Source organism: Hypanus sabinus, unplaced genomic scaffold (assembly GCF_030144855.1).
Source record: "Hypanus sabinus isolate sHypSab1 unplaced genomic scaffold, sHypSab1.hap1 scaffold_349, whole genome shotgun sequence".
NCBI classification, from domain to species: domain Eukaryota; kingdom Metazoa; phylum Chordata; class Chondrichthyes; order Myliobatiformes; family Dasyatidae; genus Hypanus; species Hypanus sabinus.
The window spans coordinates 147,345-219,433 of record NW_026781251.1 but is presented as its reverse complement, the minus strand read 5'-3'; the positions used below and the strand labels follow the sequence as shown (position 1 = coordinate 219,433).

Genomic DNA, 72,089 nt, shown 5'->3' with positions numbered 1-72,089 from the left:
GAGCGAGCGAGATGTAACAGCTACAGTCAGGCAAACCTTTCTTTGCTTTCTTAATCCGTCATATCGGTGTGGTCATTCAGTTATGACCTCTCCGTTCTTCTGTGGTGGACTCGTCACTCTGGCATGAGTGGACACACACACAAGTCCCCACCGGCCCTGCTTTTACACTGATAGCCTTACTGACCGACCTCCTGGTTCGGTCTCTGAAGCCCCCACCTTTCTTGTGGGTTCCAACACTCAGTCAGAGTCCACTGGCGTGTCTGGAGGGTGTCTCTCCAGACCTGTCTTTTATTCCTACTCACGGGGACTCAGCTATCCATCACTCCTGAATGACAATGTCCATCAAATAAGGCCACTCCTTCAATCCACTGAGGAATGTTTATGAGCAAATATTGTCCTTGCAGTGAAACAGTAAATAATTCAAAAAGGAGTCACAATATGGTTAATCAGCAATTTCCCCCTCTCTCTGATCTGTCGCTGATGTTCCTGCTTGTTTTTCCATCTCTCTTTCTCATGGTCAGCATAGCAACAGTAATAGTTTGTGTTTCTCAGGAGGGGAATGGTTAACTCTACCCCATTGTCCATCAGGTCTATTCATCACTCATAACAGGTCTATGAGGTGGACAGGGAGCAACTAAGATGAAAGTGAGGCAGTGGAGTAGGTAGAAGGGGGGTAGATGATGGGACACAATGGGGAGACAGCGGGAGGGAATATGATTAGAGAGAAAGGGACAGAAAGGGTGTTTGGTGCAGAAAATTTATTTGCTCCACGTTCAACGTAAGGAAGTAAATTGGCATAGACAGTGGAGCTTTGGGCGAAGGCTGACAATGATAGTAGATGATTGTCTCCCTGATTGGGGGTTTATGACCGGCGGAGAGCCACAGAAATGATAGTTGGGCCATTGCTGTTTGTCATCTATGATAACGTGTTTAACTTGATAAGCACATTTGCATATGACAGCAATATCAGGGGTGTAGTCGGCAGAGAGGCAGGTTACAGTGGGATCTGGCGCAGCTGCAAATACTGAAAATTGCAGGTGCAGTTTAACGCAGGTAAGTGCAAAGTGTTGCACTATGTAGGTCTTCCACAGTAAACGATAGCGCACTAAAGAGTGCGGTGGAATAAAAGGAATAAGACATTGCTGAGTTTGAATTTGGAGTATTGACTGCAGTTTTGGTCATCTATCTATAAGAGAAATAAATAAGGTTGAAAGAGTACTGGGAAAAGGTGCGGGTTGTTTTTCTGGGAGATTCAAAGCTCAGGGTCTGGTGTAAGCAGCTGTTTGGCCCCGCACATTCCACAGAACCGTAGGCAGCTCTTCTTAAAGCAGCACTTTAGGCCATTCTGCTAAAACCATATCCAACTGCTTTGAAGTTTCCTTCTCATTTGGGTTTGAAAACATTCACATTATTAGTCTGCTTAACTATTTCTGCTGCAGGGAGGGTCAATGAATGTGAAAGCTGATATAAAGAACACTACCGATGATTCCGAAACCTCGCTACCAATTACAGTTGATGCTGTGCTTGCTGTGAGTTTCTGGAATTTTATAATTTCTTCCTTCAGACTCACATTGTCTATATTTGTTTCTAAAACATTCTTTTCATGATTCCTTAAAAAAATCAGTTTGTGACAGTCACCGGACCATGAGACACAGGAGCAGAATTCAGCCTATCGATTCAGCTCCGCCATTCCATCATGGCTGATCCCTGATCCCACTCAACCCTATACCATTCTCACCATATCCTTTGATGTTCTGAATGATCAGGAGACAATCAGCTTTTGCCTTAAACACCCACGGATTGTCCTCCACTACAGTCTGTGACAGATTCACTACTCTCTGGCTAAAACAAATCCTTCTTCAATCTTTTCTAAACGGTCGCCCCTCAATTTTAAGGCTGCAACCCCTAGATTTGGATACCTTCACCACAGGAGCATGCTCTCCACATTCACCCCGGCCAGTCCTTTTAACAGTCAGTAGGTGTCAATGAGATTCCCCAGCATTTTTCTAAATTCCAGTGAGTACAGACCCAAAGCTGCATCATGCTCCTCATATGTGAACCCCTTCATTGCTGGAATCATCCTCATGAGCCTCCTGCGGTCATTCAACAACAACAACACATGCTTCCTGAGATATTGGGCCCAAAACTGTTGATGACACTTGAAATATGTCCTGATTAATGTCTCATAAAGACTCAGAATTTTCTCCTTGCTTTTATATTCTATTCCCCTTGCAATAAATGACAACATTGCACTTGCCTTCTTTATCACAGACTCAACCTATGGATTAACCTTCCAGGAGTCAGACCCGAGTACACCTGATTCCCTCTGCACTCTGATGTTTGAACATTCTCCCGTTTAGATGACAGTCTACATTGTTAGACAGGGATTGACAGGCGGCAGCTGGGCAGGAAAAAGAAGGAGAGATGGAGAGGGATGAAGGCATGAGAGAGCGGGGAAGGGTGTGGGGAAAGAGGAAGGGTAGTTGAGCATGGGATGAGCAGAGCGCAGGAGGGGGAAGGAGAGAGCTTGGGGAAGGAGGGTGGGAGGAAAAGTGGTCGGGGGGGTGGGAGAAGAGCACAGCAGGTAGGGGGCAAGTGGGAGGACAGCGCGGTAAGGAAAGCGAGTGTTTTGAAATGAGCGACAGACACTATATAACCGAATAACCTCGGGTGTAGCGGCTCAGACTGACATCTCTGTATATGGTGAGCACACCGTTCACCCGGCACCTCACTGAACTCCGTCCGGTTTCAACATCACAGTAAGTGTTGTCTCCGATTCTTCAGAACCAGGGAGCATTTACAATCGGGTTTGGCTTTTGTCGGGCTCGGGAGGTAATTCAGTGGGAGAAGGGAGCTCTGAAATCTTCAAATTAACAAATTAATTATTGACCAAATGGATTAAAAGAAACAATTACCTTCAACTACAAACATTCTCCAGTTGGTTTCTACTTAGACGCTGTAGATATGTGAAATGTCCCCACAGGGCAGTGAAAGAGTCTCTCTCCCTCTTTGCCCTCCTTGACACACACTCACTCACATACACAGGAAAAAATTATTGAGAATACAGAACTGCTGTAAGATATCGGCATTCGGAACATCGTTGTGGACTATGCCACAGATCGATTCGTTTAATTAAATCGCAAATATAAACTACAGATATTGGGTGTTTGAAGTAAAGTAAACTACTGGAAACTCTCAAAGTCTAATAGCAATTGTAATAAGTAGACATTCAGATTGCAGACACTGGTGAACTTTCTTTTCTATATCATCGGTGTTTAACTGTTTTTTCCTGTTACAGGAATATTTAAATACAGTGTTAAATTAGCTTTGTTCACAGTCGAAGGTCAGCGCAAAATGTCGAACTGGTTTGCTTGTTTTCAGCAGAGAAGCCGCTCCCTGCTCCGAGGAATGCCTGCGTGTCAGAATTTGCCCTGCAGACAGGCAGCCGCTTGCACACAGAAAATTGCACTGTGAGTTTCACAGAGCAGCAACATCGGCCCCTCCCCCATAGTTACTAAATGACCCTCGTCTGATGGTCTGGTGTAAAGTTAGAAGGAAACGACTTGAAAATATACCCACAGGGAGACTGAACATTCTTAGTGAATTAAGGTGAATTCAGCTTCTGTTCTTTATTTCTGATCTTTACTTCCAGTTGACACGTTATCCGTGTTTTGGATCAGTGACCAAGAAGTTACTTGCAAACAAGAGAACATTTGCAGATGCTAGAGCAACACACACAAAATGTTGGAGTAACTCAGCAGGCCAGACAGCATCTAGGAAAAGAGTGAACAGATGACGGTTTGGGCTGAAACCCTTCGGCAAGACTCCTTTCCCAGATGCTGCCTGGCCTGCTGAGCTCTTCTGGCATTTTGTGTGTATTGGAAGAAGTTATTTGTCTCTTCTGGCGGTCATGGTATTTGTGTTCTTGCATTATCCTGTCTGCATGGTTGAGATTCTCCACAATTCATGTCCAGGTTAAAAACAGTTCCCGAATCAGGTGTTACGATTCCAAAGCAAGAGTGCAAAAAGATGTTTCGTCAACACGGCTTCTGTTTCCAAACCTTGTGACTTCAGATGAATGCATGTCGTTTTTCTCATGACTGTGTTTATTGTTGGTGTTTCGAGCTGATTTCCTCAACGTCCTTTAAAAGAAAAGACGTTGATTCTGTTCAAGGTCTCGATACATAACAAACATTGTGGGTGGGGTGGTGACCAGTTACAGAAAGCGACAGGCAGCATTGCAAAGCGACCACCATTATTTCACTGTGTGGGGCAGCAGGCTCGATGGGCTGAGTGGCCAATTTCTGCCTGGTCTGTGCACAAGAAAAGCTCCGACTACAGAGTTACTGTAAACTAAGTTAATAAGTACGGATCACGGCAAATAACCTACTGTTGAACAAAAAACAACTATTGCAGTAATTAAATCATCCAGAACGTTGAGCGAGATGATAAGCAACAATGAACCCAGCACCGACCCCCACTGCACCCCACGAGTCACTGGTCTCCAGTCAGAGAGTCAAACCATCTTCCACCACTTACTGGCTTCTCCCGCAAAACCAATGTCCAAATCAATTTACCACCTCATTCTGAATGCCAAACCTTCTTGACTAATCTCCCAGGTGGGACTCTGCCAAATGTCTTGCTACATTGTACTGAACTATATAGTTTTAATTCAGTGAATTAACTGTTCTCTCTCCCAGAGCAGTAAGTGTCACATTGTTCCAGTTTGATAACTGACCAACAACATTCTTGCACAGCATATTTTCACTGCTCTGGGGAGAAACTAACCATGAAAGTTATGGGGGAGACTTTGCAGAGCGATGCTGTTGCCCAAGGCCCAGCGTCTGAGTCCAGGAGCTGATGACCCCGGGGCTGCTGCAGGACCGTCCACACTGCAAGTGTCCTCTCAGGGCAGTGGAGCGAGTCTGTTTCAAAAAGCCTCGGGTATCCTTGTGAACACAGCCCCAAACCGGCAATGCTCAGAGTCTGGCTCTCTGGAAAGTGAAATGAGAAAGATGGTTTCCCATCACTGACAAGTGGAGCAGCGGCATTACTGCCCCACGACGGCTGTGATTGAGTCCCAGGGATGAGGATGTGATCTTTGTCCGTCTGTCTGCACAGTTTGTTATTGGGAAACAGAGAAGTACACGGGAAGTGGATCTTCAGCCTGATAGGCCCAATCAGGATTAATCCCCGTAGAGTCATCAGGAGGATGTGTCATATCACAGGCATACACCGTGAACGTTGTTGGCTTTGTGGCAGCAGTACAATGCAATATATAATAGTAGAGAAAAAAACTGTATTACAATAAGTATCTGTTACTGAAATTTCATTAAGTATTGTAACAATGAATTCAGTGAAGTAGGTTCGTGGGTTCCATGTCAATTCAGAAATCAGATGGCAGAGGGAAGGAAGCGTTTCCTGACTAGTTGAGTGTGTGCCCTCAATCTCCTGTACCACCTTCCTGGTGATACCAACGAGAAGAGGGCATCTCCTTGGTGAATCAGATCCCTAATGACTGATGCCGCCGTTTTGAGGCATCGCTCCAAGACAATGTCCTGGATGCTACAGAGGCTACTGCCCATGATGGAGCTGACTGAATTGACAACATTGCTGAGAGTATTTCAATCCTGTGCAGTAGCTTTACCACTTCCCCCATCCCGCCATATCAAGCAATGTGCAGCCAGTTAAAACAGTTTTTACGGTACAACTGTAGAAATCTGTGAGTCTTTGGTCACATCTCAAATCTCGTCAAACTCCTAATGAAATATAACGGTTGCTGTGCATTCTTTGTAACTGCATTGGTATGCTGGACCCTGGAGATCCTCAGAGATGCTGACACACAGGGACATGAAGTTGCTCACTCTTTCCACTGCTGACCGATCAATGACGATTGGTGTGTGTCTGTGCCCTCGTCTTACCCACTCAGAAGTCCACAATTAGACCATTGATCTGACTGATGTTGAGTGCAAGTTTGTTGCTGCAACACCACTCCTCCGGGTGATATACACCACTCATCCCGGTGATATACACCACTCCTCCAGGTGATATACACAACTCCTCCAGGTGATATACACCACTCATCCCGGTGATATACACCACTCCTCCAGGTGATATACACCACTCCTCCAGGTGATATACACCACTCCTCCAGGTGATATACACCACTCATCCAGGTGATATACACCACTCCTCCAGGTGATATACACCACTCCTCCAGGTGATATACACCACTCATCCCGGTGATAAACACCACTCCTCCAGGTGATATACACCACTCATCCCGGTGATATACACCACTCCTCCAGGTGATATACACCACTCCTCCAGGTGATATACACCACTCATCCAGGTGATATACACCACTCCTCCAGGTGATATACACCACTCCTCCAGGTGATATACACCACTCATCCAGGTGATATACACCACTCCTCCAGGTGATATACACCACTCCTCCAGGTGATATACACCACTCCTCCAGGTGATATACACCACTCCTCCAAGTGATATACCTCGCTCCTGTTTGCCTTCTCCTCGCCATCTGAAAATCTGCCAACAATAGCAAATTTGTCACTGGCGTTTGAGCTGTGCCAAGCTGCACAGCCATGGGTGCAGAGAGAGTAGGGCAGTGGGCACAGCACATATCCTTGAGTTGCCCCAGTATTGATGATGATGTGCAGGCGTTATATCCAAACTGCACAGATTGTGGTTTTCTGTTGAGGAAATTGAGGATCCCGTTGCAGAGGGAGGTAGAAAGGCCCAGCGGTTCGAGCCTTTTGATCAGAACTGTAGGAATAATTGCTTTACACACTGAGCTCTGGTTGAGAAACAGCAATATGATGTAAGTATTCTTATTGTCAAGGTAATCCAAAGCCGCATGAGGAGCCGAGGAGATTGCATTGTGATCTATTGTGGATACAGGGAAATTACAGTGGGCCCAGGTCCTTGCTGAGAGAAGAGCTAATTCTAGCCATCGCAAACCACTCAATCATTTCATCACAGTAACTGTTATTGCTATGGACGATAGTCGTCAATGCAACTCACACTGCTCTTCCTGGGCACTGGTATAACTGTTAGCCTTTTAAGGGATGTGGAAACTTCCAACTGCAGCAAAATGACCCCATCTCTGAAGCATTCACAGAATACAACTCCTGTTTCTCTGGGGTGGCTGAAATCCCTTGTAAATCTGTGTGATGACAGCACCCACCACTTCCTCACTCTCCTGAAATCGATTGAAACACAAAAAAAAATCCCACATTGTATTGTATTGAAGAAAAGGCAGATGAGCTTGGGCATGGATCAACACATGGCATTATGATATTGTCATCAGTATTGAAACTGGCAGCTCAATATTCTGGGATTCTGTTGTTTCAGAGTTGACAGCGTTTGGGATTAAAGGGGTTTCACTCAGGGAAAATGTCACGGCAGTGTGCAGTAAGGGCAGATGGGAGAACTCATCTCGTGAGTCTTTATGGGTAGATCGGAGAAATAAAATTTGTTTGAACATGTTAATGGGTCTATTTTATAGACTGCTCAAGAGTCTGTGGGATTTAGAAGAACAAATTAGTAGATGTCAGAGAATATTGCAAAAAACATAATTTGTTATAATTTGATTTTAACAGTCCACATACGGACTGGAACTCTCATAAGAACATAAGAACATAAGAGATAGGAGCAGGAGTAGGCCAATCGGCCCCTCAAGCCTGCTCCGCCATTCAACAAGATCATGGCTGATCCAATCTTAACTCTTATTTTTCACCAAATCCCACAAGGCAACAGTGCCAACCAACAGGACACCATGCCGCCCATTTTATTTTATTATTCATCCCGCCCAAACCCATGTGATCACCCGGGGAAAAAAACGATTTGCCAATTGAGGAGAAAAAATCTGGAAAATTCCTCTCCGACTCATCCAGCCTATCGAAAACTGGCCCAGGAGATCACATGGCTGATCTAAACCTAGCCTCATGTCCACTTACCTGCTCGCTCACCCTATCCCCTAATGTCATTTTTATCCAGGAAAATGTCTATCTCCGTTTTGAATTTATTGAGTGTAGTAGCTTCCACAGCTCTCTGGGGCAGTAAATTCCACAGCCTCACTGCCCTCTGAGTGAAGAAATCTCTCCGCATCTCAGTCCTGGAACGGCATCCCCTTATTTTAAGATTAGGCCTCCTAGTCCTAGTTTCACCCATCAATGGAAACATACTCCCTGCATCCACCCGATCAAGCCCCTTCACAATCTTATATGTTTCAATAAGATCGCCTCTCATTCTTCGGAACTCCAATGAGTAGAGTCCCAATCTACTCAACCTCTCATCATACATCAACCCACTCATCCCCGGAATTAACCTAGTGAACCTTCTCTGCACTGCCTCGAGAGCCAGTATGTCCTTTCTTAAATATGGACACCAGAACTGCATGCAGTACTCCAGGTGTGGTCTCACCAATACCCGGTACAACTGCAGTAAGACATCCCTGTTCTTATACTTCATCCCCCTAGCAATAAAAGCCAGCATTCCATTGACCTTCTTGACCACTTCCTGCACTTGCATACTAACTTTTTGTGCTTCCTCATACTGTAGACATACTCATGTAGTTGACAAATGTCTTCAGGAAAGTTTCATTAATCAGTACATCGAAGTCCCAAAGACTCAAGTGTGATAATTGATCTCCCATTAGGGATTGAGACAGGACAGACATAACAGAAGTATGTGTAGGGAAACTGTTTGCATCTGGTGATCACAATGCCATCATATTCAAAGGAAGTATGGAGAACGACAGCTCTGCTCCGTGGTATTGAGGCCCTGCTATAGAAAAAAAACGTACAAACAAGTTGGATGAACTCAGCAGGTTGGGCATCATCTGTTGAAAGGAGCAGTCAACATTTCGGGTTGAGACCCTTCATCAGGACTAAAGAAGGAGGGGGCAGCGGCCCTATAAAGAAGGTGGGGGGAGAGGGTGGAAAACCAATCAGAGGAAAAATCGTATTCTTGAACATCGAAATCTCCAACTTCCAGTAATTCCCTCTCTCTCCCTTCCTCCATCCCACCTTCACTCTGTGTCCTCTTCTAGCTGCCTATCACCTCTCATGACTCTGCCTTCTTCTACTACCTATAGTGCTTTCCCCTTAGATTCCTTCTTCACCTCTCCTGCCTATCCCCTCCCTGTTTCCCCTCCCCACCCTTTGTTCTTTCCTCTGATTGGTTTCCCACTATCCCCCCACCTTCTTTATAGGGCTCCTGCCCCCTCCCTCTTTAGTCCTGACCCAAAATGTTGACTGCTCCTTTCAATGGATCATGCCCGACCTGCTGAGTTCATCCAGCTTGTTTGTATGTCTTGATTTGACCACAGCATCAGCAGTGTATTTTGTGTTTAGAAAAAAAATAGATGCCTAACTGGTGTAGGCAGGTAGGAAAAAATTGAGGTAGTTATGGAGTCGAGAAAATGCAAGATAAGATTGAGGAAAGAAACCAGGAAGTCTATAGGGTGGCATAAGTTTGTCCTAACAGACAAGGTGAGGGATTATATGTTTTAAATGCAAAAGGATTTCAGGGGACACAATTGATTGTCTGGATTATCAGAATGGCAATGTACACATGGAGCGGAAACAGATAGAGGAGTTCTTAAGTGGATTTTTGCTTCTGTGTTCACTCGTGAAAATAATCTATATAAGTGAAGCCACGGATGTTATACAAATTACGGATGAGTAAGTGTTTTGGGCAAGTTGGGCAACTTCGAGTGTATAAATCCCCAGTGACTGAGAAGTTCAGTCCTTGGACCCCGATGTAAGCGGATGCAGAAATTGAAAGAATGTAACCATTGTGTTAAAATTATGCTCAAAGACAGGAGAGCTACCAGAGGATTGAAGGATAGCTAATTTAGATCAACTGTTTAAAAAAGGATCCAAAATTAAACCAGGAAATTATAGGCCAATGCACTTGAAATCAGTCATGTGAAGACATTGGATATAGGAGTATTTAAATAAACAGGACTGATTAGGGACATCCAACATGACTTTGTGTGTTCTAGACAATCTGTTGAGTTTTTCAAAGAGGTTACAAGGAATGTTACCAGGAAAGTTGATGAAGACAAGGCTCTAGATATTGTCTACATGGACTTTAGCAAGGCATTTGACAAGGTCCCGCGTAGGGTTTTGACCAATAAATTTCATTCTCTTGGCATTCAAGTTGGGTTAGTAAATGGGAGTAGACATTAGCATAGAGGAGGAAGGCAGATAGTGGTAGCAGATGGTTGCCTCTCTGACTGGAGACCCGTGACTGGTGGAATTCCGCAGGGATCGGTGCTGATATCCGTTGTTGTTTGTCATCTTTCTCAATGATCTCGATGATAATTAGATTATCCGGATCAGCAAATTGGCGGATGACACCAAGGTTCGAGGTGTATTTGACAGCAAGGAAGACTTGCAGCAGGATCTGCATCAGGTGTAAAAATGCCTGACAATGGCAGATGGAGTTTAATTCAGGCTTGTGAGCTGTCACACTTCAGCAGGATCAACCACGATGGGTCTTACACAATGAAGGGTTCGGTACTAAGGGGTGCGGTAGGACAAAGGCATCCGGGAATACGGGTCCACAATTCATTGAAAGTGGCAGCTCACCTAGATAAGGTAGAAAAGAAATCTTTGGCACATTGGCCTTCATAAATTAAAGGATTCAGTACAGAGCTGTTCCTGTAATAAGATGGTTATGAAGCCTACTTGGTTGCAAAGAAAGAAAAAAGGAGAGATCCACACGGAAATCCGGACAGAAAGGTTGTTTGTTTTCCTCTTTAGGGTTGCTACATTGACCCCACTCCCGCCTCCTCCCACTCTCAGACCCGTCCTGAGCCGGTGAGAGTTAGTGTGACCCAGACTGCGGCAGTCCCGCTCTACCCCGGCTCACCTGGCCCTGTCCATCTGTAATGAGTGACCACTCCCGCCTCCTCCCGCTGTCAAACCCGTCCTGAGCCGGTGAGAGTTAGTGTGACCCAGACTGCGGCAGTCCTGCTCTACCCCGGCTCACCCGGTCCTTTCCTTCTGTAATGAGCGACGGACACATCACAGCCGAGTGGCCTCGGGAGCAGCAGCTCAGACTCAACTCTTCGTACAGGGTGAGGACACACAGTGCAGGACCATTGTCGATCACCCGGGATGTCAGAATGTGATTTCCCGGGACCACACTGAGCACTGTCCGGTTAAACATCAGAGGTAAGTGTTGTCTGTGATTCTGCACAATTATTCAGCGTTTACAGCGAGACTCGGCTTTGGTCAGGATCGGGAGTGAATTTAGTGGGAGAAGGGAGTCCTGACATGTTCATGTTAACGGGACAATCATTGTCCAAATGGATTAAGAGAAACGACGTCTTTGCCGTCATCCAGAAATACTCTCCCGGGGTGACTTCTACTGAGTGCGAGCAGAAAGCATCTTTCACCCCTGTAGTGAGATGTGAAATATCCCACGGGACAGTGACCCGTCACCGATCTCTCTCAAACAAGAGAAATCAGCAGGTGCTGGAAATTTGTGAAACACACACAAGATGTTGGAGGAACTCTACAGGCCAGGCAGTGTCTATGGAGAAAAGAACAGTCAACCTTCGAGACCCCAGCTAATGGATTTTACATCGCGTCATTGGTTCTATCACTCTTCCCTGTACCACAAAGAGTTAAACTTTCTTCACACTTGAATGACAGTGTTTTCACTGGAACACTGGAATTTAGAAGGATGAGAGGTGATCTGATTGAAACATAAGATTATTAAGGGATTGGACACACTGGAGGCAGGAAACATCTTCCTGATGTTGAGGGAGTCCAGAACCAGAGGCCACAGTTTAAGAATAAGAGGTAGGCCATTTAGAACAGAGTTGAGGATAAACTTTTTCACCCAGAGAGTTGTGGATCTATGGAATGCTCTGCTTCAGAAAACAGTGGAGGCCAATTCTCTGGATGCTTTCAAGAAAGAGTTAGATAGAGCTTTTAAAGACATCGGAGTCAAGGGATATGGGGAGAAAGCAGGAACAAGGTACTGATTGTGGATGATCAGCCATGATCACAGTGAATGGTGGTGCTGGCTCGAAGGGTCAAATGACCTACTCCTGCACGTACTGTCTATTGTCTATAAAACTGCACCGTCTGGCACCGACGAACATTCCACTCTCAAAATCACTGAGATCACATTTCATCTCCATGGTGATGTTTGTTGGAGACAGGAACAGGATCGAGAGGAACAGGATAGAGAGAGAGATCCGTTGGTAACGCTGTGGGTCTAGTTAATGTTTATCACCAGGAGCTGACTGAACATTAACCAGGGTGTGTTCATTACTTACTGAACCCGTAACACAGCCTCACTGGGACAGGGTGGTAACAGAACCTGAAGCCGCAGTACAAGGTAAGGAGCTGTGTATATTGATATATAAAAATCATGAAGGCAGTTAGCCACTTAAATGAAACTGAGAACTTATTCGATTGTTCAACAATTGAACTGTAGCGAATCGCATTTAAGTGAATTAATAATTCCCTTCATCTAGTTGAATGCATCGACGTCCTGTGCATGTCCCGCGGGAAACCGGGGCAGTTGGAGGTGTTATCGGAAACGCCGCACTTTCAACCCAGCTCCGAATCATCAGCAAAGGCTCGGGAGGTGCGAGCTTCCCGCATCTCGGAACTGTCCCCGGGCTACTGCTTGCAACAGCAGGAAGCCGATCCGTCCACACTCCGGGATTTACTGATCCCAGACTGGGGGAACTGAGGATTCGCTTTGCTTATTCCATTGCAGATCGGCACTCTGTCTACCCTTTATGACATTTCGGTAGGTAACTGCTGGGAGAGGGCAAAATTATGAGAACTACTCACACTGCAGTTTATAGCGGGGTTGGGGTAGAAGTGTGGAGGGGTGTAAAGATGTGATGGTTCCATTAAATTGTCGGTTGGTGAGACCTGTTGTGGGTCACCGCCTGCAGTGTTGTTTCCCTTCTTTCAGAAGTGTGTGGGTAGGTGGGAGATCAAAAGAAGGTTTGACAGAGAGACACATACAAAATGCTGGTGGAATGCAGCAGGCCAGGCAGCACCTGTAGTGAGAAGCATTGTGGATGTTTCGGGACGAGACCCTTCGTCAGGACTAACTGAAAGGAAAGATAGTAAGAGATTTGAAAGTAGGATGGGGAGGGGAAAATGCGAAATGATAGGAGAAGACCAGAGCGGGTGGGGTGAGCTGAGAGCCGGAAAGCTGATTGGCAGAAGGGATACAGAGCTAGAGAAGGGAAAGGATGATGGGATGGGAGGCCAAGGGAGAAAGAAAGGGGAGCACCAGAGGGAGATGGAGAACAGGGGGAGGGGGATGGAGAGGGAGGGGGGGGGGGAGAGAGAGAGAGAGAAATTAAAACAAAATATATCAGATTGAACTGAAAGCAGGCACTGCCAGTTGAAGGCAATTGAGATGCGCTCTCTCTCTCTCTCTCTCTCTCTCTCTCTCTCTCCCTCTCTCTCTCGTCTCATTGCAATGGCCTCCGCAATATTCAGGAGAAGCAGATTATTACAATTCATTCTGTAATCTGTGCACTGTAATGGTCTTTGAACGACAAGTGAGTGAGATGTTACAGGTGAGAAGCAGGATTAAGATGCTGAGATCACAGACTATATCTGTCACAGTAAATTCAGCACGTGAATTTTATTAAATCTCCCATCAGCATCCTTTGGCTGACAAAACACATCTAGTAAATTTTATGCTAAAGGGATTTTCATCAATCAGTAAAGGGAAACAGCTCAGCTATTTGTAAAGTATGAGTGATAGCGAGGAAACACACTGACAGGAGGAAAGTAACAGACACATTAATCATAATTTTATCTGATCGATCAGGTTACTTATTCCTAGTAAGTGAACACTAATTTCAATGTGAAATATATTCTTATCTTGCTGTACTCGTGAGGGTGTGGTTATCTCCAGTTTGTAATCCCGACACAGTTGCTGCCTTGCCCATTATTGTAATGGCCCCATTGTGGACAAATATTGAAGTTTGCTTTATCAAAGGGCTGACTCTGAGATCAGTGGAGCTCCAGACATTTGGGGCACAGTTAAATCTGGTGAAAAGGAATGGTCGGTGTTCAAAAGAAAATATTATTCCAAAATCATAACTTTCCCCCAGAGTTGACAGCGCCCGTCCTGCTGCTGAGCTTTTCCTATAAGCTCACGGGGATCTTTGTCCTTGCCCATCGCTGTGGTTTATAGTCTGAAAATACATTGCTCCCCAAATATACAATAAATTAATGCCCAGAGAAAATCTGCAGAAGCCTGAAATTCAAGCAACAAACACAAAATGCTGGAGTAACTCAGAAGGCCAAACTGTACAGAAAAGAGTACAGAGGATGCTTCAGCAAGACCGGACAAAAAAAGAGATGATAGGTCAGAGATAGAAGGAGGGGGAGGGGAGTGGAGGCAGAGGTGGAAAATGATAGGTGAAACTGGAAGGGGGAGGGATGAAGTAAAGTGCTGGGAAATTGATTGGTGAGAGATGCAGGGCTGGAGAAGTGGGAATCTGATAGGAGAGGACAGAAGGCCATGGAAAAGGAAAAGTGGGGAGAAGCACCCAACGGAGGCGATGGACAGGTAAGGAGATAAGGCCAGAGAGGGAAAGTGGGATGGGGAATGGTGAAGGTGGGGGGGGGGGGCCGTTATTACCTGAAGTTTGAGAAATCGATATTCATGCTATCAGGTCAGAGGCTACACAGACGGAATATAAGGTGTTTCTTCTCCAGTCTGAGTGTTTCCTCATCATGGCAACTGAGGAGGCCATATATTGACATGTCAGAATGTGCATGGGAAGTGGCATTACAATGACTGGCCACAGGGAGATACCGTTTTTTCTGGCGGACGAAGTGTAAGTGTTCTGGAAAGCAGTGCTGCCAAAAGGTCTCTGCCCAAAATGTCGACTGTTTTCTATAGATGCCTCCTGGCCCTGGCCCGCTGAGTTCCTCCAGCATTCTGAGCGTGTTGCAATGAATTAGTGTGATGACACCGACTGAACGGAGCCGAGATGCGGGTTGCGGTTGCTCCCTGGAGCAGATCGAATTGTGGACAGATACTGGATGTAATCTGTGTCACCGTGCACTGAGGCACAATAGGAAGCCTGGACCGAACAGCCCAGTAGAATCATCTGCTTGAATCAGCTTTTGTGTCATATACTTAATGTGCTGTGGAGCAGGGTGTGGAATTACATGCTGACTGATGTGAAGCTCAGGTTTATATGTATGTTATCAACTGAATCTCACTCACGGTGTGCTCACTTACTGTTTGCACCCACTAAGTTCAGGGACTCGGATTCGCTGGAACAGAAACAGAAGCTCAGCACCAAGTACACACAGAGACCGTACTGGGTGGGGAACGTTGTGGTGTTTCAATACGTCCCTCGTCAGGAGAGGATTTCCAGTGTTTATCCTGTTCAATATCGTCTTTAAAACTGTGAGGTATTACGGACTTGGATGCTCTTTTTTTGTGTGCATGTATTTAAGGGAAACAGACATGCATCTGGCAGTGATACTTAAAATAAAACTTGCTGTACTGAATTTCAGTGGGTGTTGATACAAATATCAAAGTCTGCAGTCCGTGGGCAGTTTAGTATTTACCTCCTGTACCTAACAAAGTAGCCACTGAGTGTATGTTCGTGTTTTTGGACAAGGCATCAAAGTTTACAGGGAGAAGGCCAGGAACTGGGATTGAGACAGAGATAAAAAAAAAGGATCAGCTATGAATGAACAGTGGAGCAGACTCGATGGGCCAGATGGCCTAATTATGATCCTATGTCTTAAGATCTTATGGTCTTCTGCAGCCATAGCCTGTTCACTTCCAAGTTCAAAATGTTATGTGATCAGTGATGCTTTTTCTGCACACTACTGTTGCAGTCAGTGATTATTATAGTCTTCAATCAGTCTGGCCATTCTCCTCTGGACTCGCTCATTAACACGGCGTTTTCCCGTACAGAACTACCAATCATTGGATGTTTCTTGTTTGTATTTCGCACCATTGCCTGTAAATCGAGACAGTTGTGGGTGACAATCCCCGAGATATCTACACTACACCGTCTGGAATCAACAATCATTCCACAGTCAAAGTCACCGAGACCACATTTCTTCCCCAATCTGATGTTTGTTTTGAGCAACAGCTGGACCTCTTGACCATTTCTGCATGTTTTTATTAACATGACTGAGCTGGTGTCACATGATATGTTGATAATGAGCTGGTGTACAGGTGCACTTTGTAAAATTGCCACTGTGTTTATTTCTGATTTAGAGAACCCACTCACCCCCAACTCTGTGTTATCATGAATGAGATCTGGATCTATTTATTGATTCCCCTGTTTCCCACTACTGGATGGCACAACTGAAAACAAAAAATTGGCGTAATGACAAGGGTGGGTTAACAGAAACATAGAAAATCTACAGCAAAATACAAGCCCTTCAGCCCACAAAGTTGTGCCGAACATGAACCTACCTTAGCAATTACTAGGCTTACCCATAACCCTCTATTTTTAAAGCTCCATGTACCTGTCCAAAAGTCTCCTAAAAGACCATATCACATCCCCCTCCACCACCATTGCCGGCTGCCCATTCTACACACTCATCACTCTCTGTGTGTAAATAAATAAATAAATAAATAAATCGTTAACAAAATGATAATTTATGCCTGACATCTCCTCTGTACATACTGCTTAAACTTGTGTCCTTTTGTGGCAACCATTTTAGCCCTTGGAAAAAACCTCTGACTATCCACACGATCAATGACTATCATCATCTTGTACACCTCTATCAGGTCACCTCTCATCCTCCATCGCTCAAAGGAGAAAAGGCCGAGTTCACTCAATCTCTTTTCACAAGATATGCTCCCCTATCCAGGTAAAATCCTTGTAAATCTCCTCTGCACCCTTTCTATGTCCTCCATGCAAAATATGACCCATCAACAACCACTCTTTGCCTTCTGTGGGCAAGCCAGTTCAGGATCGACAAAGCAATGTCCCCTTGGATCGGATGCCTACTTTCTTTCTCAATAACGCTTGCATGGCGTACCTTATCAAATGCCTTGCTGAAATCAATATACACTAAATCTATTGCTCTCCCTTCATCAATTTGTTTTGTCATTTAATCTCAAGTTAACATAAAATCCTGGAACCTATGCATACTAAACACAAAGAACAAACACATTTGAACATGGAACAGTGTCCCTCTGTCACCGGGTTACCAAACCAGCAGAAATGGAATGATACGTTGGAGTCTGGTGGTACTGTAACTAAGTAATAAAAACTGTAACTAAGTAACTGTAACTAAGTAACTAAGTAACTAAGTAACTAAGTAATAAAAAAACTAAGTAATATACAAATATACAACCAAACCAGCAGAAATGGAATGATACGTTGGAGTCTGGTGGTACTGTAACTAAGTAATAAAAACTGTAACTAAGTAACTGTAACTAAGTAACTAAGTAACTAAGTAACTAAGTAATAAAAAAACTAAGTAATATACAAATATACAAAACAGGTCAGCAATCAAATATACAGAATTTTGGAAATAGGAATCAAAAACAAGCTCTATCAAAGTCAAGGGGTAAAGAAATAGTCTTAAGTTGATGCAGTGTTCAGTTCTGTTCAGTTTAAGTCGAGGTAGTTGCTGTTGTGATGTTGGGGAGAGAGAGAGAGAGAGAGCAAGCGAGAGATGAGCAGCTGCAGAAAGCAGCTTTCTGTTGTTCTGTTGTACTGCTGTGGTCATTGATTATGACACATCCATTCTCGGCTAGACTGTTCTTCAGTGGAGAGCCTGTCACCCAGGCGAAGGTGGACACACACACACAAGCCCCCACCGGTCTGCCTTCTCCCACTGTGAGCCTCTGATTAATTCCCTCGAATCGATCCTCCGAACCCCCTCCTGCCTGTGGGTGGACAATACTCCTTGGTGTCCTGTGGTGTGTCTGCCTGTGTCTCAGCAGACTCACTTTTTTATCTCCCCCGCTGGGGTACCAGCCATCCATCAACTGACCATGTCCATCAAACTGGGCCATTCCTTGCTGTCTCAGCAAGAATGTTAATGAGCAAAGAAGAGTGTCCTTGTAGCAAAGGTAAATAATCAGTGAAGAAGCCATAACACTAAACTCTGTGTGTGTCTCTCTGTCATCTGTGTAGGATGCCTCTCCTCCCCTCTGTTCATTTCTCTCTCTCGTTAGCAGCATAGTTCATGGGGGGGTCTATTCTGGACCCCATCTCCATCTGCTTTTCTCATCACACCATAACACCTCTAACAGACAGGATATTGAGGCTGAAAAGAGCACCAGAACTGTTTTATTGGCGACACGCAGGGATCATGGAAATGGTAATGTGTAGCACATAGAAACTGAATTCACCTTGTTGGCCAGAAAGAATGACTATCTTCAAATCAGTGAATTCAAATGAATCAATGACAGTGGAAGCGGTCTTTGTTCTTGCCGTGTGCTTGGGGGATGGAGGCTGCCATTTTATGAAGGCACTCGATTCTCCATTTTGTGAGCTTGACATGCTGGACCTGATTAGTGTTTTAAAGAAGATACAAAGACTTCAGGTAATTTGCTGGACTGGAGGTCATTTCCAAATTAGGAGTTGTTTGTGAGGTGTTCTTTGGTTGGCTATAACATGCAGACTTGTGAATGCCTGAGGTGATTCAACTCATTGCTGACTGAGAACAAAGAGCCATGTGTCAGCAAATGTCCCTTGATGGGGAGAGGACAATAGATGGATGCTGCTTTGGACCAGAGCCAATGACCAGGTGTTCAAGGCCAGTCACATGACCTGTGGCCAATGACATGGGAATGCGACATTTGAATTGATAAGCAATGGATATAAAAGTGGATGCTTTGTGTGTGCCGGTGGCGGTAACTTCGAAGAATAACTATCGCAGACACAAGCAAGAAAAAGCCTGCATGAACACGTGGGGAGTGAATCGGAACCACGAGGAACAAGGAGCGCCTGGTCAGTGTAAATTCCTCCGCCCGGATAATGCCTTTGCTATTCTTTGACTATCCAGGAGAGTCAGGGGCACTTAGCAGTTGTGCGCACAAGGTATTTAATGTATGAATTCACGTATTTGTTAGTTTGAACAATAAGGGTAATTGTCAGTAAATACCGATCTCTCTGTGCCTCACTCAGAATCGTTGGGAGAGGTAGAAGCGGTATCTCTCTCTCTCCTCTCCTTTCCAACAACCTCGTCAGGGGAATTGTACTGTCATGCGATCAGGCTCAAGTGCTTTACAATTCAGGATTAACGTTGATCACTGAAGACGTAGAAGATGTGCTGTAGATCTGTTGTTTCAGTAGACAAGTTGGAGTAGATCCCTGTCACTGTTCAGACAGGAGCTGATATGCTTCAACACCAGCCTCTCAAAACACTTCAACTGTGGATGTAAGTGCCACTGGGCGATAGCCATTGAGGAATTTAACCACACTCTTCACGGGTACCGGTATGGTTTGAGCTTCAGTTCAGAGATACAAGGAGTTAGTGACCGTTAAGTTGCAGGAGGAGAGTAACTTGGTGACTGTCGGCAGAAGGAAGTGAAATGAGCAGCCAGTGCAGACAAGCCCCGTGGACGTGCCCCCAATAATAAGTATACCACTTTGAGTATACACCAAGTGAGAGGGATGACCTATCAGCTGGAAGCATAAACTCTATTGTCTCTGGCTCGGAAGAGAACAGAAGTGAAGAGGTCTACAGTGGGTATAAAAGATTCCATAGTCGGAGGAACAGAGAGGAGATTCTGGATGTATGTTGCCTCCCAGGTTACAGGGTCAGGGATGTCTCAGATCGGGTCCATGGCATTCTATAGGGGGTGGGTGAGCAGCCAGATGCCTTGGTGTATGACATGGGCAGGAAAAATGAAGGGGTTCCTGGGAGATAATACAGGAAGCTAGATAGAAAGCTGAGAAACAGGACCTACAGCATAGTAATCTCTGAATCGCCTGCTGTGCCACGTGCTAGCAAGAATAGAATGATGGTGGCTGAGGAACTGGTGCAGGAGGCAGAGGTTCAAATATATGGACGATTGGGATCTCGTCTGGGCAATGTATGACCTATACAAAAGGTATAAGTTACACCAAAATCCCAGGGGAACCAATATCCTTGCGGGCAGGTTTTCCAGAACGACTCGGGAGGGCTAATTTTGCAGAGGGATGGGAACTGGAGTTATAATGCTGAGAATGGGGTCGTTGGTTCACAAACAGAGGCAGTGTACAGTGCTAGAAAGGCGAAGCTGACGATAGGGCAAAACTGCAGTCAATGGAATGAGTTGCAACGTAAAAGGCAGACAAAATGGGAAATGGAGAGTACAGGACTGACAGTGTTACAGTTGGAGGCAAGCAGTATATGGAATAAGGTAGACGAACACAGCAAAGTTACAGATTGGCATGCATGACATTATGGGTGTCACTGAATCGTGGCTGAAAGAATATTACGGCTGGGAGTTTAACATCCAAAGATACACACTGTACCAAAAGGACAGGCAGGTCGGCAGAAAATGAAATCAAATCATTAGAAAGAAATGACATAGGGTAGGAAGGTCTTGAATCATTGTGGGTAGAGCTAGGAAACTGCAAGGGTACAACGACCCTGATGGGGATTATATACAGACACCCACACAGTAGTAATGACATGGTCTGAAAATTACAATGGGAGATAGAAAATGTATGTTAAAAGGACAACGTTACAATAGTCATGGGATAATTTAACATGGTAAAATTGGGTTGTTATGGTGTTTCAATACCCCACTTGTCATGATAGTATTTCTAGAGTTTCCACCAGTTCAATCTTGTCCAGAAAATTGCCTGGATTTACGGGAGCATGTTTTTTTTATTCCGTGTAATTTTGTGAGCAAAGTCGGTGTATATCTGGCAGTGATATTTAAAATAAAAAATCCTGCAGTAAATCTCACGGGCAGTTGTTAAAATTATGAATGTCTACATTCAGTGGGCAATTCTTACCTACTTCCAGTTAAGCACTTTACCATTTCATCTGATTTTATCCTTTTCCATAGTTATGTTGAAGCTAAGGGAATTGCTCCCCCCACCAAGAGGTCTGTCACCTGACCAGGTTCATTACCCAGAACTAGATCCAGTATAGCCTCTCTTCTCGTCGGCCAGTCCACATACAGTGTCAGGAATCCTTCTTGAACACACCTGACAAATTCAGCCCCATCTATCCCCCTTGCACTCAAGAGGTGCCAGTCAATATGAGGGAAGTTGAAATCACCCTTAACTACTACCCGGTATTTTTTGTGCCATTCTAAAATCTTCCTACTTATCTGCTATTTGGGGGCCTGTAGAATACTCCCTGCACAGTGACTGATCCCTTCCTATTTCTGTCTTCCACCCAGAATGACTCCGTGGACACTCCCTCTGCAGCGTCCTCCCTTTCTATAGCCGTGAAACTATCCCTGACCAGCAATGCGACTCCCCCCACCCCCACCTTTTCTACATCCCATCCTATTCCTTTTAAAACACATGAACCCCGGGACCTGCGTCATCCAATCCTGCCCTTCCTCCAACTAAATTTCAGTAACGGTCACAACATTGTAGTTCCACGTACTAATCAATGCTCAAAGTTCATCCTCCTTGTTCCTAATACTCCTAGCATCGAAATAGACATATTTCAACCCCTTTAACTGGCTACAATTATGTTTCGTCCCCTGCCTTTCCTTTCTCATCAACGCAGAGCTCTGAGCATCATGCCCTTGTCCTTCTACTTTAATCCCTGCACTCACATTCCGATTCCCACCCCACTGCCAAACTAGTTTAAACCCTCCCCAACAGCTCTGTCAAATCTGCCCACTAGGATATTGGTTCCCGTGGGATTCAAGTGCAACCTGTCCTTTTTGTGCAGGTCACACCCGCCCCAAAAGAGGTCCCAATGATCCAGAAATCTGATTCCCTGCTCCCTGCTCCATTCCCTCAGCCACGCATTTATCCTCCACCTCATTCTATTCCTATTCTTACTGTCACATGGCACGGGCAGTAATCCTGAGATTACTACCTTTGAGGTCCTGCTTTTCAACTTACTTCCTAACTCCCTGGAGTCTTCTTTCAGGACCTCTTCTCTTTTCCTACCTATGTCATTGGTACCAATATGTACCATGACCTCTGGCTGTTCTCCGGCCCACCGCAGTATATCTTGGACGCGATCAGAAATATCCCAGACCCTGGCATCTGGGAGGCAAACTACCATTGGAGTTCCTTTCCTGCGTCCAAATAAGTGCCTGTCTGACCCCATGACTAGAGTCCCCTATCGCTACTGCCTTCCTCTTCCTTTCCCTACCCTTCTGAGCCACAGGGCCAGACTCTGTGCCAGAGGCACAGCCACTGTCTCTTCCCCCAGGTAAGCTGTCCCCCCACCCCCCCAACAGTACTGAAACAGGAGTACTTATTGTCAAGGGGGACAACCACAGGGGTACTCTCTAGCACCTGACTCTTCCCTTTCCCTCTCCTGACTGTGACCCATTTCTCTGTCCCCTATGGCCCCGGAGTGACCACCTGTCTGTAACTCCTCTCTATCACTTCCTCACTCTCCCTGACTAGATGAACGTCATCAAGCTGCATCTCCAGTTCCCTAATATAGTCCCTTGGGAGATGCATCTCGATGCGCCGGGTGCAGATGTGGCTGTCCGGGACACCGGGAGACTCCAGGACCTCCCACAACTGACACCGACCATAGAAAACTGGCCTCACACACATACTACTTCCTTTTGCAATGAACAACTGCCTCACCTCGTCCTGTTACCACTGAGGCCCGTTGAGCCAAAGCACTTTCACTCTGTTGCCTCTATCTCCGCTGCCCACTGGATATTGCTGCCTTATTTTTAAACTGTTGAATAATTCCGGTATTTTGTTTATTTATTTTATATACGCTTTCATCAGCTTGCTCTTTTGAATGTATGGCGGGCTACATTGTGTTTAACAGCGTCATGTAACTCTGATAACAGCCATCAGAATATTCAAAGAAATCTGGACCGGAGATTAGGCAAAAATTATGTTCTTAACATCCCACTGGAGAAACTATAGTGCTTCAGGACAAAATGTTGCAAAGTTATGGGTGATTTTGCATTGTTCAGGGTGTCAGAGGGTTTCTATATAGCCCCAAAGCGTATATTGCCAGACAATGTTAAACTGAAAGGAGATGGTGGGAATCAGGTGAGACTGAGAAAACTGTATAACTCAGTGATCAGAGGCATAGATGTCCCACTGGTCAGCAGAAATGTTTCACCCCACACTGCTGTAACTGTTGTCCTTTACTCACCACAGCGCCACCAGTGGTAGGAGGACCAAGGCAGTGGCCACTGTCTGCTCAACCTGGCTTGCCATTCTGTTGACACATCACCCCCGGTCCAGGACACAAGATTGGTTCCTAGAAGGGAATTGTCTGCAATATAGCAAGTAGATACCCTGGAAAATCCTCGCTTAGTGTACAACCCATGGAGAGCGCAGAAATGGACATTGTGTGACTGTGGGTCGATGGCCGCAAGTAGATCAGGCCATGTCAAGTGTTCGGTGGATAGGCCCAAGATGTTTGGAAGAGTGCGACTCAGTTAAAAAAACAAATAGCGTTCTCATTTACACCTCAAATAATGTCTGAGCATCCTGTTAATTTTGTTTGTTAGAAAGCGGCAGAATCTGACCAGAACTGTCCTCAAAATGGATAACGGAGCGAGCAGTGGAGGAGTTCCAGTGACGTCAACATCAGGAAAGGACACGGGTATGCTAGCGGATTATTTTCATTTATAATTATTGTCTTGACTCCGTGTTTGGGTTTAATTTAATATCCATAATACACAAAGTATTTGTGAAGGGACTGGGTTGAGAGAGATGACAGGGAAGGGGTATCAACGGAAGTTACACTCACCCCCCTCCCCTTCATAAACATTTACTTCTCTAACTTCCGTTAATGCCCCTCCTTCCGTTCGTAAACATTGACTTCTCTATCTTCCGTTATTGCCTCTTCTCCCCGTCATACCCCATCCCTTATTTATTCATTCATTCATTCATTCATTCGTTTATTTATTTATTATTTTCCCTTTTTTTTCTCTCTCCCACTTTTTTTCTCCCTCTGTCCCTCTCACTATAACTCCATGCCTGCTCTCCAACCTCTGGAATCCTGTCCCCCTTTCTTTCTCTCAAGGCTTCCCGTCCCATCATCCTCTCTCCTATCATTTCGGATCTTCTCTCTTCCCCCACTTTCAAATTTCTTACTATCTCTTCTTTCAGTTAGTCCTGACGAAGGGTCTCGCCCGGAAATGTCAACTGTACTTCTTCCTATAGATGCTGCCTGGCCTGTTGCGTTCACCAGCATTTTTGTGTGTGTTGCTTGAATTTCCAGCATCTGCAGATTTCCTTGTGTTTGCAGATATATTTCGGACTGTGTTTGGTGACCTGCCACACCACCTTTAGGTTCCAGAGAGAAAGCTGCTGCCCAATATGGGAGTGAGTAATTTCTTTAGTGCTCCTCATTTTCCTTCGCAGGTCCAAGCTCAGTGATCACAGAGCTCCTGGCGAGCTGGGACAATTCCCAGCTGCTGCAGTTGACGGACTTCTACCGGGACAGGCTGGAGCAGGCGATGGAAGGAGGGGTGTCCGGAGTGAGCCTGGCGTTAACGGCCGAGAATCAGTTCAGCGGAGAGGAACATCGGGTGAGTGAGAGGGAGAATGGGTTTGAATTTTCACACATCACAGGACCGATGGGTGTTGGAACTCTGATTCATCGGATATTATATTAGATAAAAGAACAATTGGAAAATAAATACTGTACATACAATTACAAAACGAAATGTGACTCTGAACCAGTGATAGAAAGAGGTGAAAATACGCGGCAGACTGGTGGGTATCCCCTCAATATTCAGAGTGAGTTGAGTTGTGTGAGTTTGAAGAATTAAATTAAAGTTTCATTTTGGGAAGAACGTGCAGCGTGATGGCAGGATGACAGTGAGAACTGGGACATCATCTGTGGGTGCCACAGGAGCTCCAGTGTGTTCTGTTCTGAGTGGAGATGATAGTGTTTCAATCTGTAACTGCGAACAGTGTGGATCGGGGAATACTGCCATGTTGAAATGTATAATCACTGAATAAACCTCCACTGGAAAAGGCAAAGGAAAGGCATCAGGTGTCAGCCGGTAATCCGCTGTCATGTTGGACACTGGCGGATTAAGGAGATGAATCACATCATATTTTCTGAAACTTCTCTGCAACTCACTCTGTTACTAAAGCCCTCCTGTTTTCTTTCTTCGTCTGTGATCGTTATTTTCTGATTTCTGTTTTACACCGTCAAATCCGGTGAGGAATTATTTATGGGTTTGGAGCCACGTCAATGAAGTGGTCACAGACCAGCCAGGATCTCATTGACTGGTGGACCAGGTTCACGGTGAATGTCCCTCCATGTGCTCTGCACTCAGAATGTCCAGTCCATGTCCAGACAGGATCAGCACCCGTCCGGGTGACTGCTCAGTGTGATCCCGTTACAGAGCACATCATTTACTTCTCATTCTCTGTGTGAATCTGTCAGTCCCCAATATGTTCACTGTTACTCTTCACAGAAAATCTCTGATCTCGCTGATAAGGGAGAGCGGGCGGACAGTTCTAAACTCCTCCTGAGCCTGGTGATGGAGAAAGGCTCCCGCGTCCGGAGGGTGATGTGGGAAACCTTTGTCAAAATGCGGATTGATGTTCCAAAGTTGGACAAAATACTGAAAGAAATACAGGAACATGGTGAGAGAGTATCAGAGATTAATTTAATTTTGGATTCAAATATTACATACTTAAAATTTGAGGAATTGAAACTTGTAAAATTATTTTAAATCTGAACAGGTTGTGTTCTGGTCCATCGACCCGTACCGGAGATTCCCAGGGAGCTGAAAGGTAAGTGAAGAAACCGCTGTTTCCACCGAAGGTTGATGTTGTGTAGGGCCATGTCGTTGTTGAGCCAGGAGGATTTGATCAGGTAAATGTTCCACCGTGTCACAGCACAGTGAGACACAGGGAAAAATGTTTGCTGGAGGGAGCGTTTTCACAGGACATTATGAGGAAGCACGCAGAGAGTTGGAGGCTTTGCTGAAAGGGATCACTCCTCTCTGGGTCCTGCAAAGACAGGTCCCCCTTTCGGGGTCAGAATGGAGAAGAGGGCAATCTGAGGAGTGAAACTATGGGAAATTTCTCACTCCAAAAAATGAAATATTATCCCTACAACCACCCAACCCAACACCCTCTTCCTAAATCACATTTCTAAACTCCCTCAGATACTACAGGTTATCATTTTTTAGAATCCGGAGTCCATTGAAGTTCTCATCACAGAATAAGCATGACAACGTCCATTTAATGAGAAAAGCAGGTAACACCCCAACTAGTCTGTTTAATCCCAGAGCAGCATATGAACCCCATTCTCTCCACATTTGCAACCCCTTGGTGCAAACAATGCTAAAATTATCCAGCTCAATTTCCCACTCAATAATCCTGGAATTCCACCAGGAAACAATGATAGTGAGGGGGAGATCAGAGACAAAATCCTCTGCTGAAATTCATGTGGGCCTGTGTTGTGTGGATACTGTGGAAGGGTAAGAGATGGGAATTAGGACAGAGAAACCGAGGGTTGTGGGATTGCAGTAAAAAGGTGGAAAGGTCTGAAAATATCTATAAATAATATTCCAATTAATTAAATTGTGACCGTCTGGATAGGAAATTCACTACATCCGTTAGCACATTGTGTCACCGAAAATGCGACTGGAATCTCTTTGCCTCAAGAGACTGTGAGGCTTCATCATCGCGGGCTGAGTTGGACCACTCAGCTGCACATTCAACAGAGGAGAGGGCGAAGGAAAGACAGATATCGTAAAGATTGTTAATCTTACAGTAGCCCATGCTTTAACTGATTACTCGAAGCCCTTGAACAGAAATATATGGCCACAATGTTCATTCAGCCTGTCTCATTTCCAAGAACAAATTCCAAGAACGTTAATTTTCAAATGGTAACAGAGAATGTTTTCAAGCTGTTCACGCCTCTGTTGTCTGTTATTGCTTTCACCACTGACAGGGTCCTGACACACTGTGAGATCCCAGACACACCTGGCAGTGTCCTGGCACACAGTGAGACCCCACACAACCCTGACAGTGTTCTGACACATGCTGAGCCTCCACACATGGCTGACAGAATACTGATACACTGTGAGACACCACACACTCCTGACAGAGTCCTGAAAACTGTGAGACACCACACACACTGGGCAGGGTCCTGACACACTGTGAGACCCCACATATCCAGTCATGTTCCTGACACACTGTGAGACCCCACACACCCCTAACAGGGTCCTGACACACTGTGAGACCCCACACACCCCTGACAGGGTCCTGACACACTAAGAGACCCCACACACCCCTGACAGGGTCCTGACACACTAAGAGACCCCACACACCCCTGACAGGGTCCTGACACACTGTGAGACCTCACAAACCCCTGGCAGGGTCCTGACACACTAAGAGACCCCACACACCCCTTTCACGCTGTGAGAATCCACACATCCCGACAGTATGCTGTCACACTGTGAGAGCCCCATACAGAGTCCAGGCACATTGCGAGACCCCACACACCCATGAAAGGGTTCGAACACATTTTGAGATCCCGCACACCCAAACCAGTCACCCACAGTGCATGTGCTGATCAGCAAATCTGCCTCTGCATTTTGAATCAGTGATGCTAGGAGGGGGAAGCTGTGATTCCCTGACCTGTTCCTTTCCCACTACCCTCTTTGCTATGTCTATACACCACATCAACACAGGGGATTAAAAGTTTCTTCCACAGGAACAATGCTATCTGTGGCAGTAGTGGGATGTTGTCCAGTACGGGACAGTCAGGGGTCAGTAAACTACCAGGGAAATAGTCACTTTCACAGCACAGTTAATGTGGAAATGTGATGATCTGGTGTTTATCTAGACCAGGCCTCTCTGTCCAGTCAGAGGTCTTTTCATCAAATTTACTTTACTGCACGAACATCCATTGATGAATCCAATTAATGCATTAGCTTTGAGCTAACTCATCTGTGTTTAAATACTGATTTCTGAGTTGAGGCATCTAACCGTTTGTCCACTGTCTGTTCCCATGGAAGATGTTCAACAGAAACACAAGGAGACTCTGCGGGCACAAACTGGAACACTGAGAGTGAACACGATCCTGATGAGGGAGAAGGTGAAGGTTTTCCAGCTGGTTGATCGATACGCTGAGCTCACGGTCATTTCTACTGTTCGAGATCGGAGACTGGTGGAACATGAGCTGCTGGCAAGAGGCAGAGACCACGAGGAGTGGAGAGAGAAACATCTCCGCAGAAAGCTGGAAAAAATCCGGACTGATCAGTTGTTCCAGAGCAGTTTTTCCCAGAGTAAATCCAAATCTGGGAGTTCAGCAGCAATGGCTGGAGTCCCGGGGATTGGGAAAACAACAATGTTACAAAAGATTGTTTATGACTGGGCCACGGGGAAAATATACCAACAATTCCAGTTTGTCTTCAGTTTCAAATTCCGGGATTTAAACAACATTAACTGCAGAATAAACCTGAAGGAACTGATTCTGGATCAATATCCTTACTTTGGGAATATCCTGAGAGAGGTCTGGAAGAACCCAGAGGGATTGCTGTTTATATTCGATGGTTTGGATGAATTCAATGACAAAATTGTTTTTACTGACAGTCGGGGAGACACAGAACCACGGTCCACATGCACAGATCCTGAGTTCAAGTGCAAGGTGTCTGACATTGTGTATAGTTTAATCCAGGGTAAGCTGCTCCCAGGGTGTTCAGTACTGGTGAGATCAGTGTCTGGGCTGAAATCTTGGGATTTGTTGGTGAGGAACGGAAAGAATATTTCATCAGGCATTTTGATGATCAGACGGTGGCGGCAGCTGTTTTCAAACACGTGAAGGAGAACGAGATCCTGTACACCATGAGCTACAACCCCTCCTACTGCTGGATCCTCGCTCTGGCACTGGGCCCCTTCTTCACACAAAGAGTCAGGGACCCACAGAGTGTTCCCAAGACCATCACCCAACTGTACTCCTACTATATTTACAACATCCTGAAAAACCACGGCCGTGAGATTGAGAACCCCTGTGATGTGTTACTCAGGGTTGGTCAGATGGCCTTCAGAGGAGTGTCCGAGAGGAAGATTGTGTTTACAGATGGAGATTTGATCAAGTACAATCTGCAGCCTTCCCAGTTCCTGTCCGGGTTCCTGATGGAGCTTTTGGAGAGAGAAGATTCTGCCCGGAGCATGGTGTACACATTCCCACACCTCACCATCCAAGAGTTTGTAGCTGCAGTCGCACAATTCTTGATTTCAGATGGCAGAGATATTATGAAACTCCTCACTGAAACTCACAACACGACAGATGGGCGATTTGAGGTATTTCTCCGTTTTGTTGCTGGTCTCTCCAACCCAATGACAGCTCGGGGCCTGGAGGAGTTTCTGGGTCCATTTCCCAATGAAACAACCTGCCGGGTGATTGACTGGGTGAAGGAGGAGGTTAAACGCCGGAGTGTAAACACAAAGAGTGAAGCTGGTAAAAGGAGCCTCCTGAACACGTTGCACTACCTGTTTGAATCTCAGAATTGTGGACTGGCTCAGGCTGCACTGGGATCTGTGGAAACACTTTCATTCAGTGGAATGACACTGACCCCGATTGACTGCGCGGTCCTGTCTCATGTCATCGGACACTGTAATACAATAAAACACCTCGACCTGGGGAACTGCCACATTCAGTGTGAAGGAATCCAGCGGCTGGGACCCGGGCTGCACAAGTGCCAGGAGTTGAGGTAACTTGATTTATCTCTCACTCTGAACTGTGAAACTGTTCCATTGTGTTGTTTCAATGTAAAGGGATTTGCTTAAAACTGCAGTAATTCAGATTGTGAAGAATTGTGACAAATGCCCAGGGGATCGGTCAGTAATTGCCCAGGGGATGGGAGGGTTCTGTGGTTCCTTGTGAAGGGATGTTGGAGACTTCTTCAGATCAGTGAACATCGGCCATTGGCTTAAAGGTAGTAAATCACAGGAATGGTCGTGTTTCTTGCTGCCTGTGACACGTCCATTGACAATGTTCCTTCTCACTGTTACTGACACCCAGACCGACACTGACTGCAGCAGGTGGGTCAGAGATTCACACCCCCTTCCCGGTGAGGGACAAGAGACCGTCAGCAGACTGTCCCAGTGAGAAGGAAAGAAATACCGTTGTGAGATTGTCCTCCCCTGGTCTTCACCGTGTGTGACTATCACCATCAGTCCACCTGTGTGACTGTGCTCACTACCAGCTACGCAGACCCCATGGGCGCATCTCCTCTCCCGATTGTGGGTCTCAGTTCAGACCCACCCATCTCTTGCAATCTATTTCTGGATCTTCTTATCCTATTGGATTATCTTTTCCCTTTGGTATAGTGCTGTGGGACTTCTCATCCTCATTCCCCTTCCTCCTGCAGAGTCTGTCTTCCCATCCCTTTTCCTCAGGTGGGGACTCTTCCACCGTCTCCTATCAACATTTCCATATTCACAACTCTTCCTCACTGTGGGACTATCTCCCATCCTTCATCTCTGCCCCTCCCGATCCTCTCACATCAGGAACACTTTTCTAACCATCAGGGAAAGAGACAGAATATGTGCAAACTAAATTACTGACATTCGGTGAATACGCTGGAGCTGGACAGTGAGGGACATTGACAGTGATGGGAACCTCAATCAGTGATGTACTGAAGGGTTTAATGTTTCCTGAAATATCCGAGTGAGAGAAATTCCCTCAGACCCATGGTTTGAATTACTTTGTTCATCAATCTGTCTGTTTGTGTTTAGACTTGGGGAGAATGAACTCGGAGATTCGGGAGTGAAATTGGTGTCTGTGGCTCTGAGGAACCCGGAGTGTAAAATACAGATACTGTGGTAAGTACCAGACTGTGGGAGATTGTGTTTACAGTCACTGGGTGTCTGACACTGAACATTAATGTGATCAGTAATTGTGTTACTGATAAACACTGGGGATTTGTACCGTCTCCTGTCTCTCTGTGTCCTTCACCCTCACTCTCTCTCATCTCCAGGCTGTGGGATGTCGGCCTCACAGATTCTGGCGTCGAGGATTTCGCCTCCGCTCTCAGTACAAACCCATCACTGACGGAGCTGGACATGAGTGAGAATAAACTGGGAGATTCAGGAGTGAAACTGGTGTCTGCGGCTCTGAGGAACCCGGAGTGTAAAATACAGAAACTGGGGTAAGTAGCAGACTGTGGGAGATTGTGTTTACAGTCACTGGGTGTGGGACACTGAACATTAATGCGAACAATAATTGTGTTACTAATAAACACTGGAGATTTGTACCGTCTCCTGTCTCTCTGCGTCCTTCACCCTCACTTTCTCTCATCACCAGGCTGATCGATGTCGGTCTCACAGATTCTGGTGCCAATGATCTCGCCTCCACTCTCAGTACAAACCCATCACTGACGGAGCTGAACCTGAGTGGTAATAAACTGGGAGATTCAGGAGTGAAACTGGTGTCTGCAGCTCTGAGGAACCCGGAGTGTAAAATACAGAGACTGTGGTAAGTACCAGACTGTGGGAGATTGTGTTTACAGTCACTGGGTGTCTGACACTGAACATTAATGTGATCAGTAATTGTGTTACTGATAAACACTGGGGAATTGTACCGTCTCCTGTCTCTCTGTGTCCTTCACCCTCACTTTCTCTCATCACCAGGCTGATCGATGTCGGTCTCACAGATTCTGGCGTCGAGGATCTAGCCTCCGCTCTGAGTACGAACACATCACTGATGGAGCTGGACATGAGTGAGAATGAACTGGGAGATGCAGGAGTGAAAATTGTGTCTGCGGCTCTGAGGAACCCGGAGTGTAAAATACAGAAACTGCGGTAAGTACCAGACTGTGGGAGATTGTGTTTACAGTCACTGGGTGTCTGACACTGAACATTAATGTGATCAGTAATTGTGTTACTGATAAACACTGGGGATTTGTACCGTCTCCTGTCTCTCTGTGTCCTTCACCCTCACTCTCTCTAATCTCCAGACTGTGGGAGATTGTGTTTACAGTCACTGGGTATCTGACACTGAACATTAATGTGATCAGTAGAAACAAAGAAAACCTACAGTGCAATTCAGGCCCTTCAGCCCACAAAGCTGTGCTGAACATGTCCCAACCTTTGAACTAACTAGGCTTTCCTCACAGCCCTCTATTTTTCTAAGCTCCATGTAGCCATCCAGGAGTCTCTTCAAGATCCTGCCGTATCTGCCTCCACCACTGCCACTGGCAGCACATTCCACACACTCAAAATCTCTACGTAAAAAACTTACCCCTGACATCTCCTCTGTAACTGCTTCCAAGCACATTTAAAACTCATGCAAGTCATCTTAGCCCGGGGAAAAAGCCGCAGACTACCCACACGATCTATGCCTCTCATCACCTTATACACCTCTATCGGGTCACCTCTCATCCTCCGTAACTCCAAGGAAAAAGCCCGAGTTCTCTCAACCTGTTCTCAGAAGGCATGCTCCCCAATCCAGGCAATGCTGACTATTCCTAATCATATTTTGCCTCTCCAGATGTTCATAAATCCTACCTCTCAGGATCTTCTCCATCAACCTACCAACCACTGAAGTAAGACTCACTAGCCTATAATTTCCTGGGCTCTCCCTACTCCTTTTCTTGAATAAGGGAACAATATCCATAACCCTCCAATCCTCCACAACCTCTCCTGTCCTCACTGATGATGCAAAGATCATTGCCAGAGGCACAGCAATCTCCTCCGTTGCTTCCCACAGTAGCCTGGGGTACATCTCTTCCAGTCCTGGTGACTTATCCAACATGATGCTTTCCAAAAGCTCCAGCTCATCCTCTTTCTTAATATCTACATTCTCAAGCTTTTCAGTCCACTGCAAGTCACCCCTACAATCGCCAAGATCCGTTTCCGTCATGAATATTGAAGCAAATGATTCTTTAAATACCTCCACTATTTCCTCTGGTTCCATTTGTAGTTTTTCATTGTCACACTTGATTGGTCCTGTTCTCTCACATCTTATCCTTTTGCTCTTCGCGTACTTGCAGAATGCCTTGGGGTTTTCAGTAATCCTGTCCGCCAAGGCCTTCTCGTGGCCCGTTCCAGCTCTCCTAATTTCATTCTTAAGCTCCTTCCTGCTTGACTTATAATCTTCCAGATTCATATCATTACCTAGTTTTTTGAACTTTTCGTAAGCCCTTCTTTTCTTCTTGACTAGATTTACAATAGCCTTTGTGCACCATGGGTCTTGTACCCGACCATCCTTTCCATACCTCATTGGAACGTACCGACTCAGAAAGCCACGCTAATATCCCCTGAACATTTTCTACATTTCTCGGTACATTTCCCTGAGAACATCTGTTTCCAAATTATGCTTACAAGTTCCAACCTGATAGCCTCATAGTTCCCCTTACTCCAATTAAAGGTTTCCCTATCTTGCCTGATCCTATCCCTCTCCAATGCTATGGTAAAACAGATAGAATTGTGATCACTATCTCCAAAATGCTATCCCTGTGAGAGACCTGACAGCTGGCCAGGTTCATTTCCCAATACCAGATCAACTGCAGCCTCTCTTCTTGTAGGTTTATCTACATATTGTGTCAGGAAACCTTCCTGAACACACCTAACAAACTCCACCCCATCTAAATCCCTCACTCTAGGGAGATGTCAATCAGTATTTGGGAAATTAAAATCTCACACTTCAACAACCCTGTTATTATTACTCCTTTCCAGAATCTGTCTCCCTATCTGCTGCACGATGTCCCTGTTTCTATTGGGTGGTCTATACAAAACACCCAGTAGAGTTATTGACCCCTTCCTGTTCCTAACTTCCAACCACACAGACTCTGAAGGCCATCCCTCCATGACTTCCTCCTTCTCTACAGTCATGACACTATCTCTGATCCACAGTGTCACAACCCCACCTCTTTTGCTTCCTTCCCTGTCCATCCTGAAACATCTAAAACCCCGCTCCTGAAGTAACCATTCCTGCCCCTGCACCATCCATGTCTCTGTAATGGTCATAACATCATATCTCCAAGTGCTGATCCATGCTCTAAGCTCACCTGCTTTGTTCATAATACTCATCACATTAAAATAGACACACCTCAAACCATTGGACTGAGCGCGTCCATTCTATATTACCTGTCAATCCTCCCTTTCACATTGTCTCCAAATTCTCTCTATTTGTGAGCCAACCTCCCTTTCCTCCATCACATCAGTTTGGATCCTACCCCCCAGCAATTCTAGTTTAACTCTCCCCAGTAGCTTTAGCAAACCTCCCTGCCAGGATATTGGTCCCCCTGGTAATCAATTGCAACCTGTCCTTTTTGTACAGATCACACTAGCTCCAAAAGAGGTCCCATTGATCCAGAAATCTGAATCCCTGCCTCCTGATCCAATCCCTCAGCCACGCGTTTATCCTCAACCTCACTCTATTTCCATTCTCACTGCCACATGGCACAGGCAGTAATCCCAAGATTACTTCCTTTACGATCCTGCTTCTCAATTTACTTCCGAACATCCTGTAGTCTGTTTTCAGGAATTCTTCCCTTTTCCTTTACCAATATGTACCACGACCTCTGGCTGTTCTCCCTCCCACTCCAGGATATCTTGGACACGATCTGAAACATCCCAGACTCTGGCACCTGGGAGGCAAACTACTATATGCGGTTCTTTCCTGCGTTCACAGAATCACCTATCTGAACCCCTAACTATAGAGTTCCCTATCACTGCTGCCATCCTCTTCCCCCAGGGAGGCCGTCCCCCACCTCCAGCAGTACTCAAACAGGAGCACATTGTCAAGGGGGACAGCCACTCTCTAGTACCTCTCTAGGTACTCCCTAGTACCTGCCTCATGCCCTTCACTCACCTGACTGTGACCCACTTCTTCAGTCTCCCGTGGCCCCGGTGTGACCACCTGCCTGTAACTCCTCTCTATCACCTCCTCGCTCTCCCTGACCAGACGAAGGTCATCGAGCTGCATCTCCAGTTCCCTAACTCGGTCCCTGAGGAGCTGCAGCTCGACACACCGGGTGCAGATGTTGCCGTCCGGGAGGCCGGGAGTATCCAACATCTCCCACATCTGACACTGAGCACAGAAAAGCAGCCTCACATACATACTCTCTGTCTGTACTGTAAACAGATAACCTACCTCGCCTCGACCCTTTATCGCTGAAGCCCTGTTGAGCCAAAGCCTTCCTACTCTGTCTCCCCTTCCTCTGACTCTCGCTCTGTAAATCTGTCTTCCTTTTAAACTCTTCTCGCTGTTCTCACTGGCCGACTTGCGCAGTCGTGCTGAAGAAAAGAAATTAGTAATGGAGTAACTGATGAACATGGGATTTCTACCGTCTCCTGTCTCTCTGTGTCCTTCACCCTCACTCTCTCTCATCTCCAGGCTGACCCGTGTCAGTCTCACAGATTCTGGTGCCGAGGATCTCGTCTCCGCTCTCAGTGCAAACCCATCACTGACGGAACTGAACCTGAGTGGTAATGAACTGGGAGATTCAGGAGTGAAACTGGTGTCTGCGGCTCTGAGGAACCCGGAGTGTAAAATACAGAAACTGTGGTAAGTACCAGACTGTGGGAGATTGTGTTTACAGTCACTGGGTGTCTGACACTGAACATTAATGTGATCAGTAATTGTGTTACTGATAAACACTGGGGATTTGTACTGTCTCCTGTCTCTCTGTGTCCTTCAACCTCACACTCTCTCATCTCCAGGCTTGACAAGGTTGGTCTCACAGATTCTGGTACCGAGGAACTCGTCTCCGCTCTCAGTACAAACCCATCACTGACGGTGCTGAACCTGGGATTAAACTCGCTCACAGACCGATCTGTCCCCGCTCTCTACCGCCTCATACTGACCGTCCCGAATCTGGAGTGGATCTGGTGAGTGTTTGTGTTAATGTTCAATGTGATAAAATATCAGCAGATCTACGGGTTTTCTGGTGATATTTGTCTGTGTGTGTTGTTGAAACATTAACCCCAGTACCCTGTTACTGCCACTGTTGTGTAATCTGTTTATTTCATCTTTATTCTCCCATCTGTTTCAGCCTGGGGTCGAATCAGTTCAGTGAGATCGGGGGTAAGGAACTGAGATGTCTGCAGGGAGTCAGACCCGGACTGAGAGTGATCCTGTGACCATCTGAATGTGTGAACATCCCTGTCTGTGGGATGGTGGCATTTTGTCCGATTCTCCGCCCTCCCCTTTAATGCCCGTCATTACCTTTAATGTCCGTGCCAGATTTAATTCCCAATGGTTTTAACGGAACCGGCTCCAGTCTCGAGCTCGGTGACATCGGAAGCCGTCCCACAGTGACCTATTTCCGCCTCTTGTCTGGCGGCCACCTGTGTGGGTTCGAGACTGCCCCAGGAAATACAAAGACCGGATGAGCCCGAGGTCCAGTGCTCAGTCTGGGACATCGGTGTCCTGGGGTGGAATTATCCAAGGTGACAATCCTTTTGCTCCCTTTGCTGAGGACGGTGCATATGACAGCCTGGCCAATATAATGATGTTAAATTGACAAATCCCTCGGCAGTGACCCTGGATCTACAGCGATCCCGGACACGGCCCGGAAGTGTGATTTTATAATCATCGGTTCCCCGATGCAGAGTGACGGTGAGAAACGGGACTGATTATTCAACCGGTCACTCGTTGTCGCCGGTCAGTTAATTGTGTGTGACTGTGACTGAGTCGGGAGCAGCTTATTTATTCCCGCACGTCAGCAGTTCACACATTGTTTAATTTACATTTGTCATGATGAAATCAATAAACCGCTGTAGCTTCCTGTCCTGGTGCCGGACTCGAGTTTTATTTGAGGTTTCTGTTGCCCCCTGCACCCTGTGCACTGCAACAGTGGGTCGGAGCTCCTCACACTGACACAGTAGCGTCTCAGCTCCAGGCTGAGAGAGCTCGGACTGGCAGAGTCTGGGAACCCAGGATCACAGCTCCACCCAACCCACATCGTGGCTAACTGCCCCGCATCAGATAAAATCGACTATAATAGAGGTGTGTCCATGAAGTCCCAAGTACAAGACGGATGGGGGATTAAATACCAGCGTTAACGGCGGAGTGAAGTCCCTCCACACTGTCCCATCACCCACTCCTGGTGTCAGACACAGAGTGAATCTCCCTCCGCACCATCCCATCACTCACTCCTGGGTTCAGACACAGAGTGAATCTCCCTCCACACCGTCCCATCACTCACTCCCGGGGTCAGACACAGAGTGAATCCCCCTCCACACTGTCCCATCACCTAGTCCTTGTCTCAGACATGGTGTGAATCTCCCTCCACACCGTCCCATCACACACCCCCGGGGTCAGACACTGTGTGAATCTCCCTCCACACCGTCCCATCACACACTCTCGGGGTCAGACACAGAGTGAATCTCCCTCCACACCATCCCATCACACACTCTCGGGGTCAGACACAGAGTGAATCTCCCTCCACACTGTCCCATCACACACTCCCGGGGTGAGACGAGGAGAAAATCTCCCTCCACACTGTCTCATCACATACTCCTGGGGTCAGACACAGAGTGAATTTGCCTCCCTCTGCGCTGTCCATTTCGCCCTCTCCTGTTCTGTGGTGTGAGATTGTTTTTGAAATCAAGATATACTTTATTCAAAAATAAAATTATTTACAACAAACCATTTGATGACACTGTCCTTTACAGATGTTCCCATTAACAGATGTTTCAATACGTTTCTACACTTTCAGCCACTCATGGTTCATCTTTACACACCTTTGTTGATGGGTGAACTCCCCACCACCTAATCCCACACACTCCAGCTGAAGAAGAGCCCTAAACCATGGTCCTTCCCCACTGGGCCCTTGCGGTGGCTGCACCAAGTATCCGCGCGTCCCTCAGCACGTACTCCTGCAACCGAGAAGGTGCCAGTCGGCAGCATTCCCCCACGGTCATCTCCGTGTGCCGGAAGACCATCAGGTTTCGGGCCGACCGAAGAGCGTCCTTCACCGAGTTGATGATCTGCCAGCCGCACCAGATGTTGGTCTCCTTGTGCGTCCCCGGGAACAGCCCGTAGATCACGCAGCTGCTGGGGATGTATCTCGACACCGTCCCTTCCACCCATCTCCACGTACCCTCAGTGTGCAAAGAGGTGGGTCACCGACTCTTCCTCACTGCAGTCCTCCAGTGGGCAGCAGGGTGCGGAGATGACGTCCCGGGCGTACAGGAGGGATCGGACTGGGAGGGCCCCTCTCACCACCAGCCAGGCGAGGTCTTGCTGCCTGTTGGTGAGGTCTGGCTATGAGACATTTTGCCAAATGAACTGGATGGTCAGCTCAGGGAACCACCCAACTGTGTCGGTCAAGTCCTCCTGCAGGACATTATGTGCTGACCACTGCCTGATGGCCCTGTGGTCAAAGGCGTTGACCTGCAAAAACTTTTCTACGAAGGACAGGTATGGTGGCAACGACCAGCTGACTGGGGCGTTGCGCGGGTAAGGGACCAGACCCATCCTAGGTAGCCAGGGGGACAGGTAGAACCTAGGCACAATGCGGTAGTTGGTGCCCACGTACCTGGGATCCACAAAAAACCTGATGCATCCACACACGAAACTGGCCATCAGCGTGAGGGCGACATTGGGAACGTTCTTGCCCCCATTGTCCAGGAACTTGTGCATGACTGCCCGTCTGACTCGCTTCATTCTCGATCCCCAGACGAATCTGAAGACGGTTCTGGTGATTTCCAAGCTGAAGGAGCGGGGCACTGGCCACACCAGCGCCAAGTGCAGCAGCCCTGAGAGCACCTCACACCTGATGACCAGGTTCTTGCCCGTTATCGGAAGGGAGCGTCCTCAGCACAGTCCCAGTTTCTGTTTCACCTTGGCAGTCCGCTCCTGCCAGTTCCTCGTGCACGCCTCGGCCCCTCCCCAACACCTTCACGTGATCAGGCCGGATGGTGAAGCGGACACTGGATCGGTCGGGTCAGTTGCCGAAGAGCATGGATTCATCCTTCGTGCGGTTGACCTTGGCCCCGACGCCAGCTCGAACTGTTCGCTGATCAGCCTGCGAACTGACCTCGGATCGGAGCAGAAGACGGTGACGTCGTCCATGTACAGGGAGGTTTTGACCTGTCCCCCTCCGCTGCCTGGCAGCGTCACCCCTCTTATGCCCTCATCCCTCCTGATGGCTTCGGCAAAGAGTTCTGTGCAGCACACGAACAGGATAGGGGAGAGAGGGCAGCCCTGCCTGACTCCAGACCTGATGGGGAAGCTGTCTGTTTCCCACCCGTTGACCTGGACTGCGCTACGGATGTCCGTGTGGAGCAGATTGCTCCAATTCTGGATTCCTTCCCCAAATCCCATTTTGGAGAGTACATCCGCCATGTACGTGTGCGATATCCTGTCGAAGGCTTTCTCCTGGTCCAAGCTGACCAGGCAGGCGTCCACTCCCCTGTCCTGCACGTAGTCGATGGTGTCCCTCAGCAGCACGAGGCTGTCTGAGATCTTACTGCCCGGTACTGCACAGGTTTGGTCCGGGTGGATCACCTGCTCCAGTGCAGACTTGACCATGTTGGGGGTAGCCTTGAACAGGATCTTGTAGTCCACAATCAGAAGTGAGATGGGACTCCAGTTTCTAATGTCTTCCCTCCCCCACTTCTGCTTGTAGATGAGGGCGATGACGCCCTTCCGCATGGATTCGGACATGCTGCCGGCCAGGAGCGTAGCGTTTTCACTTCCAGCGTGTCGGGGCCCATCCGGTTCCACAGAGCCGAATACAACTCGACCGGTAAGCCGTCGCTTCCGGGAGACTTACCCGACTCAAAGGAACGGACGGAGCCAGTCAGCCCGTCCAGGGTCAGTGGCTGCTCCAGACACTCCCGCTTGCCGTCGTCTAAGATCTGCATGATAGAGGTACTGTCCAGTCTGCCGGATGGTCCAGCCGGATCAATGGTGCAGTTGAAGTCTCCAGCCGGGACGTCACCAGCAGCGGTTTGAGCCGCTCGGTCCGCACGGGGGAGGCGCACACGGTGATCAGCCGGAGCGGAGTGTCCCGCTATTTGACGACTGCTACCAGACCGTCCCCGGCCACACCGACAAACCCCGGGTCCACCAACGCGACCACCTCCAGTAGTTGAGGAGGTGTGGCAGTTCGCACTCCTGGAGGAAGGTCACGTCGGCCTTTACCGAGTCCAAGTACTGGAGCGTGCTCTCCAGACTGCGCACATTGACAGATGCCAGTGAAATGTCCGCCATTTAAAGTTCTTTATTTCAGAAGCACACTGTCCTTACCCTCGCAGTCCTGAGCCTTCATGTCCACGGCCTTTGTGAAGTCCTTCACCTTCTGTGGGCTCAGGAACTACAGGTCATCCTCCCCTGGGTGTCGCAGTTCCTGTTCTGTGCGTGGGGGCTTGGTGTCTCCCAGGCCTGCAGCCCCTTCAGCCTGCGAGGCTCCATACGTAGCTCCGCTCCCGGGTTCCCGGAGCTCGGGGTCTCTGGTGGTCTCCGCCTCCTGTGCTTGTTCTTGGGGGTTGGCTAGCAGACTTTCCCCACCCTCTCTCTCCTCCTCTCCGCTGGCTTTGCCCGCCGCTTCGTCTTCTGGGGCTGCTGCTGGCCTCCCCCAACTCCTTCCTCGTCTGACGTGGACAGGTTATCGGAGGCTGCGTGGGTCCCTGCCCTTCTCTTCACGAGCTCCTACCGTTCCGCCCTCTGTCGCTTGGCCGGAGCTTTTTAGGCTTTCTTTCGTTTTCCCACAAAGCTGCAGCCTTCCTCCCCCTCGGCTTTCCCCTCCTCCATGGACTCCTCCTCCTTTTCCTGTGGAAGGGCCTGGAGGGTCTGCAATGGGGTGGGAGCCCTCGGGGTGGCTGCGCCTTCTCCTCTGCTGGCGTCTTCCCTCGCTTCGGGCGCCGCCTCTGCAGGGGTGGCGGGTACATCCGAACCTGCCGGGGCCCTTCCAGTGCCAGCACCTCCCCTGGTCGCCTGTGCATATGTGCCGGCAAGTTTCGAACAGGCCCTGTACAGTTGGTCGGTGTCTCCACAGAGGTTGCAGGATTTGCCCTGCGTGCAGTCCTTGGTGAGGTGGCGGTTTATTGCAGATTACCGCCCTGCACTGGGCTGACATGCCCCGTCTTGCCGCAGTTGCTGCCCGGCCGGCTACACCCTGGGATGCCCGGCGTAGACCAGGTAGCCTCGGTTCCCTCCGATGGCGAAGACCGACGGTGGGTGGACGACGCAGCCGTTAGAGTCGACCTTCAGCTTCACCTTCACCTGCCGTTTGCTTGTCCAGCACCCCAGGCTGTCTTTCACGTCCAGGAAAGCCCCTACGCTCTACACATACCGAGCGAGGAATGTGAGGACGTCGGCACGGTGGCGGTCCGTTCCTGCTGGGCGGCAGCAAAGAGCGGCTGTGCTTGCAGCAACGACAGCGGCTCCTCTCTCCCCTTCTCCTGGAACAGCTGGAGCAACTTCTGCCACCCTGCGGGTCATCGGAAGGTGACATCAAGGAACCCAGCCAAGTCCTGGATGCAGTAGATGTCGTCGATCGTGAAACCGCAACAGTCCATCAGGACCTTCTGGATGAAGGTCACTCTCGTAAATCACGACTTCTAGGGGTTACCACACAACATACCCAGTCAAGGGTTAACACAAGATATTCCAAAACCTTCTCCTATGGATTATACGAAGTGACAGCCACACACATTCGTTGTGGTTCCGTGTACCGATGATCAACCCACTCTTGTGGGCATAGGAGAGTTCCAAGCCTCAGCTGCGACTAACTGAAGCGATCAGCTTTTCCAGTCTCTCTCTCTCTCTTTAGACTGGCCGACTGCCTGTCTGCAGATCGCTCTCTCTCTTTCTCTCTATGGTTCAGCCCACAGTCAGCGCTGTCAGCCTGTGACAGACGTCATAGTCCCGCCTCCTCACGCCGGCGCTCTTAAAGAAACAGTCACAGTACGACCGCAGGCTCGTAACAGCCGCAACACAACTTCCCGACCTTTGAACTCAATGATTCAACTAATAAAGACAACCATGTCATTTGCCTTCTTAAACACCCGATCAATCTGTGCAGTCTCTTTCAGGGAGCGATGAACTTGGAGTCTAAGATCCCTCTGATCATCGACACTGTTCAGGGTTTTGCATTTAACAGGGTACTGTCTCATACAGTCGACCTACCGAGTTGCCAAGATGATCATCACGAATCAAATCTCACTGAGATTTCTCAGGTCCTGTTGAATTTATTACCAAGTGCACAAGTACGGGAACGTACAGGAACAGAGAAACACTGACTTGTGGCAGCATCACAGGCAAGTACATTCAGATAACACACGGAACACAAGTTATACGAATCTCTGTCAGTAAAAATCTATAAATATGCTTTATGTCTTTAACAATATATAAAATACATTGTGTCATGATCAATATTAAAATGTGCATTTTGTGTCAATAACAGTCTTGGAAATGTTGAATTTGCTCCCTGTCTCCATTCCTCCTGTAATCCACAACCAGCTCCTTTGTTTTTGTCACAATGAGGGAGAGGTTGTTTTCTTGACACCACTGTGTCGGGGTGATGACTTCTTCTCTGTCGGCTGCCTCATTATTATTTGAGATTAGGCCAGTCAGTGTAGTGCTGTCAGCAAATTTAGTTAGCAGATTGGAGCTGTGGGTGGCGACACAACTCATGGGTGCACAGAGTAAAGTAGGGGGCTTCCCCTCCCCCAACTCCACTCTTTCTGCCTCACCAGCAGACTGAGTCATCTCACATCTCGCTGCCTCCGCCAGGACGTTAACCTGTGAACAACTGTGGTCAGGGACTGATCTCTGGGGTACTCCAAACGCTACCTCCTTCCAGTCTGAAAACGACCCACTCATCCAGACACACACTAACGGCAGTTTATCGATCTCCAACGAAAAAGCCTAATCACCTACTCCCGATGTTCAATAACATTGCTGACTCTTGAGTTTACCTCCGTCAAATGCCGGGAGGGACATAATAATCAGAAAGTCTCTAGTCACAGCCGTGTAAATACAATGTGATCTCAGTAGGTGTGTGGCGCATGCGCAGAATACGAAGGAGACAGACAAACTGAGGCAAGTCACAGACTGATGAAGGGAGGAATGATCCATTTTGACAAAGAGAGGGAAGCCGAGAGCTCCTGATATTGTTCCTGATACCGGAACTGTGGCCAGTTAAAAGATGAAGCTTTGTTCCTTCAAAATGTTTTGAGTTCTGACAGTGTTTTTATCAGAAGGCACCATGAAGACTCAAATTATTTCAGTTAAACTCTTGTCCTTCACGCACTGACGTGCTTTGTAAACTTTTAACAGTGCAGGAAACTCGCTACAAGGAGAGCCCGAACACGTGTCCATGTCCGTGATCTGATTGGATACATCGCCATGACGTTCAGAGCACTGTGACGTCATTCACTGGCTCTTATTTTGGAAAGGATTCCGTCGGCCATCGCAGATACACCAACAGCTTCGCTCTGGGAAGCGGCCGTTCACCTGCTCCGTGTGTGCGAAGAGACTCATTCAGTTCACCCACCTTGTGATGCTCCGGTGAGTTCACAATAAATAGAGGCCACATTTCTGTCCGGAGTGAGCAAAGAGTTTCACTCAATCATCCCAGCTGCTGCAACGCCAGCAACTTCACATTGGGGAGGAAGTTCAAATCAGCTCTGTGTTAAATGTTTAACCATCTCGGTGACTGAAGGCAGCTGCAGGTTCATGAGGGACTGTTACTGTCAGATTCTGCAGTTCTTGCGGCTGCTCATCGCACCCAGGACTGAACCCTGGTCACTGAGCATTGGAGGAGTCTGTTCTGCTGATGTTAGCCTGTTGTTTAATATTGTGGATCTGTGAAAGATAAATCAATTCTGTATCAGGTCCCGTGTCTCAGGTACTTACTGTCTCTACCACACTCACAATGTACACTAGAAAGGCCACTCGGCCCATCTGGCTCCTGCAGTGTTTCTGTTCCATATCAGTATATCAAAATCTACCCCTGCCGTTCCTCTCTCACTCTCCCTGAGATGACAGGTTGCAACTAGTCACCACTCCGTGGGATAGGAGATTTCTCTTGAATTTCATAGAATCATAGAAATCTACGACACATTACAGACGCTTTGGCCCGCAATGTTATGCCGACTATGTAACTTACTCTAGAAATTGCTTAGAATTACCATACCGCCTAGTCCTCTATTTTCCTAAGCTCCATGTACCTATCTAAGAGTCTCTTAAAAGACACTATTGTATCCGCCTCTACCACCGTCGCTGGCAGTGCATTCCACACAAACACAACTCTTTGCTTAAAAATATTAGCTCTGACATCTCCCCTGTACCTACTTCCAAGCAGCTTAACCCTATTCCCCCTCGTGTTAGCCGTTTCAGCCTGGGAAAAAGCCTCTGACTATCCACAGGACCAATGCCTCTCATCATCTTATACTCCTGCATGAATTCCCTGCATGATTTTCTCCGGGCTGAACAAGACAATGAGCTCACTGTGGTTGTGACGTTGTCCAGGTCTCCGGACGAAGTTGGTTAAACTCCTTCTTTCCCGCTCTTTTCAACGTTTTGTGTCATTTTCACCAATTTTAAAGGACTGTGCCTCAGACAGCTGGGTTGTTGCAATTGTTACGTACCAGCAGCAACAGATAACTAATGGAGTCTGGTTTCGATGGTAAAAACACTCTCTTCATTAGAATATACTCCAAATCTAAAAGACTGAACGAAATAAACAGCAATTAACAGTGTAATGCGTATATCTAGCTCCTAAACTATCAAGCTGGGGAAACAATACTTAAAGTCTTCAGATGGCAAAGTGGAAAAGTTCAGTAATCCACGGAAAATGTGAGTGAGAGGAGAGATTTGTAAATCCACACGAACATGTAGAGAGAAGGCAATTACGAAGAATTCCACACACATTCCACGCTGGGTAAACGAAATAACAGTCGCCGAAGATCTTATCCGTCGATTCGTTACGAAATCCACTTAGAAATATCACCAGGTGACAGTGACAGGAATATCGTCTTCAAGTGATTACCACAGAACACCCCGATTCCAGGTAAGGGCCAACAAAAGTGATACCACAGACACTCCAACAAATCCACACAAGGATTATACGAAGTGACAGCCAGGCATCTGTTGTGCACTGCGTGCCGATGATCAACCCAATCTTTTGGGCACAGCAGTGACAAGCTGAAGTCTCTCTCACTCTCACTCTCTTCCTCTCCCTCTCTCCCTCACTCTCTCTCTCCCCCCTCCCTCTCCTCCCTCTCTCCCCTCCCCTCTGTCTCTCTGTCTCTGCTGCAGCGCGTTTGTGACGTCACAGCCGCGCCTCCCTCAGGCACTTAAAGCGACACTCACTCCGCTGTATCTGTCAGTTCACCAGCGCTTGAAAGCCGCCGATCCTTGAATGTGGAGGCGGAAATGCTGGAGAAGACAGCGCCCCACTCGCTACAAGGAAAGCCCGAGCACGTGTCCATGTCCGTGATCTGATTGGATACATCGCCATGACGTTCCGAGCACTGTGACGTCATTCACTGGCTCTCATTTTGGAAGGGATTCAGTCGGCCATCGCAGATACACCAACAGCTTCGCTCTGGGAAGTGGCCGTTCACCTGCTCCGTGTGTGCGAAGAGACTCATTCAGTTCACCCACCTTGTGATGCTCCGGTGAGTTCACAATAAATAGAGGCCACATTTCTGTCCGGAGTGAGCAAAGAGTTTTACTCAATCATCCCAGCTGCGGCAACACCAGCAACTTCACATCAGGGAGGAAGTTCAAATCAGCTCCGTGTTAAATGTTTCACCATCGCGGTGACTGAAGGCAGCTGCACGTTCATGTCAGATTCTGCAGTTCTTGCGGCTGCTCATCGCACCCAGGACAGAACATTGGACGAGTCTGTTCTGCTGATGTTAGCCTTAAACTAGACTGGCGTTTAATATTGTGGATCTGTGACAGATAAATCACTTCTGTATCAAATTCCGTTTCTCACTAGAGAAGTCCCTGCCGATGTTTCTGTTCCATATCAGAATATCAAAATCTACCCCGGCCATTCCCTTCTCACTCACCCTGAAATGACAGGTTGCAACTAGTCACTACTCTGTGGGAGGAAGGATTTCCACTGAATTTCATAGAATCATAGAAATCTGTAGCACATTACAAATACTTTTAGCCCACATGGTTGTGCCGACCATGCAACATTCTCTAGAAACTGCCTAGTATTACCATACCGCATAGCCACCCATTTTCCTAAGCTCCATGTACCTATCTAAGAGCCTCTTAAAAGGCCCTATCGTATCCGCCTCTCCTACCGTCGCTGGCAGTGCGTTCCACACACACACCGCTCTTTGCTTAAACAAAACTTAGCTCTGACATCTCCTCTGTACCTACTTCTAAGTAACTTAAACCTATTCCCCCGCGTGTTAGCCGTTTCAGCCCTGGGGATAGCCTCTGTCTATCCACACGACCAATACCTCTCATCATCTTATACACCTGCATGATTTCCCCCGGTTTGAACAAGACGATAAACCCACTGTGATTTTGACGTTCTCTCCCCTCTCTCCCCCTCCCTCCCCCTCCCTCCTTTCTCCCTTCCTCCCCTCCCACTCTCCCCTTCACCTCCTCCCCCACTAACCCCTCCTCCCCATACCACTCCCCTCCTCTCCTCCTCTCCCTCTCCCCTTCTCCTCTCCTCCCCTCCCTCTCTCCTCCCTTCCCCTCCCCTCCCCTCCCCTTCTCTCTTCTCTCTCCCTCCCTCCCTTGGTGTTTCACGTCACAGACCCACCTCACTCAGGCAATTAAAGGGACACTCAACAGTAAACGAACCTGCGGTCTCGTAACACAATGCACCTCTAAAGTCTGACAGCAGACTAGCGAGTGAATCTTCGATGATGTAGAGTCAGAAACCAAAGAGCTGCCAGATTGAGTCAGACTTTAGGGCTGCAAAGAGGAGGAAGAGGAATCAGACCAGCAGGATGTGGTTAAAAGTGAAAGATTAGAAGCATTTGGAAACTGGTTGATCGAAAAAAAAAAGGTGGTTAATTTCTGCAAAATTCTGGTGGAAATCAACAGTCAGGCAGCAAATGTGAAGAGGAATAAAAAGACAACGTTTACCCCGAGCCTCTTCAGCATGCCTAGCCTGTGTACGCCGCTGCTTAACTGCTGCTTGAACTACAGAGATCTTCCAGCATTTTGTGTGCGTGCGTCTCTGTATTCCCAGCAACTGCAGAATCTCCTGTGTTTTATAACTGCATTTTACTTTGGCATTAGATACACGTTGATATTGAGTATATTGCTTATGGAAACCGCTTTCTGCGTTAAAACAGCTGCAGATTTTTCTATACACACGGAAAAAATGAGGTACAGACATTGAACCGGGGCTTGCAGAAATGTTTAATGGCACCGTGATTACCCATAGGGCCATGCGTTATGAATTTCGCCGGCGCTGAAGCACCGATGAAATGCGCAGGCGTCAGGTTGAGGACGTCTTCGAGTATCACGCATGCGCGCAGTACACTGAAGGCCTTGAAAATGTCGGGTGCGGGTAAGAGCGATTCTCCGTGTTTTTCTCTGAAACACCGACTTCAGAACGATTCCTGTGAAATCCGGACATCACAGTCCGCAATTCCGGGACAGTCCTGCCCTCTTCCCTCTCTCTCAGCCCCACGATCCGTACACGGGCCCCGGGGAGCTTCCGGCTGATGAGGGAATGGGAACCGATGGATCTCTCAGACAGAGCTGAGCTCCAGCTATCTAAACGCAAGGATTAGGAACTCCGAGAAAGGGAACAAAATCTTTTACATCACCAACTGAGAAAATCACCTTTGTTCCAACTCCAATCACTAATAAGAGAAAATCTGAAGATGCTGGAAATCCAAGCAACACACCCAAAATGCTGGAGGAATTCAGCATTAGTACTCTTTTCCATGGATGCTGCCTGGCCTGCTCAGTTCCTCCAGTATTTTGTGTCTGTTGCTTGTTCTACCTCCTCTTGTTCTGGACTTTTCTACTGGTGAGAACATGTTTTGTCCCATTCTCTCTGGGTACTAAATGATATCAAGCAACTTTGCCCTGGGCAGCAAGTAGCTTTCACATCTCAAATGTGCCAGACTCCAGTGAGACAGAAAGACTTCTGCCCTTCCCTTCGTATTCATTGGCATTGCCATCACTGAGTTCACCACTGTCAGTCTTTGTCTGATGTGTGTATTGTGGCAATGCAAACGTTGCTGGAGAATTGGGGGAGGCTTCAGGGGAATATAGAAACTGAGTTCACCACTGTCAGTCATTGAGGGGGGGGTGAGGGTTCAGGGGAAATATTTATGTTGAATATAGAAACTGGTGATACTTGTGTGTATTCTGGAGTTGGAAAAGTTGCTGGAGAATTTGCAAGTGGGAAGAAGTGGCGTGATATTAGGAAATCCGAATTTTTAAAGCGTAACTTAGCAAGCAAACCACATATGGACAATATGCAAAAACTTTGGTGAGAAAATCCTTCATTACCCATTACAGGCCTGCTACATAGGTTGTGTGAGAGTGCAGATGAAGTGGATTGAACCCAGAGGAGATCAAAGTTCCTATTGACAGTGATTTGCTAGCTGTGAAAATGAATACCTCTCTATATAAAATTCACTGTGCACATCTTGGCACTGGGTAAAAAAATACACAGTGCAAGATTTATGTACACACTGGTTATTTCAAATTAGAGGGGGTATTGGAGGGAAGATGGGGAGACCTGTAGTGTCCCTGATGCCCTCACTCACAAGATGTGCATCCAGCTGCAGCTTGTAACCCTGCACTTTAAGGAGTTGGAACTTGAAACGCATATGGGAATTGATGGTCATTCCAGATACCAGCACTCTGCCCAGTCAGGAGATGATTTCTCTGTCCAACTTGGGAAGAACCTCACTGTAACAGTGTGATACCAGATCAAACCTTGGCAACTCAAGTAATCTCATCTGAAATGTTGTCCTACACCCATTGATGGATTTTGTAAATCTTTTACAGGTTAAAAACGGACAGGAATTTGTCTCCAGGAATCTCAAACACGACACGCCAGTTTTGTTGTCTCTGTCTAGATATTTAAGAAGTGGAGCAAGGGATCCTATCGACCATCCTTCCTGCTCAGACTGTGGGGAGGGATTCACTCGGTCATTTGACCAACTGGCAAGCCCGGCATTTTACACAGGAGAAAGGCCGTTCACCTGCTCAGACAGTGGGAATTGATTCACTTGGTCATTTCAACTGAAGGTACATCAGCAAGTTCACACTGGGCAAGGCCATTCATCTGTTCTGTGTGTGAGAGATTCTGCCGGGCATCCCACCTGTGGACACACCAGTCAGATGACACTGGGCAGTGGCTGGTCATCTGCTCAATTTCGGGGAAGGGATTCTCTCAGTCATCTGACCTAATGGCACACCAGCGTGTTCACACCAGGGGGCAGCCATTCACCTGCACAGTCTGCGGGAAGGGATTCACTCAGTCATCCCACCTACTGAGTCATCAGCGAGTTCACACTGGGGAGAGGCCATTCACCTGCTCAGAATGTGGGAAGAGATTCACTCAGTCATCCACCCTACAGAGTCACCAGCGAGTTCACACTGGGGAGAAGCCATTCACCTGCTCAGTCTGTGGGAAGGGATTCACTCAATCATCCAACCTACTGAGTCATCAGCGAGTTCACACTGGGGAGAAGCCATTCACCTGTTCAGTCTGTGGGAAAGGATTCACTCAGTCATCCAACCTACAGAGTCATCAGCGAGTTCACACTGGGGAGAAGCCGTTCACCTGCTCAGTCTGTGGGAAGGGATTCACTGATGCATCCCACCTACTGAGTCATCAGCGAGTTCACACTGGGGAGAGGCCATTCACCTGCTCAGTCTGTGGGAAGGGATTCACTCAGTCATCCCACCTGCAAAGTCATCAGCGAGTTCACACTGGGGAAAAGCCATTCACCTGCTCAGTCTGTGGGAAAGGATTCACTCAGTCATCCAAACTACTGGTCCACCAGCAATTTCACACTGGGGAGCGGCCATTCACCTGCTCACCGTGCGGGAAGGGATTCACTAGCTCATCTAAACTGAAGGTACATCAGAGAGTTCACACCGGGGAGAAGCCATTCACCTGCTCAGTCTGTGGGAAGGGATTCACTCAGTCATCCACCCTACAGAATCATCAGCGAGTTCACACTGGGGAGAGGCCATTCACCTGCTCAGAATGTGGGAAGCGATTCACTCAGTCATCCAGCCTACAGAATCATCAGCGAGTTCACACTGGGGAGAGGCCGTTCACCTGCTCAGAATGTGGGAAGGGATTCATACTGTCATTTTACCTACAGAGACACCAGCGAGTTCACACTGGGGAGAGGCCATTCACCTGCTCAGTCTGTGGGAAGGGATTCACTCAGTCATCCAACCTACTGGTACATCAGCGAGTTCACACTGGGGAGAAGCCATTCACCTGTTCAGTCTGTGGGAAGCGATTCACTCAGTCACACCATCTGCAGAATCATCAGCGAGTTCACACTGGGGCGAAGCCGTTCACCTGCTTAGACTGTGGGATAGGATTCACTCAGTCATCACAACTACTGGCACACCAGTCAGTTCACAATGGGAGGTAGCCGTTGTTATGAATCCCTGGGTTTCGTTTGCTGTGGACTGTCATTTTAAAAGAGAGAGAGAGAGATTAAGAAGGTGAATCAGCCTGACTTGCAGCTGGTTTACATCGTGTGCAGCTTGTTTAGTTTTAACCGAGGACATAGACACTCAGAGTCAGATGGAGACGGAGGAAAAATGGAAGGATCAAAACCAGGGAACTAGGGGCCAAGTGTCACCGTTTGGAACTTTCCTATGCCCACAAGGGTGGGTTAATTATCGATTTACCATACATCGAATGTGTGGTTGTCACCTTGTTTGATCCATAGGAGTGGATCGGATTTGGCGCATCCTGTGAAGACCACTTATGTGTTAACCCTTGCCGGCTGTGGTGTGGTTGTTCACTTGAAGACGACACACCTTGTGACAAGTCACTTTCAGTGATAATTTGTATGTGGATTTGGAGCGATGACAGATAAAATCTACAGTTACTGTTCTCTTGATTTACCACCAAAGAACCTGTGGAATTCTACATATTTGCGTTTTTTCGCCATTTACCCTGGATTACAAATCTCTCTCTCTCATCGCCTATACTGTAGTCGAACTGAACTTTCATACTTTACCATCTCAAGACTCTAAGCCTTGTTTCCCCCAAGCTCAATTGTTTGGGAGTTACATTTACACACAGTTATAAACTTAACATTGTTAACTTCTGTTTATCTTGTTTAAGTTGCAATATTACAAGTAGATTCTAATAAGGATAGATTTAGCATCAAAACCAGACTCCAGGTGTAGTCTATTGCTGCTGGTTTGTTTCTAAAGCATTATGGTTCATAACAAATTTGGGGCCTGCATCTGGGATATGAACAAATGTGGGGTCTATTGATCGATTAAATATCAATTTGATTGGGGAAATCCCTTTTGACTTATTTGTGTGTGGAAATCAGCAGCAATGGACATTTATAAATTTCTGGAATCGCCAACCCCTGAGGCATCAGGAAAAGCCAAAAAGAATGAATTACTGACTGTTGCTAATGGGTTGAATCTTAAGCAGGTAAGGGGGTGTGAAGGACCAGGGCAAGCATAAAACTGGGAAAGGAGGTAAAGGAAAACCAATAGGGATTTTATAAAATATAGGCATCCACCCCCTTTTTCAGAGACTGGGATCCCTGTTTCTACCGGTAATAATGTGCATTTCAATGTGTTCACTCAGCCCTCGATTCTCTAAATGAAAGGGTTATCCACATTTGATCTTTCTTTATATGATGACCCAACCATTTCAGGGATCATTCTATTGAAACTCCATTGCACTCTTTATAACAAATACTCTCTAACCACTTTGTTAATCCTCTGTGCAACAAAATGTGCATCTTCCGCAGCCCCATGTTGCCCCAACCACTCACCTCCTGAACCTTTCATTGGCCCCACTTGCACGTCAACCATCTGCCGGTGTTTTCCCCCTAATGTGAATCCCTCTGCTCACCACCACTGTGGGCTCAGACATTTCCGCAGATTTCCACCGGGACAAACATCCTGTCTGTCCCCTCTCACACCATTTTTTTTCCTTTCAATAAAATCGCTCCTCTCCCTCCCCAAGGAACTGGCATCAAACCGACAGGCCGAGCGGTCTCCTACCTCTCGACGACACATTAGCCTTCGGCCGCAGGAGACGCTTCACAAACGCCCCAACTTCCCTTGGAGGGAAATGGAACTAAATCAAAAAACGGACATTTACTCGACTGTGATGTGGAGTTTGAGGCTGGGGCGAGAGTCGAAATCAGCGGGGGTAACGCCCTCTGGACTTGTCCACCTCTGCGAACTGGTGGTAACAAGTGATTGACATCGCTTTGCACCAGAGGGAATAGAGCAGCCCCTGAATCCTCTGTTGACAGCTGTGGGGGAGGGCTGGTCACATGATTATTAGCCCAGCTATTAAACTGATAAAGCCCGAGCTCAGCAACACATGGATGACGTAAGACGCTGTGCACGTAAGGGCAGATCCCGGTGTGGGTCGCCCATGAGTGACGTCAGGCACGAGGGAGGTCTGTGCGACTTCACCTGTGGGGATGCACTCCCATTTAAATGCACCTTAATGTGCGTTTCTTATGATTTCAGAGGGATAACAACATTAATCACGGGTTTCATTACTGAATCCACTGTTGTGAGGTGTAAAGTCTCCTGTTATGTGTCCGGCTGGGCCTTGTTGGTTGGGGGCTATTGATCTATTAATTATCTATTTGATTGGGCATATCCCTTTTGATTTATTTGTGTGTGGAAATCAGCAGCAGTGGATATTGATAAATTTCTGTAGGTTGGATGACTGAGTGAATCCCTTCCCACGTACTTCCTCATCCAGGTCATCCACTCTTGGTCGTTCTGGAATCATTCTTTGACACTTCTCCGGACCCACTCCAATACGAACACATCTTTTGCTCAGATAATAAGTCGTAAGTACAGGTCGGAATCTGCTCACTATCCACCAACAGTGATCTGCACAATGTGTTGTAAAGCTATAGTATCGCATCCTTGCTCTTATATTGTTAACATTGCAGTTGTCATCCTTAATCAACTCAATCTGCAAGCAAATCTTTAGGGCCTCTTGCTCAAGGACTCACAAGCACTTATGCACCTCTAATTTTTTCAAGTTTCTCCCATCTACTTTTTTTCTATGCCAATTACTTCTACCAAATGTACATGACTTGCATACACTGTATTTCAACTGCTACTTTGCTGGCATTCTCCAGACCTATCGAAGTCCTTCTGCAGACTCCCGCTTTGCTCTAAACTATCTGTCCCAGACCTATCTTTGTATCAACCGCAATGTTCGTCACCAAGGTATCAATTCTGTCATCCATATCATTCACATTTAACATGAAACGATGCGGTCTCAATACTGATCCCTACAGAACAGCATGAGTTACCGACAGCAAATCAGAATTGCCCACATTATTCTGACTCTTTCTCCCTTGTCAGTACAAGTTTCTTTCCTGTAATTCCATGAGCTGTGATCCTGTTAAGCAGCCTCACGTGCAGCACCTTAGAAACATAGAAAACCTGCGGCACGTTACAGACCCTTTGGCTCACAAAGCGATGCCGAACATGTCCTTGCTCTAGAAATGCCAAGGGTTACCGACAGCTCTCTGTTTTTCTAAGCTCTGTGTACCTATCCAGGAGTCCCTTAAAAGACCCACAGGATGGTGACTGTTTGGAACCCATCCCACAGGGAGAGCAAGAGGTGAACAACAGGGGAGGATTTGAAAGGACTGTCCTGGAACAGAATCACAGGCAGGGTCCAGCCGGCCTGAGTTGACCCTCTGCTATGCACTATGTGTGTCATAAATTCACTGCGTACCGGAGACAGAGTTTAAAATAGAACTGATTTATTTGTCTCAGAACCAGAATATTAAACTCCAGTCCCATTAAAGGTGAATGTGCAGCAGAAGAAACTCCTCCCATGCCCAGTGACCAGGGTGCAGAACTGGGTGTGGTGAGCAGCAGCAATAGTTGCAGAGTTCAGCACTTAGTCACTCTCGAAATTGCATTCAGCAACGGTGATGGACATATATCCAGCATACAGCTTATTGAAACTTTCTCCCCAGTGTGAACCGGGTAATCTGTCACAAGTATAACAATGTTTAGAAAACAGGGATTTGGAGTGTGGGTCTATCCAATGAGAGAAATGTTCCTTCTTGTGAGTCTGGAAGAGAGATTTTCATGGTCTTTTGCTGGGGAGAGATGAGATGATGCGAATGGAGAGAGTGGGCTCTGTTTCTTTTTTTTTGTTTTCTTTACTAACCCTATAGTCAAAGTAAGAATTATAAATCTCAATTGTTTAATCACATATTGTGTACCGTTGTTATTTCGGGGTACAGTACTGATTTGTAACAGGTGACACATCACGCAGTATCCACCCAAATGACATTTCTTAAGTTTGGCCGGGCTGGGGCCGGGGGCAAATTAAGCTATATCAAGCTGCTAGCTAAAATGAGAGTTACATAAGCTTAGATTACTTAGTGAATCACTTCCCACATTCACCGCAGGTGAACGGCCACTCCCTAGTGTGAACTCGCTGATGCACATTTTGGTTGATTTGGCTGAGAGAAACTTTTCCCAAAGACTGACCAGTTGATCGGCCTCTACTCAGTGTGAACTCGCTGGTGTCTCTGTAGTTGAGGTGACCGAGTGAATCCCTTCCCACAGTCTAAGCAGGTGAACGGCCTCTCCCCAGTGTGAATTCGCTGATGTACCTTCAGTTGGGATGAACAAGTGAATCCCTTCCCACAGTCTGAGCAGGTGAACGGCCTCTCTCCAGTGTGAACTCGCTGATGTACCTTCAGATGCGATGACTGAGTGAATCCCTTCCCACAGTCTAAGCAGGTGAATGGCCTCTCCCCAGTGTGAACTCGCTGATGTACCTTCAGTTCAGATGAGCAAGTGAATCCCTTACCACAGTCTGAGCAGGTGAACGGCCTCTCTCCGGTGTGAACTCGCTGGTGTACCTTCAGCTTGGATGACTGAGTGAATCCTTTCCCACAGTTTGAGCAGGTGAATGGCCTCTCTCCAGTGTGAACTCGCTGATGTACCTTCAGTTGGGATGACTGAGAGAATCCCTTACCACAGTCTGAGCAAGTGAACGGCCACTCCCCAGTGTGAACTGACTTGTGTACCAGTAGTTCGTGTGACAGAATGAATCCCTTCCCACAGTCTGAGCATGTGAATGGCCTCTCACCAGTGTGAACTCTCTGATGTCCTTTCAGATTAGATAAGCAAGTGAATCCCCTCCCACAGTCTGAGCAGGTGAACGGCCGCTCCCCAGTGTGAACTCGCTGATGTAACTTCAGAATAGATGACTGAGTGAATCCCTTCCCACAGTCTGAGCAGGTGAATGGCCTCTCTCCAGTGTGTACTCGCTGATGTACCTCCAGTTTTGATAACTGAGTGAATCCTTTCCCACAGTCTGAGCAGATGAATGGCCAAACCCCAGTGTGAGCTCGGTGATGTCCCTTCAGTTGGGATGACAAAGAGAATCCCTTCCCACAGTCTGAACAGGTGAAAGGCCTCTCCCCAGTGTGAACTGACTTGTGTGCCAGCAGGTTGGATGACCGAGTGAATCCCTTCCCACAGTCTGAGCAGATGAACAGCTTCTCCCCAGTGTGAACTCGCTGATGTTCCTTCAGTTTAGATGACTGAGTGAATCCCTTCCCACAGTTTGAGCAGATGAACGGCCTCTCCCCAGTGTGAACCCGCTGATGTATCTTCAGTTTATCTGAGGAAGTGAATCCCTTCCCACATTCTGAGCAGGTGTATGGCCTCTCTCCAGTGTGAACTCGCTGATGTTTCTTCAGGTTAGATGACCAAGTGAATCCCTTCCCACAGTCTGAGCAGGTGAACGGCTGCTCCCGAGCGTGAACTCGCTGGTGAGCCATTAGGTCAGATGACTGAGTGAATCCTTTCCCAGAAATTCAGAAGTTGACCAGCCTCTGCCCGGTGTGGTGTGAACTAATTAGTGTGTCCACTGGTGGGAAGACCGACTGAACCCCTTCTCACACACAGAACAGGTGAATGGCCTTGCCCCAGTATAAACTTGCTGATGTCCCTTCAGTTGAAATGTCCAACTGAATCCATTCCCACTGTCTGAGCAGATGAACAGGTTCCCCCCCCACCACCCCCGTTTAAAATGGCAGGCATGGCAGTCAGTCTGATGATAGAGTGAATCCCTCCCCACAGTCTGAGCAGGAAGGATGATCGAGTGAATCCCTCCCCACAGTCTGAGCAGGAAGGATGATCGAGTGAATCCCTCCCCACAGTCTGAGCAGGAAGGATGATCGAGTGAATCCCTCCCCACAGTCTGAGCAGGAAGGATGATAGAGTGAATCCCTCCCCACAGTCTGAGCAGGAAGGATGACCGAGTGAATCCCTCCCCACAGTCTGAGCAGGAAGGATGATCGAGTGAATCCCTCCCCACAGTCTGAGCGGGAAGGATGATCGAGTGAATCCCTCCCCACAGTCTGAGCAGGAAGGATGACCGAGTGAATCCCTCCCCACAGTCTGAGCAGGAAGGATGATCGAGTGAATCCCTCCCCACAGTCTGAGCAGGAAGGATGACCGAGTGAATCCCTCCCCACAGTCTGAGCAGGAAGGATGACCGAGTGAATCCCTCCCCACAGTCTGAGCGGGAAGGATGACCGAGTGAATCCCTCCCCACAGTCTGAGCAGGAAGGATGATCGAGTGAATCCCTCCCCACTGTCTGAGCAGGAAGGATGATCGAGTGAATCCCTCCCCACAGTCTGAGTGGGAAGGATGACCGAGTGAATCCCTCCCCACAGTCTGAGCGGGAAGGATGACCGAGTGAATCCCTCCCCACAGTCTGAGTGGGAAGGATGACCGAGTGAATCCCTCCCCACAGTCTGAGCAGGAAGGATGATCGAGTGAATCCCTCCCCACAGTCTGAGTGGGAAGGATGATCGAGTGAATCCCTCCCCACAGTCTGAGCGGGAAGGATGACCGAGTGAATCCCTCCCCACAGTCTGAGCAGGAAGGATGATCGAGTGAATCCCTCCCCACTGTCTGAGCAGGAAGGATGATCGAGTGAATCCCTCCCCACAGTCTGAGTGGGAAGGATGATCGAGTGAATCCCTCCCAACAGTCTGAGCAGGAAGGATGACCGAGTGAATCCCTCCCCACAGTCAGAGCAGTAAGGATGGTCGAGTGAATCCCTTGCTCCACTTCTTAAATATCTGGACAGAGACAGCAAAACTGGCGTGTTGTGTTCGAGATTCCCGTAGACAAATTCCTTGTAATTTTTAACCTGTAAAAAGATTTACAGAATCAATCAATGGGTGTAGGACAACATTTCAGATGAGATCACTTGAGTTGTCATGGTGTGATCTGGCAACACACTCTTACAGTGAAGTTCAACCCAAGTTGGACAGAGAAATCATCTTCTGACTGGGCAGAGTGCTGGTATCTGGAATGACCATCAAATTCTCTGATGCTCTTCCTGTGTCTATCAGAATGGGGCACTTCTGCCGTCTCCAATCTGTGACCTGGCTCAGTTTGACTCTCTCCATTGGTATTATTCCCTGTTCCCACTGAGCTGCATGGTTTCCTGTTCCCACAGTAACTGAAACACTCTCACACAAAAAGCCAGCAGTGCATTCCATGCACCCACCACTCTTTTTTTAAAAAAATAGTTACTCCTGACATCCCCTCTGTATCAATTTTCAAGCACTTTAAAACTCTGCTCTCTTGTGTTAGCCATTTCAGCCCTGGGAAAATAACCTCTGGCTATGCACACGATCAATGCCCCTCATCATCTTATACACCTAAAAAAGCTCTTAACCAAAAAAAAGGATATTTTACACATTATACGTGATCGAGTTCATCTGCACTCTCACACAACCTATGTAGCAGGCCTGTAACGGGTAATGAAGGATTTTCTCACCAGAGCTTTTGTACATTGTCCATATGTGGTTTGCTTGCTAAACTATGCTTTAAAAAGTCAGATTTGCAAACATCACTCCACTTCTTCCCACTTGCAAATTCTCCAGCAACTTTTGCATCGCCACAATACACCAGTTTCTATATTGGACATAAATATTTCCCCTGAACCCTCCTGAGGAATTGAGGATATATAAACAAAATCATTTTGAACCTATGAAACCTCTGGCCAGAAGAATAATTGGGACTGAATAGGAATTTTGAACTGATGTGAACTCAGTTTTCAGCATTTAGCTAAGACAGGCTCATTACCAGTTCTCTGAGGCTTGCAGAGAGACACACTGAGAGCTGATAACATTATACATTGTACTCATGTTTGAGTAAGTGGAGGAGGACTCCCTGATAAGGACAGGAATGAACTTGTTTGTTATTAAATCAGGGCCTTGCAAAGGGAATAACTGACAAGGACGAGACTGTACATCCATCTGTAATTAAAACCTTGATTTAGTAAACTCTCAATTCTAAGTAATTAAGTTTTGCACCAGTTCGAACAACATATTGCAATAGTAATGTATGGGCTTACTATGTACTATGTACAGGCTGTAACCTAAGTCAGTCCATTTGTAAACAGTGGCAGTGCTTATGTGCCTACCCTTTGACAACTGGGTCTCAATCTCCTGCAGAAGAATGCACAACAAACTGTGGTGATGATAAGAAACTGGACTCCCGAGTTTTAATTGGACTCAACTTTTAACATTTGTCATCACGAACAGGATCCCAATACAGGGAGTGCCAAGCAGACGGGCTGAGTAAGCGGCTGGACCACTCTGGGGACTGCAGAGACTGACCAGGTGCCCAATAGGTATTTTACCTTTTGTCACTCTCCGTTACTTCATTTGGAGGTACGGTCCCTCACCCAAGGCTGATTGCTTAGCTTGACGGGATTGGGAAAGAATCTGTCGAGAGGCTCGTATAAGGAAGGCAAAATTTTGCTAAGTGGGCATGTGGCGGTACCAGGTAAATTTTACTTAAGTGGGCAGGAGGCAGACATGCCAGGTAATTTCATTAATTGAGCAGGAGGTGCCAGCCGGGTAAAGTTACCTGATCGATAATTGAGCAGGAGGCTTTGTGCCGGGTAGATTACTTAGAGGACATGGGTCAATTGCAGTCGATTGATGCGAGTGGGCCAGGAGCAGCCCTACACAATATGTCTGAGAGTTTTCCAGGCAAGGAAAAAGATTTTCAAATGTTGAGTGCAGCGCTGAATAAGAAATTGGGGAACAAACTGTGGCCACGGGGGGGGGAAGGGAAACTGGGATATTACATCATGAGAACAAACAGTCAATTTGATATGGAAAAAGAACTGTGGAAAGAAGTGGAAATTGTTGAAAGGGAGTGAAAGGAAAAGCAGATATGAAGTGGAACAGTATATTATTAGCAAGTTGGAGTAAGAATGCATGTGACAATGGGGTAGAGGTATGTACTGCAAAGATTGGGAGACACTAAAAGTGAAGTGTGAATGGGTGGATGTGCACCGAAAACGAGAGCAGGAAAAACAACGTAAGCAAACCAATGCCGGCCCAGATAGGAGAGAAGGGCAGGAACGTCAGACAGACAGACAAACGTACTTTATTGACCCTGAGGGAAATTGGGTTTTGTTACATACTGATAGGGAAACAAGGGATCCCAAACCCATGTCTGTCATACCGACCCTGCTTGAGGACAGTGACCGTGATGAGGAGTGGGAACCCCCCCCCCGTACCTCTCCTACCTTACCAGGGGCCAAGTGCACCCACTGCCCCCAAACCCCAACGATGGCCGCTCGGGTAAAACAGCAGGACAGGGAAGTGGGGGGGGGGGGGGGGGGGTGCCACTTTACCATGAGATCCTGAAAGGGAATACAGAGGGTTATTCCGAGACAGGGAGGGAAGAATCCAATAAAACCCCAGAGTTAATGGCTCCACAAAGACAATTCCCACCCGAATGCTGCCCAATCCACGAGCAGGAGGAGGGACAGCCCTCAGTGATACCTGTGTATGCACCCTGGAAGCCTCAAGAAATGATAATGATCATGAATCAGGCCCCAGATTCCAGCGCAGTGTGTCCGCAATACAAAAATGTTTAATGCGACTCCACAAGATTTATTCAGTCTCTGCTGCATGATTCTCTCAGCTGCTGAGGGGAGGAAATGTAAGGCAGAATTGAGATACCAAACCTATCAGGAGTTACAGGCGGGAAACCATAATGAGAATGAACAGACAGACCAGATCATTCAAGCCTTGGAAAGGGCTCTCCAGCAACCTGTAAACATTAGTAAAGTACTTGAATGCAAACCTACCCCTGGGGAATCGGGACCAGACTATTGGGAATGATTTGTGGCCTGCTATGGCACTTTCACAGGAGACCAAGCCTTTAATAATGGGAATCTGTCCCCCCAGTTTAATGCCCTACTGTTCTATCGCTTACCAATATAGATAGCCAACACGATTAAAAATAATATGGACTGGCCTGGCAATGACCGAAATCGAATGCGACGAGCTTTGACATATCATTGCGACCCGACTTTCGAATCCCGATCAACCTTGAAGAGAACTAATATTAAAGGTGAATATGTTCAGTGGAAAGAAGGATGCGAGTGGGCTATATCTGGGGATCAGAAGAAATGAAAGCTACCACGGGACAGGTGGGGAAGACAACCCGCTTAGAAATGGACAAGCAAAGATGCTTCCTACTGTGATTTCCACCCCTCAGGAAGAGCCCAATGTAACATTGCAAGTTGCTGGAATTCCAGTTCCATTTATGATTGATATGGGGCAACCACAACCACTCTCGATCAGGAAACAGTAACAGAAAAGGGATTCCAGCTATCAGACGCTACAATCACTCTGTCTGGCTTTGAAGGCATAGCATGTACGTGTTCACATAACCAGCCTCTGCAGGTGGAATTCCAGGGGAACCAGTGTGAGGTTTCATTCACAGTCACCACCAGTCGGGGGTGTCATCTCGTAGGGAGAGACGCTCTGTCTGTTGGAAGTCGAGAGCCTATGCACAGACAATGGTATCACCCTGCAACTAGCGAACAACCAACAGCTTCCCCAATTTCTGAACCCCCCCCCCCCCCCCCAGGTAGTGGGCACTTAATCTGGACTCCACTGAGTTTGAACCCCACCTGCCAGCGGCCGACCCTCATGTGATTCTGTGCTTTGACACTAGGGGGTGCTCATCTGAGGAAAGCCATATTTCTGCACCCCTCGAGGGACAGAAATTCCCTTTCACGGTGCTTGGACAGGTTAAAGGAAGAGAGGGCAGCTCATTACTGTCCGAAGTTCTGGATTTCCTTTTGCGACAGACAGGACTGGTGGCTGCCCATACCAGCATCAGGGTTTGCCCTGGGTTCCCTGACTACACCCTGACAAAACAAGCCTCCAGCATGAAAGCCTCCAGACTGGCAAGATTTCCTGTGGGCCATCTCCGATACTTGAAGGAGTCGGAAGTGAAGACGGGACATCTAGTAAAACTCTCTTTTAATATTGACAAAACCCAAGATGGTGTACCACATCTCTGGGCAATTTCAGGCCATGAAGTTGGCCGCACCAACTGCCCCCTGTCTGGGTCACAGTGAAAGAAGGACAGACTCTCCCATCCATTCTGCAGTACTCCCTCAAGCCTGAGGCAACTTGTTACGAGGATGGAATCTCTTTTGTGGACCCAGCAGGGAAACGATGCGATAGTGATGAACAGTTGAATAGTTGAACAGGCCTCTTTTGAAGCAGCTGTCTCTGCCCAGAAGGCTGAGCTGTTTGCTTTGACTCGTGCCTGTATCCCAGGAACAGACAACAGTGGGAACGTTTACACAGACTCCCGTTAGGCATTTGGAATTGTACATGACTACGGGGCTCTCTGGGAACATGGGGATTCCTGACTTCCTCTGGCCACCCCATTAGTAATGCCACCTTTGTAAACAACTTACTCACCATTCTACAGCTACCTCGAGTTTTGACTATTATTAAATGTGCAGCCCACGCCCGCATGTCTAACCTGGTCACTGCAGGCAATGCTTTAGCAGGTTAGACAGTGAAAAGTGCGGCACAATCCTCGGTAGTTGTAGTCCGCTCGGGTTCCCGTCAAGCAACCCTCCGTGACTCAAGCAGAACGGGTTTGCCGGACATGAGGGAGGTGCGTACTTTTCAGGGGGACGCCTCTAAGGATGAGCGCAAACTGTGGTCCCAGATGGGGTTCCAGAAAGACCCCGATCTAGGTTTTTGGATCACCCCAGTGGGACAGGTTTGTGTTCCTACACAGTTTTTACCAACATTGGTCAATTATGTAAATAACTGTACACACTTGGGAAAGGAGGGAATGGTTGGTATCCTGTACCCTGCACACCGGATACGACTCCCTTGACAGGTTAACCTTTTTCGTGTCTACAAGTTGATTTCATTGAATTGCCTAGAGTACATTGCTATAGATACTGCTTGGTTATTATAGATGTGTTTAGTAGATGGGCTGAAGCTATTGCAACTACCATTAATACTGCTGTGACTGTTGTGAAGGTTTTATTACGGGAAATAATTCCCAGGTACGGCCTGCCAGAGATGCTGAGCTCTGACAATGGCCCACAATTTGTGGTGAAAGCCAACGAAGGAGTATGTAACAAATTAGCTATCAAGCAACAATTCCACTGTGTATACCACCCACGGGCCACTGGCAGAGTGGAAAGAGGCAATGGCACTCTGAAGAGTAAACTGGCCAGACTAACAGCGGAGACTGGACTCACTTGGTTGAAGGTCCGACCAGTCGCCCGATTCCACATGAGGGTTACCCCACAGGGGAAAACAGGGTTGTCACCAGCTGAAATCATTTACGGACGGCCCACGAGGACACCCTGGGAACAAAGTCTCAGGATTAAAGGCTAAATGAATAAGAATAAGGAACCTTGGTTCTCGAGGGAACTCTGATAAAGAAAAAGAGAGATGTATGACATGTATAAGAAACAGGGAGCAAATAAGGTACTGGATGAGTATAAAAAGAGTAAGAAAATACTTAAGAAAGAAATCAGGAGGGCTAAAAGAAGACATGAGGTTGCTTTGGCAGTCAAGGTGAAGGATAATCCAAAGAGCTACATCAGGTATGTTAAGAGCAAAAGGATAGTAAGGGATAAAATTGGTCCTCTTGAAGATCAGAGTGGTCGGCTATGTATGGAACCAAAAGAAATGGGGGAGATCTTAACTTTTTTTTTGCGTTTGCATTTACTAAGGAAACTGGCATGGAGTCAATGGAAATAAGGCAAACAAGTATTGAGGTCATGGAACCTATACAGATAGAAGAGGAGGAGGTGCTTGCTATCTTGAGGTGAGTAGATAAATATCCAGGACCTGACAGGGTATTCCCTCAGATCTTGAAGGAGACTAGTGTTGAAATTGCAGGGGCTCTGGCAGATATATTTAAATGTCGTTATCTATGGGTGAGGTGCCAGAGATTTGGAGAATAGCTCATGTCGTTCCGTTGCTTAAAAAAGGCTCTAAAAGTAATTCTCGAAATTATAGGCTGGTAAGTTTGATTTCGGCAGTGGGTAAATTATTGGAGGAGTACTAAGATATAGGATCGACAATTATTTAGATAAACAGGGTCTTATTAGGGAGAGTCAATATGGCTTTGTGTGTGGTAGGTCATGTGTAAGAAATCTATTAGAGTCTTTTGAGGAGGTCACAAGGAAAGTGGATGAAGGGAAGGCAGTGGATGTTGTCTACATGGACTTCAGTAAGGCCTTTAACAAGGTCCCGCATGGGAGGTTAGGTAATAAATTTGATTAGACATTGGCTCAATGGGAGAAGTCAGAGAGTGGTAGTGGAGGATTGCTTCTCTGAGTGGCGGCCTGTGACTAATGGTGTGCCACAGGGATCAGCGTTGGGTCCATTGTTATTTGTCATCCATATCAATGATCTGGATAATAATTTGGTAAATTGGATCAGCAAATTTGCTAATGATACATAGATTGGAGGTGTAGTGGACAGTGAGGAAGGTTTTCAAAGCTTGCAAAGGGATCTGGACCAGCTAGAAAAATGGGCTGAAAAATGGCAAATGGAATTTAATACAGACAAGTGTGAGGTATTGCACTTCGGAAGGAAAAAACAATGTAGAACAGATAAGGTAAATGGTGGGCACTGAGGAGTGCAGTAGAACAGAGGGATCTAGGAATAATGATACAAAATTCCCTAAAAGTGGCATCACAGGTAGATAGGGTAGTAAAGAGAGCTTTTGGTACATTGGCCTTTATGAATCAAAGTATTGAGTATAAGAGTTGGAATGTTATGGTGAGGATGTATAAGGCATTCATGATGCCAAATTTGGAGTATCGTGTGCAGCTCTGGTCACTGAATTACAGTAAGGATACTAATAAGGCTGAAAGAGTACAGAAAAGGTTTACAAGGATGTTGCCAGGACTTGAGAAACTGAGTTACAGAGAAAGGTTGAATAGTTTAGGACTTCATTGATTGGAGCATAGAAGAATGCGCGGAGACTTCATAGAGGTACATAAAATTATGATGGGTATAAATACAGTGAATGCAAGCAGGCTTTATCCACTGAGGCAGGGGAGAAAAAAAACCAGAGGACACGGGTTAAGAGTGAAGGGCAAAAAGTTTAAAGGGAACATTGGGAGGGCTTCTTCACAACTTGTTCTGACAGAGGCATAACTGGTTCTTCTGGGCTCATTCTGTCTCACTCCCAACTATTTCCTACCTTCCTTTGTGCAGGTGCGTAATGTCTAAAGGACCAGTGTTTGAGTAAGCGAGACTCACCAAACTTTCTCCTGATTGAATCACTGGAATCTCCGAGTCAGATTGGTTTCTCTCCAATCAGTGCTCTCAATCCTTGGGCTGGTTCACTTGTTGCTGTTCCCTCAACTTCAGTCGTGGTTTTTCTTCCAATAAATCTCTCACCGCAGGACTAACTTTAACATGAAAGATAATGAAGCACATTAACAATACAAAGAAGGACCAAACGTTTCTACTTAATGTACAAGGAGCAACACTCACTGAAATTTAAACGTTGAAGGCAAATATACTGATCTCAGTTGTCCCTCACATGTCACAGAACGATATGGGATAAGGAGGAGGCATCATTCAGTCATGGTAAGACATACAACACAGGAACAGAAACAGGTGATTCAATCCATCTGATCTGCCCACCACTCAACCATGGCTGATTTTCATTCCAACACCATATTCCTGTCTTCCTCCTGTAACCCTGAATCTACTTAGCAATCATGAGTATATTAATCTCTGTCATAAATATTCCCAAATGGCAGCCTCAATCAGACTCTGTGGCAACAAATTCCATAGATCAGACATCTTTTGGCAAAAAAAAAAATTCACAACTGAATTTTAACAGGAAGCATCTTTATTCTGAGACAGTGCTGTCAGATCACAGACTCTGTGTCTAATGGAAACATCCTCTCCATGTCCACAGTATCCAGGCTTTTCAGCATTCGGTAGGTTTATTAACCATACATCCCTCCACCGTCCCTCTGAACTCCATTGAGCACAGGTTCAGACCTATCAAATGCTCCACCGATCATTCCTGAGATTACTTATGTAAACCTTGTTAGCAACAACTGTACTGAACACATTTCCAGGAATAACAGACAAATTGGTACCAGGATAATTTAAAGGGAAACGTTGTGCTTTCTTTACAGTTTTACTATCACATGTGCTGGCGCGTGGCCAAGTGGTTAATGCGTTGGTCTAGTGATCTGAAGGTTGCTAGTTCCAGCCTTGGCAGAGGCTGCGTGTGTGTTCTTGAGCGACGACACCGGTGCCAAGCTGTATGGGTCCTAATGCCCTTCCCTTGGACAATATCACTGGCGGAGGGGAGACCTGCAGAGACTCTAACGGAGGCCTATAAAGTATCACAGCCATTTTCATTTCCAGGTTAAAACAGGTCCATTTCATGAAATATAAACAAGAAATAAAAAGAAACTGGAATTACCAGAAACACTCAGCAGGTAAGGAACAGCTTACAATACAATTCAATTAATAACATTTCATCAGAATGACTTCAAACATTTTCAGTTTTTAGTGCAGATCTCCAGCACAGCTGCCTGAGTTCCACTGAGTAACAGTGAGGGGGGATTTCCAAACTCAGGGTCTATTTCTACTGTTGTAAACACAGAACAGCCCATTTACTCACAGCCTCTCCCTGTGAGGATGGAATGGGAACTCATCCTCTCCTCAGATTGTCAGTCATTGCTTCCAAAGGAACTCCAGAAACAAACATCTGATCCCAGACCAGAAATACTCACTCAACACTTCCCAATCCCAAACCGCTCGTTCCCCGGGTCCATTTTACCTGGATCGAAAACTATGATATTCCAGGACCAAACTCACAGAGTCACACAGCTGAATCTGCCACTCACCGACACTAAGAGTCTCACACATTGTCCCCACATCTCACACTGGGTAGTGCAATCCGGGATTTCCCCACAACCAATGTCCAGCTGCTCAAAATTTCTGCTTCATTGCAGGACGATCATCCAGCCCCATCTGCAGAAGCTCAAAACAAAGTCAAGCCAAAACACCAACAGTTCCATTTGCCTGGAAAGCCGATCACAGGATTAGAGCCCAAGCACCAACTCTCCCAGTACTCTTTGCTGCCAGTAAAATGCTGCACTGTGCCAGTCCATCACTGATCATAAACTAGCACCTCCACACCAATGCACAACAGAACTGGGACCTGATGACCCTCCTGCATTCCAGCTAACAATAACCGATACTGGAAATGACTCAGCGAGGCCAAAGGTACAAAAGAACACTTCACAATGAAGACAAGGGTTAGAAAAAGTTTGCTGATATATAACATTGAGGAGGTGGGATACAAGGCGGACTGAGGATGACCCAGATGGTTAATGTATATCACTGAAGCGGGGTTGCAGGGTGTGAGGAGACTGAACAGAGGTTGAACAAGATGAACAGATGGAACCAGGTGGGAGAAGGGATCAAGGACAATCACTGATTGTCCTCCAGCAACACATAGGTACTGAATGAATAGTACATACTATTGTACAAAAGATTCTAAAATGACAGAATTGGCAAAAATAACAAGAACTTTGCCAGATATACTTTGACCCTCACCAGATTTTTATCAACACACCATAGAAAGTTTCCCATCCAGACACTTCACGTTTTGCACAGTAACTGCTCCATCTGTGACTGCGAGGAAATGCAGAGACCTTTGGATACAGAGCAGCACATCACAGACACCATCCTCCCCCCGAGACTTCCCAGTCCCTCGGTAAAGCAGGCAGTGAAATCAAAGATCCCCACAACCTGGGACGTTCTCCTTTATCACCCACCCCAGTCTGGGAGAAGACCCAACAGCCATAAAGCTCCAGGACAAATGTGAGGAGCCTCAGGAAGCGAGGCGATTTCAGGGAAGTTAATGGGACTCAGTGGCCAACATCAGATTTCCCCAACACAACATGGAGGATGCGTGACCACCCACCTGGAGATTGTGAACATGCACAAAGAGATCGTAACATCTATGGTTAAATGGGAGGGGCAAATGGGATCACGTGACCAGTGGGGTCTAGCACCCCAGGCATAGACTCCAGCTTCCCAGCATTCTGTGAAAATAAACAGACGCCCCTCACATCTCCTCTCACCTTAAATGTGTCAGACATTTCTAACCCCCAGGAAAAAACATACCCTCTGTCCACTCTATCTATTCCTCTCGTAATCTTATAAACGTCCATCCAGTCTCACCGCAGCCTGCACCGCTTTGGAGAAAACAACACAAGTTTGTCCAGCCTCTCGTTATAGCTCATGCCCTCTAATCCAGGGAGTATCCTGGTAACCCTCTTCTGTGCCCTCTCCAAAGCCCCGACATCCTTCCGAGAATGGGGGTGACCAGAACTGTATGAAACACTCCAGTTGTGGTCTAACAAGTTTTACAAAGCTGCAACACAACTTCCCGACTTTTGAACTCAATGCTTCATCTAATAAAGCCAACCATGTCATTTGCCTTCTTAACCGCCCGATCAATCTATGCAGTCTCTTTCAGGGAGTGATGAACTTGGAGTCTAAGATCCCTCTGATCATCGACATTGTTCGGGGTTTTGCATTTAACAGTGAACTGTCTCATTCATTCAGGGGTGCAGTGCTACCAGAGCTCACCGGAGCGCCGCTCCGACACCTCTGGAAAAAAGTCAAAATAAGCAAGTACGGAATTTAACAACCCCGGATATTAAATAGAGGGAATTTTACGGAAGCGGGGGTTGGAAAATGTTGGCTGGTGGGGAAAAATACCACTGATAACATTAAGATATTTGATCGTTTTTTGTGAAATCCTGGAGCTGTGACTGCTTTTTATTTAGGTATTTGTGAAATTCCTTCTCCCTCGACCCATTGTCCTAGGAAGCTGGGAAATAGCTGGACACGAGTCTGAGCATTCTTCCGCTCTTTCCAATGGGTACCATTGGATACCATGAAGGAGCTATATTCAGCAAGGAATGAACATGGAAACTCAAGTTTAAAAGTTGAAAACAATGAAAGAAAAATTCACTGCTTGCTTATCTTCGGTCTGACTTTGATCAAATACACAAGCTAATCATCCAAAATCCTCTTCTACACCTGGATAAATTTAGTTTTGTTTTCCAAGCCAAATGGGAAAAAAAAGACATTTCTAGGCTTTAAGCTAGTTTTACATCATTTCAACTATTATATCATTAATAGCAGATCAACCCCTTGGCCTCGCTCCACCAACTGCAGCTGATTGGAAAGAGGCTCTTTTTCTCATTGTGATGAAAGGAAGAAGAATAATTTAGTGAGGTAATGAATGAGACAAAACACATTTCCAAACCTCCCAAATGGTTGCTCTCCTCCCCTGTTAACATTTATGACTTTCTATTCGTATGACAATCTTTTCTATTCGTATAGATGTGATAATAATAAAGATTTAAGCTTGTTTAACTTTTTATATATTTAAAGACTAAACAGTGTCTGTAAAGGTCAAACCATGTAACACCCGTCATGTGAGGATATTGTGAGTATCGACACTCACAGGTACACTTCCTGTCCAACCATTTCTCTGAGAGAAACAGTAGGAGGCAGAGTTGCGAACGGTAGGAGGCAGAGTTGCTTTTGAGACTAATATTCAGAAATATTCATGGCTTTAGCAATAGTTTATCAGATGTTCTTTTTTCATACTTGATTACTTGGTTCCAATTTAGGGGCTAAAAGAGTGAAAAATGAATTGCTTTATTTTTGTTATTTTTATACCTCTGAGGAACACTGCTAAGTGCTGCGGGCCTTGCCGTCTGCTCTGACTCAGTTGTATTAGTAAGGCTACATCTGTGGTGGTCCATGGATTACTCGCCAATCCTAAAGGACATTTTTCTCACTTACAACCCTTTGACTTCTAAGCAATCAAAGTTATTTTACTTGCTTGATAATTATATTCTATGATAATCAGTTGTGCAACTGTGTAATATTTTGTCATATTATTAAATTAAGTATTATATGTTTAATTGTACCAGTTATACACTGAAATGTAGTGAGAAGCTGTAATTTTGTTAATGTCTTAGCTATCACTATATTTCTGTGGAGCTCTGAAATTCATATATTCCTTTCATCTGGTTTATTGCTTGACATTACAAGAAGCCCTGTATATGTCACACCCAATTTGTGCACCTACTCATTACACGAATGGGGCAAGGAAGTTGCCCAGTAAATGAAATGAGCAGGTACACAAATTGGATATCACAAACTAGGGGTGATTAATAAGTTCGTGGCCTAAGGTGGAAGGATTCAATTTTACAAAACTTAGCAATTTTCAATTATCTGAAACAGAAATACCACAAAAGTTATTAACTTCAAACTTTCTGCATAATCACTCAAAGAGTTGAACTACACATGCAGGTACCGAGAGCTGTATAACTTCAGGCCTTCCAACTTAGGCCACGAACTTATCAATCAAGCAAACTCCCGCACCCCCCACCCCCACAGCTCCAGCAGCTAAAGCATTACCACTGCACCCCTGCACCAGCCGTCCGGCAGAGCTCGGGCCAAGCCCTTTCCCAATGCAACCAGCCCCAGAGTTACACAACACCGGGATCATTCCCTACTCACCCCTGCTCGAATCGGAGAACCGCCAACAACAGCGGCAGTTGGCACCGCGCATGCGTTTAGCAGGCGTTTCTCCGCAGCGCCACGGGTGGCCGGAGGTCTGCACATCGTCGCCGAAGGCCGGAGATCGGCACAGCGCAACCAGCGGCTGGAGATCCCTACAGCGCCACCAGTGGCCGGAGGACGGACGGACAACGGAGAGGTAAATCACAAACGCGACAAAGTCTGCAGATCCTGGAAATCCAAAGCAACACAAACAAAATGCTGGCCGAACACAGCAGGCCGGGTAGCACCGGGAATGGAAATCGGAATGAAAATGTTTGGACACCGAAAAGTCCCGCTCGGAGCGGATAGTTCAAAGCTTAATTTATTATCAGAGCAGGCGTCCATAAACAACTCTTGAATTTTTTTCTTCTCCAGAGAACCACGAAACAAAAAAGAGCAAGAAAGTCGTTCACAGAGAAAAATCAAACTTCCACCCCATCCCCCCCCCCCCGATCAAGAAGAGCGGGATCCCAATAATCAAACCCCAAAACCCAACCCTCCGCACAAAAGTGAACAATAATATCGACCCCCGATAAAAAAAAACACTCGTACCCCGCACAACTGCGGAGGAGCCGGTGTCACCAGTGTCGAGGCGGCCGCATCGGGAGCAGCGGACACAACAGGGGATCCCGGAAGATTCACAGGTGAAGTGTCGCCTCACCTGGAAGGATGTTTGTACAACGGAGAGAGTTCGGCCGTCCGGCCCTTTCACTGTGACACCCCGAACTCCACATCAAATCCGTCCAAACGAATCTGGGCGAACTTTAACGACCAATAAATATAATTCCTCTCAGCGATCAGCTGTCTGAATGATCCCCTGACTCTGAGAGGAAGGGGTATCTATGGTCCACACTGTCAGTGTGTTGAGTTTACCAGGAGACAAAGACTGCAGGGACGAGAGGTTTTCTGTTGACTAATATACTGTGTGTGGACCCCACTGGCAATTCTGGTGTTGTGACCCGAATCGAGACAAACACCACGCTGCCCACTCCACCAACAACACGGCACAGCCGGACACATAACGGGGGACTTTACATCCCACAACCCTGGATTCAGTGATGAAACCCGTGATTAATGTTGTTGTCCCACCGAAATAATAAGAAACACCCATTTTGGTGCGTTTAAATACGAGCGCTCCCCTACAGGTGACGTCACACAGCTCCCCCCCCACTCGTCTGACGTCACACATGGACTCCCCACACCGGGATTTGCCCTCACGTGCGCGGTGTCTTACGTCACCCACGCGCTGCTGTGCTCGAGCTTTATCGGTTTAACGGCTGGGCTAATAATCACGTGACCAGCCACTCCCCCACCGCTGTCAACAGGGGATTCAGGCGCTGCGCTATTCCCATTGGTGCGAAGCGATGTCAATCACTGTTTACAACCAGTCGCGAAGGCGGACGCCGAGTGGGCGTTACCCCGCCGAGTTCGTCTCCCGCTCGAGCGCCGACCGCCTCCTCAGAGCGGAGAAAACCTCAAAGTAAATGTCCACTTTCTGATTTATTTCCATTTCCCTCCGAAGGAAGTTGGGGCGTTTGTGAAGCGTCTCCTGCGGCCGGAGTCTTATATGTCGCTGAGAGGTAGGAGGAGACCGCTCAGATGTGTGGAGACCGAAGGGATCGAGGAAATGAGGATCGGGCAGAAACATGTGGCTGAGATGGGACAGCAGCCGCCATCTTGCTGATGGTTAGAGGGGCTGAATGGCCTCCTGCTGTTTCTCACTTGATGTTTCAGTGTTCCTGTTCAGCAAGGCTCCGGAGGAATGTGAATAAAAATTAGTGTTTATAAACACAGATCTGATTTAAATGAAACGTGAACATTTCCTGTTTGGGTCTGAATTATGTTTTGGACCTGGAT

The 72,089-nt window shown here is 47.0% G+C and overlaps 3 protein-coding genes across 7 annotated transcripts; 2 read left to right on the top strand and 1 right to left on the bottom strand.

Annotated features, from left to right (window-relative positions):
• The first annotated feature begins 25,947 nt into the window (after nt 1-25,947).
• LOC132388565 (NACHT, LRR and PYD domains-containing protein 12-like) lies at nt 25,948-36,857 on the top strand. Its single transcript, XM_059960941.1, has 9 exons — nt 25,948-25,979; nt 28,813-29,832; nt 30,860-30,946; nt 31,102-31,272; nt 31,428-31,598; nt 31,754-31,924; nt 35,463-35,633; nt 35,789-35,956; nt 36,121-36,857. The coding sequence occupies exons 1-9, from the start codon at nt 25,948-25,950 to the stop codon at nt 36,206-36,208; spliced, it is 2,079 nt and encodes a 692-aa protein (XP_059816924.1). The 3' UTR covers nt 36,209-36,857.
• An 8,489-nt stretch (nt 36,858-45,346) lies between these two features.
• Nucleotides 45,347-68,579, top strand: LOC132388558 (zinc finger protein 229-like). Of its 5 annotated transcripts, XM_059960934.1 has the most exons (6): nt 45,688-45,703; nt 47,452-47,577; nt 49,038-53,071; nt 58,839-58,927; nt 63,323-63,417; nt 65,997-68,579. In XM_059960934.1, the coding sequence occupies exon 3, from the start codon at nt 49,442-49,444 to the stop codon at nt 50,648-50,650; it is 1,209 nt and encodes a 402-aa protein (XP_059816917.1). In that variant the 5' UTR covers nt 45,688-45,703; nt 47,452-47,577; nt 49,038-49,441; the 3' UTR covers nt 50,651-53,071; nt 58,839-58,927; nt 63,323-63,417; nt 65,997-68,579. The 5 variants fall into 5 exon arrangements, 2 of the variants coding, with proteins under 2 accessions (XP_059816919.1, XP_059816917.1); XM_059960936.1 differs by lacking the exon at nt 47,452-47,577 and having other exon boundaries at nt 45,347-45,703; XR_009510270.1 differs by lacking the exon at nt 45,688-45,703 and having other exon boundaries at nt 47,555-47,577; nt 49,038-49,280.
• LOC132388556 (zinc finger protein 229-like) lies at nt 53,988-56,292 on the bottom strand. Its single transcript, XM_059960930.1, has one exon. The coding sequence runs from the start codon at nt 56,048-56,050 to the stop codon at nt 54,761-54,763; it is 1,290 nt and encodes a 429-aa protein (XP_059816913.1). The 5' UTR covers nt 56,051-56,292; the 3' UTR covers nt 53,988-54,760.
• Nucleotides 68,580-72,089: the final 3,510 nt, after the last annotated feature.

Coding starts and splice junctions, on each gene's coding strand:
- LOC132388565 (XM_059960941.1), top strand. CDS start 25,948: ATGTCGTTGTTGAGCCAGGAGGATTTGATCAG. Junction 29,833..30,859: donor CACAAGTGCCAGGAGTTGAG/GTAACTTGATTT, acceptor GTTTGTGTTTAG/ACTTGGGGAGAATGAACTCG. Junction 31,273..31,427: donor TGTAAAATACAGAAACTGGG/GTAAGTAGCAGA, acceptor TCTCATCACCAG/GCTGATCGATGTCGGTCTCA.
- LOC132388558 (XM_059960936.1), top strand. CDS start 49,442: ATGGCACACCAGCGTGTTCACACCAGGGGGCAGCCATTCACCTGCACA.
- LOC132388556 (XM_059960930.1), bottom strand. CDS start 56,050: ATGGCTCACCAGCGAGTTCACGCTCGGGAGCAGCCGTTCACCTGCTCA.